Source organism: Manis javanica, chromosome 8 (genome assembly GCF_040802235.1).
Source record: "Manis javanica isolate MJ-LG chromosome 8, MJ_LKY, whole genome shotgun sequence".
NCBI lineage: Eukaryota > Metazoa > Chordata > Mammalia > Pholidota > Manidae > Manis > Manis javanica.
In genome coordinates this window covers 81,546,903-81,607,850 of record NC_133163.1, presented here as the reverse complement: position 1 = coordinate 81,607,850, position 60,948 = coordinate 81,546,903, and the positions used below count along the sequence as shown (strand labels likewise).

The following is a 60,948-nucleotide window of genomic DNA, read 5'->3' as shown; positions in this document are numbered from 1 at the left end:
GTCAAGCTGCAGAAGATGCTATTTCCTTCATCACCCTGGGCAGTTGTACAAGTTCATTCACTTGAGGACAATGTTGTGAGGCCTCCTCATGTCTTATCCCTGAACCAAGAATATCTGTCATAAATGCCTCACTTTGCCTATCTAAATAGAGAATTTCTCTTTCTTAAATACGTGTAAGGTCAGTGACACCATGTTTTTTTTTTTTTACATTTTCACAATGAAAATTAAAGGACATAATGAATCATAAGTTTATAGACTTCTTACAAACTTGGTTATCTTAAGACAAATGAAAAAGTGGAAAATACTGGATATGAGAACAGACCTCTGTGCAGAGGGTCTAAATCTAACTAAAGAGAATTGGTTCTTCTTGGGGTTGCACAAATCAGTGGGTTTTTTTCCCCAATGATCTCATCTATGATTATATTTACAGCAAGAAATAGGTACAAGGTCTCTCTTAGTTAAGTAAAATCTTAGTTCCTGTTTACTAGCTTACATAAACAAGATTTCTAAAAGGTGAAAACACAATACTTAAAATTTTTTTTTTTAATTTTCATACCAAAGATGTATGTAAATCTGTTCATGTCTTGAAGGAAGAATTAAATTCTTGTTCTCCAGCACCCATTTTTCCCTACTTGCTCCTACCTCTGGACCTTTGAGAGATTAATTCCAAAATACAGACTTAAGGGCTTGGGGCTCTGGATTCAAAATGGACAACCGTTGATCGCTTCTCACCTTCCTCCCCGGATTATAACACCATATTAAGTGAAAGGAGTGCATAGAATCTCCTTTCGCATCAGTCATTCTCTATATGCGCCTCTTATTTCTCAGGTGGATCTCCCGTGCGCCCAAATATCTGAAATTCTTTTATCTGCATCCTTTTTGGTCACCAGAGGCACAGGAGGCAATTTCTCAGCACAGTATCAAAATGAAGGAAGAGAAGACAGTCTGTTAGTGGATCTACTCAAAACAGTCTTTTCGATGGATTGACAGGACATAAAAAGGCTCCAATTTTATAGAAGTTCTGGAACTTTTGCTCAGGTGGAAATTATATTTAATACTTTGTGATGCTAAGCTTATACATGCATCTAGAAGGTGAGATGTAGGAACGCACCGAACAGTGAGGGCTCCATAGCTCAGGGGTTAGAGCACTGGTCTTGTAAACCAGGGGTCGCGAGTTCAAATCTCGCTGGGGCCTTGAGTTGTCCGTTTTTTTTCTTCCGAAAGATGGCCGGACGGGGCCGGACAAGTGTGCCGGCGCTGCCGCGCTAGGCGGATCTCTTTTATCCTCAGCATCGTCTGAGGCGACATCCAAGCAAAACCTAATGTTGCTTCCGCGCTCATCTCCCGGTCTGGATCCACCACAGTAACGGAGAAGTGACTCAGCCGGCCTAAGGCTCGGGCTTGCTGGGTAAACAAACTTTCTTTCCTGCTAACGGCAGGATCTCAAATGCAGCTCTTTAGGAAACGCCTCCTGACGTGACGAACCTCAAGGAGAAACCAGAAGCCCGTAACATTGCGGCTCGTTGGTCTAGGGGTATGATTCTCGCTTAGGGTGCGAGAGGTCCCGGGTTCAAATCCCGGACGAGCCCTCTTTTTCGTCTAATACCTTTAAAAAATATCTCTGCAACCAAAAGCTCCCTAGCGATGTGAAATAGCAGAGACAGGCCGAAGTTATCTTTTGAATTCTATCTGACGAAGTTTTTCCCCACTGTTCCTGCCTGGCAGGTGGTCAGGGCAGGTGGGAGAGCAGATAATTTCCTGGAGCTCTCAGTGCATCCCTTGGGAAATGGAGATGGTAACAAGCTCCCCTCCTGCCTCCCACAGTACCTTCTAACTCATCTTCCTGCTCCTCTGTACTCCTTACAGAGCAGCCAGAGTTATTCTATTAAACTATGAATAAAACAGTATTCTCCTCCATTCAAAAGCATGTAATACTTTCTCACACTGATTAAAATCTATAATATTGCTCTTGCATGTTTCTCTCTGATCTCAACTCCTACTCCCTTCTTCTCATTCTGTTCTTACTGTTACTAAAATACATGGACCTTGCTTCTTATTTGGACTTTTCACTTGCTGTTTCCTCTTCCTGGAATATTATTTCCTCAGATAACTGTATAACTTCCTCTCTTACTCCTTGTGTACTCAACTGTCACCTCTTTAGAGACATCTACCCTCACCTCCCTTTCCCAAATAGTGCCCTATTGTCACTACTCCCTACACTACTTTATTTTTCTTCACAGCACTTATAACTACTTGACATTATTACACACATTTATTTGTTTTAAATTCTCTTTCCTCCCATATAGACATAAATTCCAGAAGGCCAAAGATTTTGTTACACTCACTACTATACCCTCAACATGTAGCACTATATATGATATGTAGCAGGTGATGAATGAATGTATATCAGCATATTCCTGGACACACCTGATAGCCTCCAGAAGTCACAATTAAACAGCATTTCTTCCTGGCTTCTCCAGACTCAGATTGGAATCTTACCAAAGGATAAAAGCCATGGCTATGAGCTTACATCGCAAATGGAAAATCTCAACTGATTTTTTTCTCTCTACTTTAGCCCAAGTACCCAATTCAGGCTTCTCCTCAATAAGAAACTACCAAACTGCTTATCTGTGGCACCAGAATTACAGGCACCTGTACTGGTAATAACACTTTCACATTACACACTTTTTTCCTGTAGCTTTCTGTAGACAATATTTGATCTTTCACTATCTAATCTTTAGTGGAATTTCAACCCAGATGGGAGAAAAGAAATGGCAGGTCCTGTGGTATTAAATGTGGCAAAATGTGAGTTTAAGTAATGAAAACATTTTTGACTGCCAGATTCTGTTCTAAGCACCTTACGTTTATGAACTGATTTTCGTAATACCTCCATGAAATATATACTATTATTATCTCCGTTTTACACATAAGAAAATTGAGGCACAGGGAAGAGAAGCAACTTGCCTAAGTCCACCATAGCTAGTAATGTGCGAACTGGAACTCTGGTATTCTAACAGCAGAGCCCGCCAACCAGCCCCTCACCAGCCTCCCCACAAAACTGCAGTGCCTCCCTTAATTTGTTTTCTGCCACATGATGTCTTTCAGTGTTTCAGGACCGTTTTGTAATTGTAAGGCTTACTCTTCCAGTTCCGTGAGCTTCCCTGCAGGCAGGCGTCATGTTTTATTCATCTTTTCTGTGCTCCTCAACAGAACAGTGCCAATAACAAGACAAGTTCTGAGTGAAGAAAGGAAAACCAAACCTTAAGAGTTTATGATACTCAAGGCCTAGCACTTTACCTCTGGGAAACCATGGAATTAGACGCATCATTATGATCTTGCTGTGATGCTGTCTTTCAACTAAAAACCTTGAATTATGAAAGACTAAGAAGTATGAAAAATGGCAGAAGCTTGTTAACGTGGTCGCACCAGTGCAAGCTGTGGCTGGCACAAACGACTTCAAAAATGGAGTGGCAGCGGTGGGATTCGAACCCACGCCTCCGGAGAGACTGGAGCCTTAATCCAGCGCCTTAGACCGCTCGGCCACGCTACCCGGACGGCTAGTGTGTTGCAGCATAGTCTTTACTGTATATTTTCTCCCCCTGACACCCAACACGTTCCCAACCCCTTCCGCCTTACCCTGCGGTTCATATATTTATAGTTTTATGGAGTATTTCGTATCTCTTTTTTTTCTCTGTTCTTTTTTTCTTTCTTCTTTTAAGCCAAGGTACCCAAGGTTAGTAGACAGAACTGTAATACACGTCCTGTCCTGTCCCGGGAGGCAGGACAACCTTTGCTAGGTATAACGTGTACTCAGCACCCGCCCTGGGCCGGGCACAGCTGGTCCCTGGGAGAGGCGGGGCCCTCCTGTTCCAGGGGACCCTCTTCATCCCATGTAGAACGCCACGGGGCGAGAGCTTTCGCTACGCCAAGGATGATGAGTCTGGGATCATTCGGCGAGAGGGCTCCTCGTCTGCCTGGAGGAGACGGGAAGGTTTCCGCCCGGTGTGTTCCATCGAGTCCAAGGCGGGACCAGGAGACGTACCGGCCTGGCAGAGCGCAGGAACCGTCAGTAAAATGCCGAGGCCAAAAGAAGCCTCCGGCCCAGTGCCTGCTCTCTGCCGGCCGCGGGCAGCGTGGTCAGTCCCCGTTAAGGAGACGCCCTGCCCAGGGAGGCACATCCCCTTCTCTCCCCGCTGCCACGGATAACTCTTCAGCCCGGGACTGCCCCTGGTGCGATTGCCTCCCACATTCCCGCAACCTCTTGGGCACACTCGAAAGCTGAAATGTACAGGGAAGTTTTCTCGTTGATGTCTGAAATTTTTTCCGAAAAAAAATCAGTGGTCTAGGAGCGTCGCCTTTAGGACCGGGCGAAGGAGTCTGCAGTGATTATATTCAACCATTAGGCGTCACCCCATGCACACAGTTATTTAAAAAAAACTTTTTTGCCAACTGTGGACGTGGCTAAAATTTCTTTCCTAGCACTTAGAAAAACAGGTGTTCCTGCTGGTGGCTCATTGGTCTAGGGGTATGATTCTCGCATCGGGTGCGAGAGATCCTGGGTTCAAAATCCCGAACAAGCCCTGTTGTTGTATTTTCATCTGCTGCTTGTCTTCCTCTTACACCCAATGAAACTTCCAAGGAATTGATATTAAAAACCATCCTACTAGGCGATCACCTTTGGAGCGAATATTACTGGTGAAAACCGTTTTGTCCTCCATTATTTCAGATTTATGTGCTTAATATTTAGACAAATCCTCATGTTATTAAATCATGAGGATAAGTCTCAGCTGTCATTACATATAGTTTGTATAGACTATATTACACATAATTCATATAATTTCGCAAAATCATTTTTAAAATCATCACTTTTCTTCTTCATTTTCTTGTTATTATTCAGGAACTGTTGTTCATTCTGGACTTGGAGAGGGCTATCAATAAACATAAGGGTGCATATATCCTTTAAAGTGAGAGATTTTGTTTTCTTTGGGTAAATTCCTAGGAGTGGAGTTACTGGGTCATATGGTATTTCTACTTTTACTTTTTTGAAGAACTTCCATACTGCTTTCCACAGTGGCTGCACCAACTGACATTCCCATCAATGTGTAGGAGGGTTCTCTTTTATCCACATCCTCGCCAACACTTGTTATTTCTTGTCTTTTGGACAGTGGCAATCCTCACTGGTGTGAGGTGATAGCTCATTGTGGTTTTGATTTGCATTTCCCTGATGAGAAAACATAGGCAAAAATCTCTTGAACATAAGTATGAGCAATTTTTCTCTGGACACATATCCCTAGGCAAGGGAAACAAAAGCAAAAATGAAAAATGAACAAGTGGGACTACATCAAACAAAACACTTCTGTACAGCAAAAGACACCATCAACAGAATAAAAAGGCATCCTACACTATGGGAGAATATATTTGTAAATGATTTATCTGAATGGGGTTAACATCCAAAATATATAAAGAACTCTTATGCTTAAACAAACAAAAAACCCACAAATAACACAATTAACAGTCATTTTCCCAAAGAAGAAATACAGATGACCAATGGGCACAAGAAAAGAGGCTCCACATTGCTCCCAGCCACTTATAAAGGAAGTCAGGGAGGCCCATGGAATTAAGCCCGGGGGTATAGAATTAGCTACAGAGCAGGGGTCAGGACAGGAATCCACCTTCCATGATTCCCAGACCACTAACTGGGTGCTTCTGAAAAGGGAGTTATTTGTTGTTGCTGTTGTTGTTGTAGAATACATCTGGATTTCTTAGGGCCTCAGTGATTATTTGGGATCAGGGGACAGTCATTCATCTTCTTTCAAGGACTCTTACTGACTTTCAGAGAACCTGAAATTTGGCAGGGACAACAGCAGAGCCTGGGAGTGGTGTGAAAGATCTGGATGTCCTTGGAGGTGCTGTAGGGGAAGGTTGGGTAATGGTCCTTCTTCAGGGAAGATTCAAAGGATATGTTGAGGGCTCAGCCTGGGACACACATGAGAAGCCAGATATGCTATGATCAAAGCATTCTCAGAAGTGGAAAACTGAAAGGACAGAGGCCTACCAAGTAGCTGTTAGTAAGACCCGTTCAGGGCAACCCCCACCTCAGCCTGGCCTCTCCTGGGCTATCATCTGATGGCAGTCATTTCAGAATACATGTAAAGTCACAAAAAAGAAATGGCTTGGTTTGCCCTCAAGGGAGAACAGGCCATCCCATGTTCACAGTCTGGGGCTGTAACTGCAAGAGTGAGATTGATCATCTCAGATCTGATTCTGAACAAACTCCGCCAAGGGCAGGAGCAGCTTGTGCTTGGGCATAGGCAAGCTCCAGTCTGTCCACCTTACCTGGGCCAAGAGACAGGCGAGGTAGTGGGAGGGCAGTGGGAAGAGTGCCCAGAGGCTTGTGAAGGTATTGCATGACTGCAGTGAACAGCTTGCTTAGGAAACAACTCGAAGTTGCTAAAGGCAAGCAACGAACCCCTCTGGCAGAGGGATGGTTCATGCCCCATTTCCTTTACAATAGTGTTCTCCATTAGGGAAGTGGCCCTTTGACTGGAATGCCAACTCCTTAAGCCATTGCACAAGGCTATTCCACCACATTCCTGAGTCACAGCCCCACCTCCCTACTTTTGGGCCTGGTACCCAGGGTTCAGCTCCCCTGCTCCCCATTGCTCACCCTGACTACAGGCCAGGAGGCAGAGACTAGTCCCTATTCCCTGGGTGTGGGGGGAAATAGAAGTGGTAGCCAGAGAATTGTCATCTTAAGGGAATAGCTGTTGGATCACTTCAATTTAGCTCAGAACCTTAGCTCTTAGTGACAGCAGAAAGGGACCTTACATATAGGCAAATTCTTCCTTTATCCTTTTCACCACATCCATTTTAAAGATGAAGGAACTAGGACTCTGAGAAGTGACATGGCTTTCCCCAGACCACATAGCTAGTTAGTGGCAGAAGAGCAAGATGAAGCCTTTTACCCTTTTGTCCACTCCACACACGCTTTCTGATCCTCTGGGCAGTGGGCTAGAACAAGTACACTGTTCTGGCTCTCCAGGAGCACACAGCAGGCAGGAGAGAAGGCCCAGTATGCCCCTTGCTGCACTACACAGTTGTGGCTAAAGCCACGTTACATACAGAAAGCATGCAGGAGGGCAGGAGGGCTTCTTAAGGAGACTCGAGGAGAAGTGTTAATTTAAAGAAGGATTCCTGGAGGAGCTGATAAAGTCCCATGCTCTTTGCACTGCACTTAGAAATATCTCTTGATACATGGGCTTTCATTGGCTGCCTTAGAGTTTGTGGGAACCAGCATAGATTTGCTCATGGGCAAGGCCCACTTTCAAGATTAGAAAGGAGCTCAAAATATCATGTGAGTGTTCTCCACAGTCAGGAAGAATGGAATGGGAAGGGAAAATGGTTTGGGAGGGCTCCTCTGAAAATTAACAGGGAAGAAAGAAATCAGATTCCAACTCACAAGTGCTTCCAGCCTTTTAGTCTTGAGAGAGGGGCTAGAAGGTGGCTTGTCAGTGACTGAGAAGTAGAAGAGGGCTAGGAATGGTGTGGGGAGGGAGCACTTTCTGCTTTCAACAACGTTCCTGAATCCACTCTACTCCACCCCTCACCGCTAGGCATCCCTTGCTTTGGACCCATAGACATGTTTGTGCTCCTCCTGCCCTGCCTGACCCTGTAATCTCTCTCCCTGGTGGCACCCGGACCTCTCCAGCTCATCCCTAGGATTCTCTATGAACTGGTTTCCAGAGTTGCTGCAAGAAAACAGGTAATTGAAGACCATAACTGCGAAATACAGCTCAAGCCCTCTTCTTCCAATGGTGTGTTTGGGAGGCAGATCCTCCCAGTGTCCAGGGAGGGGCACTCTGAGGAGCCGCTTCAGTCATGCGACGTGAGGTGGGTGTATACCCTCTGCCTGGTGGCAGCTCTGAACCAGGGCTGGTTTCACACTGGGGTATCATCATGTAAAAGTTGCTTTGTTGTAGGGTGGGTGGCAACTCTTGAGGAATTATTCTGCTGTTTATCAGGTTGGGGCTCATTGATCTGGTGGTGATCCTGTGCAGTATAATCACCAGAGATGGGCCACTGATTATGAATGCAGATTCCCGGGCCTCACCTCCAGAGCCTGATTCAACAGTTTTGGGATAAGGCCCCTGTTTCTGTATTTTTAATCAGTAGCCAAGAGATTCTGATAGATTTCACTAAGAGGCCACTTCCCCACCATTTTTTGTTTTTAATCTGTGGGAACTGGGCAATAGCCCTTTAAGGAGAGGTTAAGGGCTGGTGGTGAGATAATCAGCCCCATCCCCAGTATACTCTGCACCGTCCTTCCATTCCCATCCTTTGATATGGGCAATCCATGTTTCTTCATTTTATGTAAAGCACTGAGAAGAATCTTCAAGAAGAGGGCCCCAGCCCCCTCTCATAGCATGATCACTGTCTTCTCTGCCCTGCTCCATAGAAATTCTGAGGCCACCACTATAGATAAACAGGGGGCCCAGGACTTGAAGAAGAGGAGATATAAAGCAGGGGATGGTAAGGGGAAGAAGCAAACCCCATATCACAAGGACCACAGTAAGTGACAGTTCTAAAGGGGGTCCCGGTGAAGGGCCTGCTGATGACTGCTGGAAATAGTGGATATGTTGATCAGTGTTAAGAATTTTTTTCTCTTATGTAATGAAAACTTTTCAGAAAATCTGTTAAACCCTGCATCCTTGTGTTTAGTGTGCATTAGAGAATATGGGGTGGGACCTGTATCTAGGCTTTGGGAGGCGGATGAAGCAGGCCAGGACGTCTGGGGTGTCAGCTTGAGGCTGGAGATAAAATTACTTCTAAGGGAGCTTCTAAAACATGTTAGAGAGGGACCTAGAGTTCTCAGAGCAGTAAAGGATGAGGCTTGGATTATTGTTACCTGGATATGAAAAGGAGGGCAGTCCCCCAAACCTAAAAACCTGGAGATATTTAAGTTACATCCTAGTTTTTCATCTCTGGCTCCCTGCAGCCTTTCCCAAATTTCTGTTCCACAGAACCCTGCTCCTTAGAATGTTAATAGTGGCACCCCTTGAATGAAGCTCAACACTCAAATCAATTTGTAAAATTCTGAATTAAATGAAATTAGACAAACTTCTGTGGTGCTCAGATTCCCAGAATCTCATGCTTTGTGAATCTTGTGACTCTCCAAGGGAAGGAATATAATTAACAATATTTCTCAAACTTCTGATCATTAAATTTTTTTCTTAAAACACACTCATTAACATTTTCCAGAACAATGCTTGCCTGAAGGCAACTAGGAAAAATGCTGCTAGTTGAGCTCCAGTGTTTATTCTGCCCTTTCTCCTTAGCAATAGGAAACCAGAATTTTAGCTGGGCACACGCCCACCCAAAGAAACCCCACATTTGCCAGCATCCCTTGCAGTTTGGATACGACTGTATGGCTAAGTTGTTGCCAGTGAGATGCACATGGAGATGCTCGTGAAGCTTTGGGATGTGTCCTTAAAAGGCAGGGCCATGCCCTATTTTGGACCTTCTTTTCCCTGCTGGCAGGAATGCAGACGTGATGGCTCTGGCTGCAGCAGCCACCTGGGCCATGGCATGGGCGCCACACACTGAGACAGAAGAAATCTAACACCTTGGAGTCCCTCACCAATCCTTAACTTACTACCCCAGACTTTCTTTTACATGAGAAATAAACTTCCATTTTGTTGACTACTGTTACTTTGAGGTTTCTGTTATTAGCAGCCATTTGGGAAATGTGTAATGATAATCTCTTTAGATTTATTTTTCCCCAAACCAGTTGTGTATTAGGATATACACATAGCCTGTGAATCTACATAGAAGCCAACGCAGGGAGCAGGCACAAAGTCCCACCCAGGTTCTCAGGAAAGGACATGGACTCTACCTCTTCATAGGGAAGTGACAAGATCCTGGAAAAAAAATGTGAAATGAAAATATTTTTATGGTCACTTTTGTTAAATACAATCTGCTACGTTACTTAAGGTAAGCATGGCATCAGACAGTTGCAGAAGCCTTGCAAGGGTAGCCAGTCACATCCATAGGATGTGAATAATCTCCAGTTTCCTGATGGAGAACTGGAACAGGTGAAGCCCTTTGAGCATTTCCCTCTAGGTCCTCACATGTGGCCACCTCAATGTAGTCATATTTCACACATGGCCACTGAATGCATCCAGAGTAAGTGTTCACTTCCTCTGCTGTCACTTTGAGGCCTCTGCCTAGTATCAGACAATCCTGGGGTTGGATAGGTCTCCAGCAATCCTGGAGGACAGCTTCCTCATTTAACAAAGTGAATAATTAGGAAAATTGTGTTTTAAGGGTGTTTTACATCATGACACCAATTTTAGTTTCCGACAGCTATCTGCCTCCTGTAGTCCCCTTCTGTGCATTGACCTAAGGGCTTAGTTTTAGGACCTATGCAATAATCTGAAAATAAACCATTTATCCTTCTCTTTCCTTCCTTTCCTTCTGCTTCTTCCTCCCCCTCCTGCTGTTCATTCATCTCCCGCCTTCCTTCCCTCCTTCTTTATCCTCTTTCCCTCTTTCTTCCCTCCTTCCATCCCCTCTTAAGGTGAACATAATTGATGTACCGTATTCTATTTATGGCCCATGCTAGGCCTCTTTTTTGCTTTGTTCAATTTTATTTTATTTTCCCTTTTTATTCCTTATCTTTGTTTCTATTTCTTTCATCCTCTTGGTCATCTATCCTAGAGTATTTAATCCATGTTCTTCCCTCTTGTTTTGATATTGTGCATCCTTGGATAATATGTTGTATTATTTTTAGAGCATGCAGGTTTTAAATTTAAGTGAACTGGAAATGATTTTCATTGTTTCTTACTTTTTCCACACAACACTATGTTTGTGAGTTCTACTCATGTTGCTATTTGTAAATCTAGTGCATTATTTGAAACAGATTTAGCCTAAGTTATTTTACACATCTAGCACATCTTTGCCTATCCATTCCCTTCATGAGGGACAATTCAGTGGCCTCTAGCTCTGTCTGCCACCAGTCACACCATGATGAACACCTCTACACATGCTCCATCTGGAAGAACTCTGTTGGGGTCTATGCCGAGAGTGAGATTACCAGGGGATACCCCTCTTTGATTTCACCAAATACTGCCAGATTCCTTGCCAGTATCACCACACCAATTTTCACACCCACTCACATTTTTGCCAGTGCTTGAAATTAGATTTTCTGATTTCTAATGACCTGATGGTTAGAAATGAATATCTTTTTGTTATTTTAATTTCTGTTTATTTAATTACTAAAGAGGTTGAACATTGTTTATCACCCATTTTGGTTCCCTCTTCTGAAATTGGCTTTTCATAACTTCTGACAATTTCTTTTCCTCTTTTTCTTGCTGATATGAGGGAGTTCCTTATAGCCAGATGTTAATCCTAAACTGGTTTTAGGCATTACAAATCTTTTCTCCCATGTTGTCAGCACTATTTAACATTGGAACCCAGTCTCAACTCTGCTTCATTAGGGTAAAACTCTGAAATGTCAGGACAGGTCTAGTTACCTCAGTTGAGGATACATTTTTGTAACAAGGGTTACCTTCCTACCTGGAAACTTTAACATCTGTAATTCAGCTACTTGAGGCCCTGATAGGAAATAGCGAACACTGTTTATATATATAAAGACATGCATATATCTTTATATACATATATATATCTTTATACAGTGGAAGATTTCTACAAGATGGTATGCAAATGAAAACTTCTTAATTGGAAATTTGTCAACAACTACTTACGTACTTATGCCTTTGTGACATTTTGCAATGTATATCAAATAGGACAGCCTGAATTCTGAAAGGGCACCCATTATCAAAATGTTTGGAAAGTAAATAATAACCTCCTGGCTGTTCATTTTCAAGATCTGAAATTATGCTTTTGTTGATGTATAGAAAGAGACACATTCTTTTAGGCTTTTCCCAGAATTCTCTGTCCATTCTAGACGATTTTCTACCCCAAATGGTTTTTTCTTACCAATCAGAAAGACACAGATATGTACAGAGGAAACTGCAGCTGTCTCTCTAAAAAAGAAATAACTCCAGGGCAAGAAATAGTAAAATTAAGTCCTTTTTCCCATTCCTATGTCCATGACCAGGAGATAAGAGCAATGAAAAGAAATCTATTGTCTCAATACCTTGAGCCACTGTCTTGTACAGTGGTAATCCATTAATTTGCCATGTAGGTTTCCCAAGTATACCATAGGTCAGTGATTCCAAAATTTTGTGGCATACTAGAATCACTGGGAAATCTTTCAATAATCCCCAAACCCAGGTCAACATCAACAGCAATTAAAGCAGAATGTCTCAAGGTGGCATTTAAAATGACCCAGGTGATTCCAATGTTCAGCATAGTTTTGGAACAAGGGCCATACTCTTCAGAAGCCCAGGGCTTTATAAAGACTAATACTAAAGTCAGAGAATTTTTCTGCCCTGTCGTGAACATCAGATGGGAATGAAACTTGCTGAAACTGGAGTTCCAGTGTTAAGCATTGAGAGGGTGAAATTCTTGTTACTCTTGTCATTTCCCATCTCCACCTTATCCTTTCTGCAACTCATTTATTCACTAATGAAATGGAGATAATAGCTACTTGACAACTTTGCAGTGAGGGCTAACTGAAAAACTGGAAAATAAATGATACTATGTCTGGCATACATCAAGATGTTAATAAATGTTTTGAAAAGTCAGTGAGGACACATTCAAGAGTTCCCTGACTCAACTCTCCATTTGAAGGTAATGTCTCTCCCTTCCCAATGATGCCAAAACTCACCCCCTACTGGCCCTTCCCTTCCTGCTCTTTCCTCTCTGGCCCTTCCCACACTCAGCTGGCTTCCTACCAGTCATTGTTAGAGAGCAAGGAGCCACGGAGGACTGCCTCAGATCCCTGTCGCAAGGATATGTTACCTGTGAGAGCTATGGCAAAAACGAAAGGTGAGAGGGACCAGCACAGATCCAAGTAGGACTGATGGAAGGAGAGCCTGGGAGGGAATTGGGATGAACCAATTAGTATACTGTGCTAAAAGCATGTGGTCTTGGATGGAATTAACAGAAAGGAAATACTTTAGCAATAAGAATAAACAACCAGGTAGGGGTACCTTTGAACACCTTCTGTGTGTTACCTCTGGGTTAAGCACTCTGCTGGGTTCAGGAGAAATGGAAAGTGAGATACCTGCTATCAAGGAGCTTGTGGAAGCAAAACAAACACAATACACTGAGGGTATTTAGAGAAGGTTTAAATGCCAATCTCTGAGAGCCCAGAATGTCAGAAATAACTTTCTTAGAGAGCCTCATCTGCAAGCTGGACCTTACAGGGTCAGCATGATTTTAATTAGCAGGGAGAAGGAAATAAAATATCCCAAGGATGGGGGAGCAAAATCAGGAGATGGGGCAGGACCCTCTGGACTTTCTGTCTCCTCTTACTCTTTTAGGAGTTAAAGCAAAAGATGCAAAGGGGCTTTTACCCCTGATGATGCTAATGGTGATCATTTTCCTGCTGCTTATGTTCTGGGAAAACGAGCTGAATGAGGATGTAGTGTCATCAACCGTAGAGCAGTTGCATGTGGACTACCCTCAGAGTGACGTGCCTATGAGATACTGCAACTACATGATCTTACAAAGAGTCATCAGGGAACCAGACAACACCTGCAAAAAGGAGCACGTTTTCATCCACGAGAGGGCTCGAAATATCAATAGAATTTGCACTTCTCCCAACAGGTCAGCTTGCCAAAACCAGTCCAGCACTTTGTGCTTCCGGAGTGAGACAAAGTTCAAAATGACAGTCTGTCAGCTCATTGAAGGCACCAGATATCCTGCCTGCAGGTACTACAACTTCCACACAAAGGGGTTTGTTCTTGTCACTTGTGATGACATAGGGCCAGTTAATATCCAGAGATATGTTGAATAACTGAGACCAGCGCCCGAGTCTGAGATCCATTATTCTCCTTTCAGTGGGTGCTGGTTCTCCCTGAGGCACACCTGAACTGCTGGGGTAAAGTCTGGCATGAATGGCTAGCCAGTTGGAAATTCATTTATCCTTCTTGTATTGCTTAGCTGGAATCTTTTTATTCTGCTTCAATAAAAATTTTTTAAAATACTGAACTAAATCACTAACTCTTCATGCATTTTAATTTCTTACCCCTTTTCTTTTGATGAAAGCCAAGTGTGACTCCCAGGCAGGACTTGGATTAGGGTGAGGTGAGGCACTTACTTCACATGCAGAATTTAAGGAGCACCAAAACCCCAGTACTCTAGATAAATAATATTTTTAAAAATCAAAACTAATGCAAAAATCCCATGACATGATCTCTGTTTTCAAACTTTAAAACAAGACCCAATCTGACTGGGATGGATTTTCGGGTGAGGTGGGTTATGTGAGCTGTCTTACTGCAGGGTCATGTCCTATTATTTAAAATTTTGGAATTTGTTCATCAGGGATTACTTTGTGTTAAATTATTTTTTTAAAGGTTGAATTAAAATAGTATTTATGTTGACTGATGGGCTTTTTGGTACCCCCTTACATTATCTGGAGCAAGTGACTTTTTCATTTTACCCCAACCCTGGACTTGATCCAAGGGGTAGAAGCAACTGGGGCCATCTCTTTGGGTCTTCTCCAGAGGTGGCACACACAACTCAGGCTGCATCTGGTTCCATTCAGCAGCTCCATTTGTGTCTTGAAAGAAAGGGAAAAGAAGATCAGAAGGAGCCTGACTGGTCAGGAACCATTTTCCTTAAAGACTGTGGAGAGAAATGGAGAAGGATTTCCCAAGGAGGAACTGGGACTCTCAGAGCTCAGTGTCTCTCCTCGAGCATCCCCAAAGGGAGCAGAGAGGACTTTGATCCAGACTGCTCACTCCTTTCCCCTTTGGAGCTTCAGCTGAACTGGGTTTTAGCTATGGGAAGAGTATCTTTAGAGTTAGAGGGTGAAGGAAAAGAAAAAGAGGATCCTAGTTCTGGGGATTTGATTAAGTTCTGTTCCTCTCTGAACATCATTTTCCTCATCTGTCAAGAGAGGGGCTTGAACTAGGCAATATTTGAGGTTCTTTCCAGGTCTATCACTGCACAGTTCTATTTCTTAGGTAGTATAGGAAGTGGTCTTGTTGGAGGGGAGGGTTGGTAGTATGGAGTGGTAAGGAATAAGGAGTAATTGGCAAGTAAGGGCCAGATTTTAGGGTCACTAATTTCAAGCTATGACATTTCATTCCTGAAGTGAGAGCCAGAAAGTCCCACAGGGAGCTGGAGAGGGCACAGGCAGGGCACAGGCAGGGCACAGGCTTTCAAAGGTCCTTTCTGTTCTGTTCTTTTCAGTTGACAGACTTCAACTATTGCAGTATTTATTTGGACTTAATCCAAGGTCAGATCAAAAAAGAAGGTACACAAATGATTTCCCTCATTTGTGGAGTAGAACAGCAAAGCAAAACTGAAGGAACAAACAGCAGCAGACTCACACACTCCAAGAAGGGACTAGCAGTTAACAAAGGGAAGAGGTTGGGGAGGGTGGGGGGGGAGGGAGGGAGAAGGGGATTAAGGGACATTAAGACTGACACACATGATGTGGGGGGATCACGGGGAAGGCAGTATAGCATGGAGAAGACAAGTAGTGACTCTACAACATCTTACTATGCTGATAGACAATGACTGTAATGGGGTGTGGGGGGGAACTTGATAATATGGGTGAATGTTGTAACCACAATGTTGCTCATGTGAAACCTTCATAAGATTGTATACCTTAATAAAAAAAATCCCTTCTGAATATAAAACATGACAGAGTACAAAAAGATTTATTATACAATGCAAAGCGGTTAACCTAAGTATTATGTCTCAACATTTGTATAATAAATGGATATTTAACAAAAAAAAAGTAGAAGAAGAAGGTACACCTATGCTAGTTGATAACTCTCTTTTGTAAGCATCAAGTCCTAACTGGCTGATTAGATTTATGGAGGATGACAAAGGTGAGTAGATAACACTTTGCAGCCTTGTAGGTAGGCAAGGCTTCCCATCTAGGTGGCCCTTTTGCAACTGAGTTTCACCACCCTGTGGGAGTTCCACGGTCCCTGTTGTCTTCATGGACGTTCGGATGTCACCTAGGGAGCAAAGATGAATAGATGCATAGATACGGAGCAGAGACACATAGACCCTAGCATATGACATGTTGAGTCCTGGAAACAACATGACCTTCTGGGCAAAGCTCTCAAGTAGCTGAGATGTGTCCTTTAAGACCCTGTTTCTGTGTTCTGGATTCTGACTCCCTTTCCACCTTCCTCTCTAGGCTACCCTGTCTACTCCTTCCCAGTGCTTTTTCTTCCCTTTCTCCTTAACCTCCCTCTTTTTAATTAAAAATAGAAATGGCTAATAAATGTATTCCTATTAAAGAATAAGTAGATGAAGCTTTAATTAAAGTGTAAGTAGATGAGACCTTACTCTATCCCCATTCAAGAGTATTTTCATTCAATAAGGATAAAAGGAGTTTTGGACATTGGTAATTTGGGTTTGTTTTTTTTAATGGGCACATAGCAGCCCCAAACAAACCCAGATAGCTGCAAACTGGGAATCTCTGCACCTCTCTGCTTGTTACCATTTTTCTCCTCATTGTCTATTTTCTTTTTATCACTTCACTGTTGATGTCCATTGCAGAGGATGTTTAGGAAACAATCTCAATCTTTCCTCCCTCCTCCCTTCAACCTGCACCAAGTCTGCTCAACACACACATGAACACATCCACATACTTCTTAATAATCTATCAATCAATTATCAATCAGTCCAATTATTATGGCTTATCTATTCTCAGTACTGGTTCTTTGCTCCCATATGAGACATTTTAAAATAAGATAAAATAAAAAATACAAGCCTTTGTGTATTAATGTCAAATGAGTGGTATAAGAAGTGGGTGATAAGTTGAGGTAAGTGAGAAATGGACTTGGTAGACTTAAGAAGTGAGAAAAATGTGTCAAAGAAAGAGTGGGGTCTGAATTGGGCTTTGAAGGCTACCAAGAGGGAGTAAAAGAGTAGGCATTCAAGACATGAGCAAAAATGGAAGGACAGACTGGGGTGTACTGAGAGAAGAATGAGTCACATTGATATGACTATAGCAGGTTTTCATACCAAAATAATGGGAGTTAAGCCTCGAGTAGCAGGTTGGGTGTAGATCAGTTAGAGCTTTGACTAAGTCGACTCTGTGGATTAGATTAGCTCATGCAGGCAGCAAGCAATATTTCAATGAAGAAGGTTTCTGAAATAATGTTATTGCAAGTAATGTCTTTAGAAAAATAGTGTATTGAAGATATTGGAGGGCAAGGAATGGCGATCAGGAGGTAAAGTGCAATAAGGCAGGAGATATAAGTATAAGGGAAGGGGGCCTCTTAGAGGTGGGAGAGAAAAAAGGAAAAAATGAGATCCTTTTAGAGCAAGAGAAACAATTACCACCCTAAATAACCATTCTTTCTGCGATTCTCATTATGAATTTTTTATCACTGACCTCACTAAAGGAATTTCCACATTAGTCAAGCCATGTTATGTTGTTAACAAACACAGCTGAAAAACTGTCGTACATACAGATACAGTTCAGCGTTTGACTCTGTTCCGAATAGAAAGAAGCTGAAAGTTGGGGTGGGATGATGGGTGAAAGACAGGAAGGGAAAAAAGAAGAAGCAGAAACTATGCTCCAGGCTCAAGCAATTTTCAGCCCTAATAAGAGGGAGGAAAAACTAACATGTATCAACACTCCTGGAAAATAAGAAAAGAACTTATGGAGTGCAATGTAATCTATGCTGTAGGGTTTCAAACAAGCAAAAAAATAAAAGGAAGAAGGAGAAGGAGGAGGAGGCGGGGTGGGGCGGAAGAGGAAGGGGAGGAGGGGAAGGGGAAGAAGGAGAAGGAGAAGCAGTCTGGGCTCAAGGGAACACTTCCCAGCATAGAGAGCCGCGGTGCTGCCCGGTCCCGGGGAGTCTCACAGCCAAGTAACTGGACACTTCTTCCAGCTCGCCGAGTGTCCACGGTGCCACGTTGTCCCCGCCTTTGAACTCATACAATCCTACCTGCCCCTTTCTTGCCCCTCCTTCCCTCAGTTAGACCCAATAACAGAAATCCCCAGGAAGTAAACACAATTTCATTTCTCGCCCTGCAACAAGCTGGAATGAGTCTTTCTCTGCAGGACCATCTTGCCAAAGGATCTGGTAAAGACGGAAATCCCATGATTGAGAATCAGTGGGAAAAAGAAATGAGAGATGGGGAAAATAACGTTTTTCTCAAAGTGGCTCCCATGTGCCAGGTACTCTGTGGGGCTATTGGAGGCACAACAATACTGAGGAATGTGCTGGGTAAGGATTCTTGGTTTCATTGATTTTTTTCTATTGTTTTATTCTTCTCAATTTTATTCATTTCTTCTCTGATCTTTATTATGTCCCTCCTTCTGCTGACTTTAGGCCTCATTTGTTCTTCTTTTTCCAATTTTGATAATTGTGTCTTTAGACTATTCATTTGGAGTTGTTCTTCCTTCTTTAAATATGCCTGGATTGCTATATACTTTCCTCTAAGAACTGCTTTCACTGCGTCCCAAAGAAGTTGGGGCTTTGTGTTGTTGTTGTCATTTGTTTCCATATATTGCTTGATCTCTATTTTGATTTGGTCATTGATCCATTGATTATTTAGGAACATGTTGTTAAGCCTCCACTTGTTTGTGAGCCTTTTTTCTTTCTTTGTACAATTTAGTTCTAGTTTTATACCTTTGTGGTCTGAGAAGTTCGTTGGTAGAATTTCAATCTTTTTGAATTTACTGAGGCTCTTTTTGTGGCCTAGTATGTGGTCTATTCTGGAGAATGTTCCATGTGCACTTGAGAAGAATGTGTGTCCTGTTGCTTTTGGATGTAGAGTTCTGTAGATGTCTATTAGGTCCATCTGTTCTAGTGTGTTGTTCAGTGCCTCTGTGTCCTTATTTTCTGTCTGGTGGATCCGTCCTTTGGAGTGAGTGGTGTGTTGAAGTCTCCTAGAATGAATGCATTACATTCTATTTCCTCCTTTAGTTCTGTTAGTATTTGTTTCAGGTATGTTGGTGCTCCTGTATTGGGTGCATATATATTTATAATGGTTATATCCTCTTGTTCAACTGAGTCCTTTATCATTATGTAATGTCCTTCTTTATCTCTTGTTAGTTTCTTTGTTTTGAAGTCTATTTGGTCTAATACTAGTATTGCTACACCTGCTTTTTTCTCCCTGTTGTTTGCATGATATATCTTTTTCCATCTCTTGACTCTTAGTATGTGCATGTCTTTGGGTTTGAGGTGAGTCTTTTGTAAGCAGCATACAGATGGGTCTTGCTTTTTTATCCATTCTATTACTCTGTGTCTTTTGATTGGTGCATTCAGTCCATTTATATTTATGGTGATTATTGAAAGATATGTACTTATTGCCATTGCAGGCTTTAGGTTCGTGGTTACCAAAGGTTCAAGGTTAGCTTCTTTACCATCTTACTAACTTAACTTGCTTACTGAGCTATTGTAAACACAGACTGATGTTCCTTTATTTCTCTCCCTTTTATTCCTCCTCCTCCATTCTTTATATGTTAGGTGTTTTATTTTGTGTTCTTTTGTGTTTCCTTTGACTGCTTTTGTGGGTGGTTGATTTTATTTTTTGCCTTTAGTTAGAATTTGATTGTTCTGCTTTCTTTGCTGTGATTTTATTTTTTCTGGTGACATCTATTTGGCCTTAGGAGTGCTTCCATCTAGAGTGGTCCCTCTAAAATACCATGTAAAGGTGTTTGTGGGAGGCAAATTCCCTCAACTTTTGCTTGTCTGGGAATTGTTTAATCCCTCCTTCATATTTAAATGATAATCGTGCTGGATACACTATTCTTGGTTCATGGCTCTTCTGTTTCATTGCATTAAATATGTCATGCCATTCTCTTCTGGCCTGTAAGGTTTCTGTTGAGAAGTCTAATGATAGCCTGATGGGTTTTCCTTTGTAGGTGACCTTTTTTCTCTCTCTGGCTGCCTTTAATACTCTGTTCTTGTCCTTGATCTTTACCATTTTAATTTTTATGTGTCTTAGTGTTGTCCTCCTTGGGTCCCTTGTGTTGTGAGTTCTATGTGCTTCCGTGGTTTGTGCACATACTGTTCCATTTCCCTAGTATCCAGCACACCATGCACCGTGTGTCTATGCTCCCAGTGCGGATGATTATGGGTGGGTATTTCCTCTCCCGGTTTGCATAAGTTTTCAGCAATTATTTCTTCAAATACACTTTCTATCCCTTTTTCTCTCTCTTCTTCTTCTTCTGGTACCCTATAATGCCACTATTGTTCCATTTGGATTGGTCACACATTTCTCTTAATATTCTTTCATTCCTGGAGATCCTTTTATCTCTCTATTCATCAGCTTCTCTGCATTCCTGTTCTCTGATTTCTGTTCCATTAATGGCCCCTTGCATCTCATCCATTCTGCTTTTAAGTCCTTCCAGAGATTGTTTTATTTCTGTATTCTCCCTCTTTAGCTCTTGCATATTTCTCAGAAGTCCATCAGCATGCTTATGACCTTTATTTTGAATTCTTTTTCAGGAAGATTGGTTAAGTCTATCTCCTCTGGTTCCCTCTCAGGGGAGGCTGTCTGTGTGATTCTGTTCTGAATCAAATTCTTCTGCCTTTTCATGGTGATAGAGGTAGTCGTGGATAGTTGGCACATGTGTCAGCTGGGAGAACAAAGTCCTTTCCTGCTTGCTCCTCGCCTTCCTCTCCTGGGAGAATGGCAACCCCTAATGGCTTGTGCTGGGCAGCTGTATGCAGATGGTGTCTCTGATTCTTGCCCAGGCAGCTGAGGAGGAGGCTCTGCATGACTGCTGTGGGAATGGCCAGCCTCAGGCTACTGCTCTGCTATGGCAGGACCACACCAGAGGGGGAATGGGCAGGAGGCTGTTTATCACCCTGAGGGCCCTCAGAGCTGCGCTGCTGCCCAGGGGTTAGGGTGCCTGTAGTTCCCTGGGATTCCCAGCTGCTGGGCTGAGTGTGCCAGGATGCTTCCATCCAGCTGTGAGGCTCCTGTCCCTTTAAGACTTTCAAAAAGCACTTGCTTTTCTTCTGTCCCAGATGCCGTGGCTGCAGGAACCTGCTCGCAGGTTTTACTGTTCCATTTCCCTAGTATCTAGCATACCATGTACTGTGTGTCTATGCTCCTGGTGTGGAGACTAGGGCTGGCTATTTAGCAGTCCTGGGCTCCCTCTCCCTCCCTGCTCTGACTCCTCTCCTCCCACAGGGGAGCTGGGGTAGGGGTGACGCTTGGGTCCCGCCAGGCCGCAGCTTGTATCTTACCCCTTCGTGAGGCGCTGGGTTCTCACAGATGTAGATGTAGCCTGGCTGTTGTCGTGTTTCTTCTGGTCTCTCTTTTAAGAATAGTTGTATTTGTTGTATTTTCAAAAATATATATGGTTTTGGGAGGAGATTTCTGCTGCTCTGCTCAAGCTGTCATCTTGGCTCCGCCTGCTTATGAGTTTTATTACAAGAGTGTTAGGCTTGCTTTTGTGCTCCAAAGTTTGAACACCATTACACTAGACAAATGCAAGCTCTTTCTAGAAAAGGAACATTCTAATTTTAGTCCTAAGATGACCATTGCCTATGTGTCCAGAGCTTTTGAGGACAGCAATGGGGCAAATCAAGTCAGTTTGGCTCAAAGTGCATCCCCCTCCTATGCAGGGCCCTAGAATAAGCTGGCTATGTTTCCCCTGGACCTCCCCAGCCATGTGGCACATCTGGGGACAAACATATCTGCCCTGTAAGATGGGCTCAAGGTTCCAAAGCAGTGGCTGAGAGGTTGGGAGAGGCAGCACACTCATGAAATGCACCCTTTTTCCTGCAGCAGCCAGAGGAGTGGCAGGTTTTTGGATAAGAGGACTGTTTTAGATCCTAGACTTTCATGTTTATAAAGTATGTTAAACTTTTTCAAGACCACATGTAATAATTACCTCCTGAGGAGGACTAAAAGATAAAAACAATAATTAATAACAACACTTGAGCCCTTCTAATATGTCAGGCACTTTTTTTATCCTCAGAACAACCTCCAAGAGGAGAATTGCTATTATTTCTTCTTCAGTGGCACAAGGATTTAAGTAAAGTACAAGTCATACACGCCTTGGGGCTTGTCTTGCATAGGGTCAAAGAGCGGGTGGCAGGAGCTGGCAGAGCCCTGGGCTCAGCTGCTCATGGGAGCCTTCCTTGTCCGCCAGGCTCAGGCTGTTCCAAGAACTCCGTGTTCACCTTCACGGGAGTGTGGGCTGACCTCTCAGACCTGTCACATGAAATGCCCCTTCTAAGGGCTCTCCTGGGCACAGGAGGCAGGGCCAGTTGGAGGAGGATAAGATGAGGGAGAAAGACTAGAAGTATGGGCTCCTGAAACATGCCCACACAGTGACCATCCTTACTTCCCCCTTTCTGGCACTTTCCCTTCTGTCCCTTTCTCCCTTCCTCATCCAATGTCCATGTTCTTATCTCTTGACCAGACTGTGCCCCCAACACACATCTCCCTTTTGCATCCTGCCATGGTTTCTGCTATTTTCCTTTCAGGCTTTGAACCATTTAACTTTATGTGTTCTTCTCTATGTGTCTCGCATTCAAACTCACTGTTCAGGTGTCCAGTGACAAGTTAGACAGATTTCTGGAGCCAGGACACACATAATACTTCTACTCAAAGGCCAGTATTCAGTCTGTCCTGCTTCAGCCCCTGTGCAGCAACCTGTTGATCCAGGGCTCATGGAGCACATGGCACTGAGCTGCCCAGGTAGAAAGGACAAGAACAGCATGAATTTCTGGGCTCACCCTAGGTACACATCAAGCTCTTTAAGTATGGGTGGGGGTGGGGGTGCCTCCGAGCAGCTCCCTAGTCTACTAAATTCCCTCTCATCTTCCCTTAGAAAACTCCAGAATTGCTCAGCTATCTTTATAAAAATCATACTCATTGTAACCATTTTTGTGAAGTGCTCCCTCTTGTGCCATTGACCAGGCAATATGATTATGGCTATGAATGCCACTTAGCATGTGGCAAATTATATTGATGTAAATTTGTTTTTATCACAGCTCAAAAATCTATTCCTCATATGTTTGTATTGTGTAGTTTCATTCTTCATGTCAGACAGTCACCTATCCATACATTATGGAAGTTAAGAGGCACATTCATGTTGGCCCAGTGTCGCTGAATAGGCATCTGGACCTAGTGGAGAGAAATGTAATGTGCTTACAGTGAGATGGTGTATTATGGGGGCAGGTTAATAACAGAGTGGTTAGTGAGTAGAAGATACTTACAGGCAAGGCACTGAGAGACTTCCATGTGTAGGCACTGTACCAGTGACCATGGTGAAAAACGTAAATAAAAGAAATGTACCCTTGTGATATGAGGTATCAGATACAGGACAATAATGTAGTATCTTGAAAGGAACATATCTCTCTTGTCTGAAATGATCAGTGCAGGCAGCTGTAAAAGAAGAACTAAAATCTTAAACTTGATGGATGATCTATTAAAAATAGGTAAGATTTGAGTAGAAGAGAACGGTACTAGGAATGGACCCCAAGCTCAGAGGGGTCCTGTGGATTTTTTTTCTATTAGAAAAAATCACTTTGTTTAATATACTAGAGAGTTTAATAAAAATATTCACTAATAAAAAAAAATATTCACTGATAAAAAGATCCCCATTATTAGCTGAATAAGTTGCTTCACTGGTACTTTGCAATAAAGGCAGGTGTGCCTGCTTGGGGCTCCTGTCCTTCCAGATGGCCACGATGTTGGAGGCCACCAGAGCAGTGAGGCAGTAAAGGTGAGGCTGGCCACCACTGTGCAACCATGGCCTTGGTCTCTGTCTGGCCGAGCACCCAGGGCTGGGGCCACTCGAGGATCTGCACAGGGGCCTGCAGGGCTGCGAACAGTAGAGGCCACTGTGACAGGATGTGTCTGACATCGTCGATTGCCCTCCTCATCCCCACAGAGCAAAACCCCCTCATCAGGACAGGTGCTAACAGAGAAGTGGGCCAGTGCCAAAGTCCAGCTCCAACAGGTCCAGGAGTCCTCAAAGGATGGATGGCATTGGTGAATGAGTGAGGACACAGACGCTAGCAAAGATGCTAAGCTGGCCTTTAATGAAAAATAGCAGCCTGTTTATATACTCTTTGATTGTATAAAGCAAAGTACAGATATTAATCATTTAACTGACACACAGCATGGTTACATGAGTTTGGAAAATGAGATTAAATCACTTGGCATCTCTTAGCAGTCAACTTGTTTCTAAGTAAGCCTTGTTCCTAGTTGTGGTCAGAAAATCTTACAAAGGTTAGGTAGGTGCCAGACTCTTGGTTTCTTTACAGATGATTAAAGTTCACTATTCTATTGTCTTTATATAGAGCCCTCATATTTTCATAGTTATACCCTTATTCTTCATCTTCGGTAGGAAAGAAAAAGGCCTTCTTCAAAGGGACACGATGACCTTTTGGCGGGCAGGGGCAAATTTTATGGAGCATGCCTCGGAACCATTCACAGTAAAACTTACAACGGAGATCTTTCTGATCTGGAGGCAGGCAATGCCCTGTTCTCATTTGTTTTATAGTTTGCCAGGCTAGCCAAAGAGTACCATTTGTTTTCTGTACCCATCTATCACCATAATCATTGAATATGCCATTTGGAGGCCACGTAGGGGTGGGGAAAGGGGACCTCAACTCAGGCAAATCGTCCATATTCTTCAATATCTTTTTCCCCCATAAATTTGGATCTAATACACATAGGGTTTTACTCTCCCATCATCAGGGGTAGTCACAGCGGCAGGAGTGGTTTTTTCCAACTTCTTTTATAGCTAGCACCTAAAATTTTCAGGGAGAGTTGGATATGGCCTCTTCCCAGAAGGGGCAGCTTGACTTGAAACTGAAATAAGCAAATTTATAAGGAGGGACATTTTGAGCAGGAGGGATATCGGGATTGCTCCTCTGGGAAGGCCGCTGTGCAGTCCCTTCCATCCAACTGCCCAGACTGCGTCATCGGCTGATGGTTCGGACTGGCTCCCGACAGGCCAGCATGGTGAATGCTGAACACTGCCGCTGCGCCAGGACCACCACAGCTACTGTGGACTGGCCAGCCCCGCCCACCCACGTCTGACCACCACAGCTCCAGGCTGAGGGCGGTTCTTGTTATATAAATGAGCCAAAGATGGTCCCTTTATATGGACTGTATGTTATTTATAGCAGGTGGGACCCATACGCTCAAGAGCTCACCAGTGTCAAATTCAAATTTTTACCCATCCAATTGTTTTAAATATAGGCCAAGTAAGTAGATTTTTAGCCATATAGAGCCTGCCTGCTTTGCATAGCCCATAAAACTGCACCCAACATCTGCTAGCTGTAGTTAAAATAAACCCTGTAGCTATAAAAAACAACAAGCTGCTGCCTTTCAGAGCTCTATGGCCCAGCGACTTCCCTTCGTTCTGCTGAGTGACACCATCTGGACACCTAAGCCCCCTCTCTTAATCCCCTAGCCCGAGAGTTCGCTTGCCACCATTTCTGGGTGAGGCCCCCACCCAATATCTCTGGGGGTCTCCTGCTGTGAGGGGCTTCACCCACGTGCAAACCTGCCAAGGATCACCAAGATCAGCCTACCATGTGTTGCTGCCTTTGTTGGACCCCAAAATCCTCAAACTCACTACAGTATAGATGGTGATCCCTGTTTCAACTCCCCAACCTCTGTTGGCCCAAGTGGTTTTCTCTCTCTGGCAAAAGACTTCCAAGTTGGAAATTCTAAGCCTGTGGCAAATGATCAGCAAATCATCACCTGGGAATTGTTACATGACTTCATATTTTAACTCTTTAAATAGTTTGAGGTGTAATTGCTGCACAATAAACTGCACATATTTAAACTGTTTCATTTCATAAGTTTTGATATGTGTATGCCCATTAAATCACAACCTAAATCAAAATAGTGAACATACCCAATACCTAAAAATTATCATGTTATTCTTCTCTCCCACCTGTCTCCACCCCAAACTTCAAGCAACTACTGATTTTTCTTTTCACTACAGATTAATTTGTTTTCTAGAATTTTATACAAAGGGAATCATACACTATGTGCTATTTTTTGTCTAGCTTCTTTCACTCTGTTAGTTTGAGATTCATCTATGCTATTGTATCTATCAATAGTTCATTGCTTTATGTGGCTGAGTGGTATTTCATTAAATTGATATACCACTTACCTGATGATGGAAATTTGGGTTGATTCTAGTTTTTGGAGATTACAAATAAAGCTTTGAAAATTCATGCTTTTCTCTTGAGTAAAACCTAGTTGAATCATATGGCAGATGTATGTTAACCTTTCTAAAAAAACTGCCAAATTGTTTCCAGTTTTGGTTGTATCATTTTACATTCTCACTAGCAGTATATGAGAAATCCAGTTCATCAATATCCTTACCAACACTTGGTAAGATCAGTCATTTTAATTTTAGCAATTCTAATACTAGGTAGCAGTATCTCATTGTGGTTTTAAGTTGCATTTCCCTAATCACTAATGATAGCAAGCATCTTTTCCATGTGCTTATTTGCTGCCCGTATATCTTCTATATTGAAGTGTCTTTAAAATATTGTGCCTATTTTTTAATTGGATTATTTGTATTTTTTTGAAATGATATTGATACACAATAGTGATTCAACAATTATATGCCTAACTAAATTATGTACGTATTATGTATATAAATTATATACATTGTTAAACTATACATTATAAACTACATAAGTATAGTTGCCATCTTGTAACATACAAAGATATTATTGACTATATTCTCTATACTGTACTTTCCTTCCATTTTTTAACCAGATTATTTGTATTTTTATGGTTGTGTTTTCTGGATACAAGCTTTGTATCTAGGACAGATGTTCAGTGCTTCTTGCTTTTCTCCTCAATACTGTTTTAAGAGCATCCCACAAATTTCTCTATGCTATGTTACTGTTTTCAACAATATTCAGGTCAAAATATTTTCTAATTTCCCTTTGGATTTCATGTTTGTCCTATGGGTTATTTAGAATTGTCTTTTTTAGTTTCCAAATATTTTGAGATTCCTGAGGGGTCTTTCTTTTATTCACTTCTAACGTAATACTATTGTCAGAGAATATATTTTGTTTAGCTTAAATCCTTTGAAATTCAAGACTAGTTTAAAGGCAGAAAATATGGTATATCCTGGTAAATGTTCCAGGTGCATTTGAAAAGAACATACATACTGCTATTGAGTGGAGTGTTCTATAAATGTCAGTTTGAGTAAGTTGGTTGATGATTTTGTTCAGGTCGTCAATATTCTTGCTGGTTTTCTACCTACTTGATCTATCAGTTTTATTGAGAAATGGAAATTGAAATCTCAGACTATAATTATGGATTTGTTCATTTCTCCTTACAGTTCTTTCTGTGTTTGCTTCATGTAATTTGAAGCCCCATTTTTAGTGATATAAACCTTTAGGATTATTATGATCTGTTGATTAATTGACTCCCTTATCATTTGGAAATGACTCTTATCATTTGAAAATTACCCAAATTACCATTTGGTAATACTTTTTGTTCTGAAATCTAATTTGTCTGATATTGGTATAGCCACTCTAGCTTTCTTTTGACTAGCATTAGCATGGTGTGTGTTTTCACATTCTTTACTGTTAACCTTTTTGTGTCTTCATATAATGCTCATTTCTTGAAGACAGTGTATAGTTGAGTCGGGTTTTTTAAATCCCATCAATCACTGACATTTAATTGGTGTGCTGAGACCATTTACATTTAACAAGACTACTTATTTGGTTAGTTTGAGTGTAATGCCTTGATATTTATTTTGTTTGTCCCTTCTATTCTTTGTTCCCTTTTTCTGATTTTTCGAGCTTTCATTTGGGTTCATAATTCTTTTTATGATCCATTTTTTATCTCCTTTGTTGACTCGTTTCCCTGTAGCTGTTTTGTTGATCCAGTGGTTGCATCTGGATTTATAGTACATATCTTCAATTTATCATAGCCTACTTTCAATTGATATTGCTACTTCATTTATAGTATAAGAACCTCATAATATATTTATATCTCTCTTCTCAGATTTTATGCTTCTGTTGTCATTCATGCATTTTACTTTGAAATATGATATAAATCCCACTATACATTATTACTATTTTGGTTTAAAGTCAATTATACATTAAGTAAATTTAAATAATAAGAAAAAAATTATATTTATTTTCCCAATTTGCAATGTTCCCCATTTGTTTGTGTAAATGCAGATTTCCATCTGGTATCATTTTCCCTCTGTCTGTTTGGCTTTCCCTTAACATTCCTTGTAGTGTGAGTTTGCTGGTAATAATTATTTAAGCTTTGCAATCTGAGAATGTTTCTGTTTTGCCTTAGATTTTAAAGATATTTTTGCCAGGTATATAATTTCTACATAGACAGTTTTCTTCCTTTGAGTACTTTAATAGTGTTTTCCCACTGTATTCTTACTAGTTTTGTTTCAGACAATCTAATGTCACCTCATCTTTGTTTTTCTAGTCACAGTGTGTCTCTTTTTCTGAGGCTGTTCCTATGGTTTTCTCTTCATTATGTGCTATTGTTTTTTTCATATATTTGTGCTTGAGGTTTGTTGAGCTCTTCTGGATTTGTGAATTATACTTTTCATCAGGTTTTGAAAGTTTGGGGCCATTATTTCTTCCAATGTTTATCCCATTCTTCTTCTCTTCTTCAGGGACTCAGTTTTTCCATCTGAGGTCACTTGAATTCCTTCTACAACTTGTTATGTTCTTTTCACTGTTTGTTTTGTTTTTCTGTGTTTCATTTATATAGTTTCTATTGCCTTCAAATTTGCTAATCTCTCTTCTGCAGTGTCTCATCTGCCATTAATCTTATCCAGTTTATTTTTCATCTCAGACATTATAGTTCTTATCTTTAACAGTTTGGCATTTTTCACCTTATTGTCCATGAATCTGCTTAACTTTTTACAAATACAGAATATAGTGTAAGAATAGAAATAGGTTAGCATAAGCATAGCCATCTTAAAGGCCTAGAAGCCATTTTCTGAGTATGTGACTTAGAAAGAAAAACTGGAACTGGGTAAGGCCTTGAAAAACAAGTCAATCATGAACACCAGGTGGTGGGCAGCTGTGGCCTTTAGTCAGCTAACCTTGGTCAGCTAATCTTACATACCAAGCTTATCGTGCAGAACCTCCCTGACAATTGAGGAGTGGTCTTATCTTGCTCTTGCCTAACCCCAGGATGTATGTCTTGCAAGAATAATGTGCAGCTGTGGAAAATTACTATGAGTTAAGTGTTTTGAAAATGCTATATAAACCCTTGGCTTTGAGTGCTTGGGGTCCTTGTTGAGACCCGCTGCATCAGGCTGACACTTGGACCCCAGCTAGCTGGCTGAATAAAGACTTTGCTTGAATTTACATCTCTATGTCTGTGTAGTTTGTTCTCTGGAGAAGCCTCGGAAGCCCGGACCCTAACATTTGGGTCCTCGTCCGGGATACGAGCGGCTTCCCTGAGAACAAAGGACAGCTGGAGGCAAGGTCTAATTGTCTGGACGGGGCAGTGTAATTCGAGGGTCGCCCCCTCGTGTCTGCATAAATCCATTATAAAGCGGGAGTCGCCATCCCGTGTATGGTCTCGGGTTAGTGGTCCCAAGTGAGGAAGTCCGGGCTGGTAGTCCCGCCCCCCAGGTTAGCGACCCTGGGTAAAAGCCCAGGTAACCAATCCTGGCCCTAGGGTCTGAGTGACTCGGCCTTAGGAAGGCAAATCCGATCAGCAGAAAACTGGCGCCCGAGGAGGAAAAGATCAAGCTCGTCACCCTGCGGCAGTCTGAGTGGACGCCCTTCGGGAGAATTACGAGTTTTTGAGGACCCTGAAAGTGGTGAGTGTGGTGCGCACCAGAGTGAGAGAAGGACCAGTCCGAACGAGTGTGATCAGATGTGGTGTGTGTGCTTGGTGTTATCATTGATTGTTTTACTGTGTTTTGGTTTCGGTTTATATATTTTTTGTGCTTCTCATTTTAAGTTTCCTTGTTCTAAGGTTCTCCTGCTCTCTCCGTTCCTCCTTTCTGCCACTACATCATTCCCCACGGGCACGGGTCAGGCAATTAAGAGCCATTAGGGCTCCCACTGCTAGAAGACTCCCGTGACAGGATAAGGCGGTCACAGCCATGAATCCCAGATAAATTCGCGTCCCCCGTGGAAGGAAAACTGCAACAACAGGCACTCGTTCACAAGCACATACAACAGTCATTTTGTTTGAAGTGGCATCTTCATCCTTCACCTTTGTCTTCCTCATATTCTTTTTCCTTCTTCTTTCTCACCATGGGACAGACTCAGACGATCCCCTAAGTGTGTAAATGAATATATCTTTCTACCTCCGGATGGTATTAATGAAATTGATTTAAAGACAAGCGCTTGTGAAAATTGGGTATTCTAAAACTTCCAGAAAACCTGATAAAAAGTGTTAAGCATTAATGCTAATTTGAGTTTGCCTGAGGCGGGCATGTCCTTGTGGTTATCAGCTGCCTAAATTTACCTGAGGTCATTTAAGTCATGTTATCTGCTAAATCTTTTAAGAATAAGATGCTTAAAGGCTTGGCTTTGTCTAATATTCAGTAAAGGTCTTTTAAGTAATCTAGAATAGTTGTTACGAATGAGTGAACTAAATGACTGTGGCAAGTGAACACCTTTTTAATTGTGTGTTACAGTGTGTATACCTACCTACTGCCTGCGAATCTTTGTAGTAACCTAAAACCTTAAAGTTTTGCTAAGTTAAGAAGATATACTCTATGAGAGATTGTGCTGTAAAGCTCATGGTTACAGAAATTATAAAATGTGTTCATAAATTTGTCAATCTAAAGAATGTTAGTTTAACAATTTACAATAGCCTACTTCTCAGTGTTCACTGGAAATTAAAGTTTCTAATGGTTTTAAGTTCTAATTAAAACTACTTAAAGTAATAAAGAAAACATTTCTCTATGCTAAAAGATGTATGTTTTAATAAGAAAAAGTATAAAGAATGAAAACTCTTCTGCATGCTAAAGAATGTGTTTTGTGATAAAAGAAAGTAACTTTGTTCTAAAGTACAGTTATTTATTTAAAGAGAGAAAACAGCGTGGTGCCTTTTGTTGTGGAAGATCCACTCAGCCTGTTGCTTTGGGGGGAGGGTCAGGATGTTTAGAGATAAGATGAGATAAACCCAGTCAAGCCACAGTCAAGCCCAGGCATAATTCTCACCGGCTTATGTGCTTGGGACCATGGGGCAAATGAAGAATAAATTACTATATTCTTACAGATATAGTCGTGCCTAGTGAAATTAAAGCAAGTGAGTCTTGATATCAAGTGCACAGCAAAATTAGAATCTCGTTTCCAGTTAAACAGTTTTCTTTAACTGTTAGTCTGCTCTTAATGTTGAAAGATCAAAGCAGTTTCTCATGCTTAAAGTCTCAGTGAGTTGCTCAGCACGAAGCAGCCAGAGCGGTCATCGCCCCTTTTCCCTAGCAGCAGCTAGAGTCCCTATCTGTAGAAGAGAGAATGAGACAAAGACCAAGACTCAGTTTATCCTCTGTAAGTAGGCAAAGAACCTGCATTGAGAGAGTTCCTAAAACTTACACCTCCCTCTGCAACAGGACAGAAGTAATCAGCACCACCCCAGCTTATTCTAACAAGTAGTAGGCCTGCCAAACCGGAGTCACTCCATGTGTTACCTTTATCAAAGAACGCATTAGCACCATGCAAATCATAGTGTTGAGACAGAACTATCAGAAGAGTGTTAACCAAACAGATGACCCCTAATTTCATGATTGAAATAGATACAAGAAGAAGAGGGGAATGTAAGAATAGAAATAGGTTAGCATAAGCATAGCCATCTTAAAGGCCTAGAAGCCATTTTCTGAGTATGTGACTTAGAAAGAAAAACTGGAACTGGGTAAGGCCTTGAAAAACAAGTCAATCATGAACACCAGGTGGTGGGCAGCTGTGGCCTTTAGTCAGCTAACCTTGGTCAGCTAATCTTACATACCAAGCTTATCGTGCAGAACCTCCCTGACAATTGAGGAGTGGTCTTATCTTGCTCTTGCCTAACCCCAGGATGTATGTCTTGCAAGAATAATGTGCAGCTGTGGAAAATTACTATGAGTTAAGTGTTTTGAAAATGCTATATAAACCCTTGGCTTTGAGTGCTTGGGGTCCTTGTTGAGACCCGCTGCATCGGGCTGACACTTGGACCCCAGCTAGCTGGCTGAATAAAGACTTTGCTTGAATTTACATCTCTATGCCTGTGTGGTTTGTTCTCTGGAGAAGCCTCGGAAGCCCGGACCCTAACAATAGTTATAATAATTATTTTTTTGTTCTTTTTCTGTGCCTGTTCTGGGTCATTTCAATTGACTGATTATTCTCCTCATTATGGTTTGTGTTTTCTTGCTTCTTTTCATGCTTAGTAACCTTTGATTGGATGTGAGATGTTGCGAATTTTGCCTTGTTAGATTACCTTATGTGGGTACTTTTGCATTTCTGTAAATCTTGAACTTTTTTCTGGGATACAAATTAACTATTTGGAACCAGCTGCATCTTTTCATTTGTTAGGTAGGTCCAGAGCAGTAACAACCTAGGGCTAATTATTCCCCACTACTGTGGCAAAAACCTTCTGAGCACTCTACCTAATGCCCCATAAATTTTTGTTGCTGTTGCTGGGCTCTCCCAGCTTCACTCCATGAATTTTGACTGGCTAGAGGGAGTAGGCACTATTCCCTATCTTTCTAGCAAGATCTTTCCCCAGCCTCAGGTGAATTTCTCCCACACTCTGATAAGCAACTCCACTGAGTACTTGATGGGAGCCTTTGGCAGATCTCCAAGTTCTGCCTCCAGGCAACTCTCTCCTCTCTGGCACTTTGTTCTATGGACTCACGCTTCCTTATTCTCCTCATTTCCTTCGTTCTATCTCCTCTACTCAGGTAGTCCTCAAGCTCTTCCTAACTTCACCCTCCCCCCTTCACTTGTGCCTGAAATCTCTCTCAAGACATTAAGCTGAGAGAATTGTAGGATTCTCAATGTTTCTCAATCATGAGTGTGTTTTGTTTCTTGATGTTCAGTGTCTCAAAAATGATTTTTCCAGTCTTTTGTCAGTTTTTTAAATTGTTTCAGTGGGAGGGTAAATCAGGTGCATATTGTGCCATCTTGACTAGAAATGATATTAGTCCTTTTTAATTTTTTCATTTTAAAACCAAGTTTAAAGTATTTTTGTCTAAACAGGCTCCCTACTAATTTATGAAGCTAAATGTCCTCTCCTTGCCTTTCTAGTGGGAAAGTAGATATATCATGGCAGAGTTGCAGTCATGATGAGCATCTGCAGTTTCAGTGATGCAAAAGTTAAGAACACATGGTTGAGTGTAGATTTTATAGGAAATAAGGATACTTCATTAAGGCATAAACTGGCATTTTGTTTTTATTGCATTAGAATATTGGAAAAGAAAGAGAAATTCCTTATTTCTTTAACACAGGTGGTTGTCGTACTTTGGGGTCTTGATGGCTCAAAGGGATGGTAATGGCTTTTGTGTGAAATTATAAAAAATTTTTACCCACCTGGCAGGTGAGAAAAAAACAACAGCAGGTTCAGGATTGACAATGTTTAACAGAAAGAGGAACTGTGATGATGCCATCCGACACCCACGTACAAAGAGCTGAACTTTCTGCATCAGGAGGACAGATTCAGATACTGTGATTCTTCTAATTATGTAAGAAAGGTGGAAGGCACCTAAAATAAGTAAGGCAAATTTTGCTGCCACCCTTGACAGTTGGGGTTTTGATGCAGATATGTTAGATTTAGAGAGTAAGTTCACACTTTTCTTGCATCTGAGCGTGAGAAGCCATTTCATACTGCCCATGTTTTGAAAGCATTTTTTCCAAGATGTTGGTTTTTGAAATTTATTTTTTTGTGTCTTTTGCCATTGGAGATTATTATTATTTGTTTTTGGTGAGCTTTTCTGTGTATCCGTGTGTATGGGTATGTAATTCAGTCCTGGTGTGTGTCAGCAAGTCTTTCAATAATTTGCTCTATGCCTGTTTTGTTTAATAAAGACATCCCTTACTAGCTCCAAAATTGTGGAAATATTCTACTATTGGAAGTCCATTGATATCAAAATGTGGCATTCTGAGAAATGAGCCCTAATTATTTAAGAACATGGCCAAACCCAATCTTACAAATTCACTTAAGTAATATTCCTTTGGAGTTACTTATCTTAAACTTGAAAAATAGGCAACTTCAAAGACAAAAATGTTTAAAATCAACCATTCAGAAGTAAGTTTGTTAAGGTTTTGTTTTGGTGTTCTCTCCCCCAGCATGTAATCTATATTTCCATTAATCGGGATTACATTGTAGATATAATTTAGTGTTTCAATTTTTCCCCAGCCATTTATAATGGACATTTGCTACTTTCATATTTGGTCTCCATTCTTTTTTTTGTGTTGTAGGCAATTTCTTCTGTCAGCAATTGAAATTCGGCTGGGGTTTTCATGTGTGGTTTTGCCTTTACTTCTCAAAGAAGGGCAAGCAAGAACTTCAGATTGGCCAATCAGAAGACCCCACATCCCTGGATTCATTCCTGTGACAGATACAAGGCCAATCAGGAAGTTATTTTCTGTGTTGGATTCCTACTGTGACCCTAGATAATATGAGCAATAAAGGTGACAATGATTTTCCCTGCCATTACATGGAGAGATCTGCATGGGAATGAAGTTAGCATAGAAAGCAGAGTGAGGAAAGAGACAGGAGAAAACAGGAGTCTAGTGAAGAACTTCATTTCTTAACCCTGCTGTGCCTCTGGGATTTGTCTTCTGTAAGTCATTGTCGTTCCTCCAGTGGATAAGTTCACTTGTTTGGTCCCTCTGTCACTTGTCACCAGATAGTCCCACTACTATTATTATATTAAAAACATTGGATGACTCTAAAATGTCATTGATTAGTGTATGTGGAAATTCTGGAAAATAATTCAGTCTAAGAATATATAATTCTATGAATACAGAATCCTGACTATCTCAAATGTTAGCTCTTATTGTAATAGTTATTATTGTTGTAGTGTTTTTGTCATTTCTATGAACATTTCGGGCTTGACTTATCCTTTCCCTTAATTTGGGGTTATTTATATTTTCAAATTTCTAGTTTTTGCCTCTGTTAAGTAAAACTTGCTGTCCACATTTCCATATAAATTATTTCTGCTTAGAATTGTTGTTAAAAGTTAAAACTTGTGGGGTGGATATCAGCTTTTCAAAGCTTTTTATTACTTTATATTATTTATATACATTTTGTTTAATATTATTTGTATATTTTTTATGTTATAAAAAATTTTTTCACTCGAGGTATTTTATTCTTTTTGATGCTATTGTGAATGGAATTGTCTTCCTGATTTGTCTTTCTGTTAGTTTATTGTTAGTGTATAGGAGACCCACAGATTTCTGTGTGTTAATTTTGGATACTGCAACTTTGCTGAATTCTGATATTAGCTCTAGTAGTTTCAGAGTGGAGTCTTTAGGGTTTTTTATGTACAAGATCATGTCATCTGCAAATAGTGACAGTTTAACTTCTTGTTTACCAATGTGGATTCCTTGTATTTCTTTGTTTTGTCTAATAGCCGTGGCTAGGACCTCCAGTAAGTACTATGGTGAATAACAGTGGGGAGAGTGGGCATCCCTGTCTTGTTCCTGATCGCAGAGGAAAAGCTTTCAGCTTCTCGCTGTTCAGTATGATGTTGGCTGTGGGTTTCTCATATATGGCCTTTATTATGTTTAGGTACTTGCCCTCTATACCCATTTTGTTGAGAGTTTTTATTTTGTCGAATGCTTTTTCAGCATCTATGGAGATGATCATGTGATTTTTGTCCTTCTTTTTGCTTGTATGATGGATGATGTTGATGGATTTTCAAATGTTGTACCATCCTTGCATCCCTGGGATGAATCCCACTTGGTCATGGTGTACAATCCTTTTGATGTATTTTTGAATTCGGTTTGCTAATATTTTGTTGAGTATTTTTGCATCTACGTTCATCAGGGATATTGGTGTGTAATTTTCTTTTTGGTGGGGTCTTTGCCTGGTTTTGGTATTAGGGTGATGTTGGCTTCATAGAATGAGTTTGGGAGTATCCCCTCCTCTCCTATTTTTTGGAAAACTTTAAGGAGAATGGGTATTATGTCTTCCCTGTATGTCTGGTAAAATTCCGAGGTAAATCCATCTGGCCTGGGGGTTTTGTTCTTCGGTAGTTTTTTGATTACCACTTCAATTTCGTTGCTGGTAATTGGTCTGTTTAGATTTTCTGTTTCTTTCTGGGTCAGTCTTAGAAGGTTGTATTTTTCTAGGAAGTTGTCCATTTCTCCTAGGTTTCCCAGCTTGTTAGCATATAGGTTTTCATAGTACTCACTAATAATTCTTTGTATTTCTGTGGGGTCTGTCGTGATTTTTCCTTTCTCGTTTCTGATTCTGTTGATGTGTGTTGACTCCCTTTTCTGTTTAATAAGTCTGGCTAGAGGCTTATCTATTTTGTTTATTTTCTCAAAGAACCAGCTCTTGGTTTCATTGATTTTTGCTATTGTTTTATTCTTCTAAATTTTATTTATTTCTTCTCTGATCTTTATTATGTCCCTCCTTTTGTTGCCCTTAGGCCTCATTTGTTCTTCTTTTTCCAATTTCTATAATTGTGTCATTAGACCATTCATTTGGGATTGTTCTTCCTTCTTTAAATATGCCTGGATTGCTATATACTTTCCTCTTAAGACTGCTTTTGCTGTCTCCCACAGTAGTGGGGCTTTGTGTTGTTGTTGTCGTCATTTATTTCCATACATTGCTGGATCCCCATTTTAATTTGGTCATTGATCCATTGATTATTTAAGAGCATACTGTTAAGCCTCCATGTATTTGTGAGCCTTTTTGCTTTCTTAGTACAGTTTATTTCTAGTTTTATGCCTTTGTGGTCTGAAAAGTTGGTTGGTAGGATTTCAATCTTTTGGAATTTACTGAGGCTCTTTTTGTGGCCTAGTATGTGGTCTATTCTGGAGAATGTTCCATGTGCACTTGAGAAGAATGTGTATCCTGTTGCTTTTGGATGTAGAGTTCTGTAGATGTCTATTAGGTCCATCTGTTCTAGTGTGTTGTTCAGTGCCTCTGTGTCCTTACTTTCTGTCTGGTGTCCTTTGGAGTGAGTGGTGTGTTGAAGTCTCCCAGAATGAATGCATTGCATTCTATTTCCTCCTTTAGTTCTGTTAGTATTTGTTTCACGTATGTTGGTGCTCCTGTATTGGGTGCATAGATATTTATAATGGTTATATCCTCTTGTTGGACTGAGCCCTTTATCATTATGTAATGTCCTTCTTTGTCTTTTGTTACTTTCTTTATTTTGAAGTCTGTTTTGTCTGATACTAGTATTGCAACACCTGCTTTTTTCTCTTTGTTTTTTGCATGAAATATCTTTTTCCATCCCTTGACTTTAAGCCTGTGCATGTCTTTGGGTTTGAGGTGAGTCTCTTGTAAGCAGCATATGGATGGGTCTTGCTTTTTTATCCATTCTATTACTCTGTGTCTTTTGATTGGTGCATTCATTTACATTTACATTTACATTTAGGATGACTATTGAAAGATATGTACTTATTGCCATTGCAGGCTTTAGATTCGTGGTTACCAAAGGTTCAAGGTTAGCTTCTTTACTATCTTACTGTCTAACTTAACTCGCTTATAGAGCTATTATAAACACGGTCTGATGATTCTTTATTTCTCTCCCATCTTATTCCTCCTCCTCCATGAGGGGTCTCAGAGCTGTTGCCCAGGGGGTTAGTGTGCCTGGTTTTCCCTGTGATTTCCAGCCACTGGGCTGTGACCTGTGTTGTATCTGTCCAGCTGTTATGTCCCTGTCCCTTTAAGACTTTCAAAAAGCACTCACTTTTCTTCGTCACAGGGGCATCAGCTTCGGAACCCACTGAGAGGTCTTGCTGCCCTATTTCCCTAGTTTCCAGCCCTCCACGCATGCACTGTGTCTGCGCTCTTTTGTGGGTGGCTGGGGCTGGGTGTTTAGCAGTCCTGGGATCTTCCTTCCTCCCCACTCCGACTCCTCTCCTCCCACAAGAAGCTGCGGTGAGGGGCCTCAGGTCCCGCTGGGCCGGGGCTTGTATCTTACCCCTTTCAACAGGCGCTGGGTTCTCGCAGGTGTGGATGTAGTCTGTCTGTTGTCCTGTGTTTTCTGGTCTCTCTTTTAGGGATAGTTGTATTTGTTTTATTTTCAAAAATATATATGTTTTTGGGAGGAGATTCCCACTGTCCTACTCATGCCGCCATCTTGGCTCTGCCCCCAAAATTTTTCACTCTAATCAGAAATGTGTGACTGGCTACCTTATCACACACTCACCAACATTGAAATTGTTAGCTATTACAGTTGACCCTTGAACAACACGGGTTTGAACTAACTGCATGGGTCCACTTATAACAAGTTCTTTTCGATAAATATATTGGAAAGGTTTTTGGAAATTGATGACAATTTGAAAAATATTTTCCTTTCTCTAGTTTCCTTTTAATTTTAAGAATACAGTATTTGAGACATATAATAAGGAAAATATGTGTTATTGACTGGTTATGTTATCCATAGGGCTACCAGTCAAGAGTAGGCTATTAGTAGTTCAGTTTTGGGAGAGTCAAAAGTTATACACAGTTTTTGACTGCATGGTGGTCGGCACCCCTAACCCACACACTGTTCGAGGGTCAATTATATTACCAGTTGGAAAATATAATTCTAGTTTTTCCTTTTGTGGCTGAGGCTATATAATTATTACATGATCATTGTCCATTGATGCTTCATTGCAAGATCTGTTCAAAATTCAGCTTTTTTTCTTAAAAATGAGATTTATTTTTTAAAATACCACCTAAAAATACCTCTGAAATAAATATTTGTCTACTTAAGGGGCCTATAGCTTGTCTCAACTTTTTTTAAATTGTGGTTAAATATAGAGTCTTGAACTGGGATGCAGAACCTGCATTTTAGGAGAGGCCCTGGTACACACAAGTTCTCTCAGGCCCTTCCCACTTGACAAATCTAAGCTGCCCTCACCTTCCCAAGCAAGTTCAAAAGTAGGGAGGAAATGTAGAATTCAAACATATATTTGTACACCATGTTCAAAGCAGCAATATTCACACTGGCCAAAAGGTGGTAGCATATCTCATTTTTTTTCTAAAAACATTTGCTGAAAAGGCCTAACACTTTTCCCCACTGTTTTGGAATGTTTTCTTTATCATAAAGTACGTTTTTATGTATACTTAGAAAAAACTTCTCGTACTTTCTGGGTTAAGAATCACCTTAGCAATTTGTTTAAATCCAAATTTCTGACAGTTACGGAGCCAACATGGCGGCGTGAGCAGGACAGTGGGAATCTCCTCCCAAAAACATATATATTTTTGAAAATACAATACAACTAATCCTAAAAGAGAGACCAGAAGACACAGGACAACAGCCAGACTACATCCACACGTGCGAGAACCCAGCGCCTGGTGAAAGGGGTAAGATACAAGCCCCGGCCCTGTGGGACCCGAGCACACCTCCCCCCAGGTCCCGGCGGGAGGGAGAGGGAGCCCAGGACTGCTAAACACCCAGCCCTAGCCACCCACAAAAGAGCGCAGACACAGTGCATGCGTGGAGGGCTGGAAACTAGGGAAATAGGGCAGCAAGACCTCTCAGTGGGTTCCGAAGCTGATGCCCCTGTGACGAAAAAAAGTGAGTGCTTTTTGAAAGTCTTAAAGGGACAGGGACATAACAGCTGGACAGATACAACACAGGTCACAGCCCAGTGGCTGGAAATCACAGGGAAAACCAGGCACACTAACCCCCTGGGCAACAGCTCTGAGACCCCTCATGGAGGTAAACAGCCAAACAGCACCCCGACCCCCTCGTCCATTACCCCTCTGGCCGCTGTGAAAGCAGAGAAACAGCCTAAGGCAGACCACGCCCACAGAAGGGAAATTCCTCCATATCGGCAGGGCAAGACACAAAGACCCAGTCTACATGCAATTACCCAACACAAGCCACTAGGGGGTGCAGGTGTCCCAGTAAAGAAAGGCCAGTAGTAAGTGAAAAGTTTGGCCCTCTCAGCTGACAGTCAATAGCACCTATCAACATGAAAAGGCAAAAAAATATGATCCAGACAAGACTAACCCAGACAGGACCGGCATCTGCTACATCTTTCCCTGAAAAGGAACTGGGGAGATAGATTTAACCAGTCTTCCTGAAAAAGAATTAAAAACAAAAGTCATAACCATGCTGATGGACTTGCAGAGAAATATGCAAGAACTAAGGAAGGAGAATACAGAAATAAAACAAGCTCTGGAAGGACTTCAAAACAGAATGGATGAGATGCAAGAGACCATTAATGGACTAGAAAACAGAGAACAGGAACACAGAGAAGCTGATGCAGAGAGAGATAGAAGGATCTCCAGGAATGAAAGAATTCTAAGAATCGAAACGGAACGATATATGCACTATAGGGGTACCAGAAGAAGAAGAGAAAGAAAAAGGGACAGAACGTGTCTTTGAAGAAATAATTGCTGAAAACTTCCCCAAACTAGGGGAAGAAATGGCCTCTCAGACCACGGAGGTACACAGAACTCCCATGACAAGGGCTCCAAGGAGGGCAACACCAAGACACATAATAATTAAAATGGCAAAATCAAAGACAAGGACAAAGTATTAAAGGTAGCCAGAGAGAAAAAAAAGGTCACCTACAAAGGAAAACCCATCAGGCTATCATCAGACTTCTCAACAGAAACCCTACAGGCCAAAAGAGAATAGCATGATATACTTAATGCAATGAAACAGAAGGGCCTCAAACCAAGAATAGTGTATCCAGCATGACTATCATTTAAATATGAAGGAGGGTTAAAACAATTCCCAGACAAGCAAAAGTTGAGGGAATTTGACTCCCACAAACAAACAAAAAAGCATCTAACAGGGACTGCTCTAGATGGGCGCACTCCTAAAAAGAGCACAGAACAAAACACCCAACATACGAAGAAGGGAGGAGGAGGAATAAGATGGGAGAGAAATAAAGAATCATCAGACCGTGTTTATAATAGCTCTATAAGCGAGTTAAGTTAGACAGTAAGATAGTAAAGAAGCTAACCTTGAACCTTTGGTAACCACAAATCTAAAGCCTGCAATGGCAATAAGTACATATCTTTCAATAGTCATCCTAAATGTAAATGTAAATGTAAATGAATGCACCAATCAAAAGACACAGAGTAATAGAATGGATAAAAAAAGCAAGACCCATCCATATGCTGCTTACAAGAGACTCACCTCAAACCCAAAGACATGCACAGGCTTAAAGTCAAGGGATGGAAAAAGATATTTCATGCAAAAAACAAAGAGAAAAAAGCAGGTGTTGCAATACTAGTATCAGACAAAGCAGACTTCAAAACAAAGAAACTAACAAGAGATAAAGAAGGACATTACATAATGATAAAGGGCTCAGTCCAACAAGAGGATATAACCATTATAAATATCTATGCACCCAATACAGGAGCACCAACATACGTGAAACAAATACTAACAGAACTAAAGGAGGAAATAGAATGCAATGCATTCATTCTGGGAGACTTCAACACACCACTCACTCCAAAGGACACCAGACAGAAAGTAAGGACACAGAGGCACTGAACAACACACTAGAACAGATGGACCTAATAGACATCTACAGAACTCTACATCCAAAAGCAACAGGATACACATTCTTCTCAAGTGCACATGGAACATTCTCCAGAATAGACCACATACTAGGCCACAAAAAGAGCCTCAGTAAATTCCAAAAGATTGAAATCCTACCAACCAACTTTTCAGACCACAAAGGCATAAAACTAGAAATAAACTGTACAAAGAAAGCAAAAAGGCTCACAAACACATGGAGGCTTAACAACACGCTCCTAAATAATCAATGGATCAATGACCAAAACAAAATGGAGATCCAGCAATATATGGAAACAAATGACAACAACAACACTAAGCCCCAAGTACTGTGGGAGACAGCAAAAGCAGTCTTAAGAGGAAAGTATATAGCAATCCAGGCATATTTAAAAAAGAAGAACAATCCCAAATAAATGGTCTATTGTCACAATTATTGAAATTGGATAAAGAAGAACAAATGAGGCCTAAGGTCAGCAGAAGGAGGGACATAATAAAGATCAGAGAAGAAATAAATAAAATTGAGAAGAATAAAACAATAGCAAAAATCAATGAAACCAAGAGCTGGTTCTTTGAGAAAATAAACAAAATAGATAAGCCTCTAGCCAGACTTATTAAGAGGAAAATGGAGTCAACACAAATCAACAGTATCAGAAACGAGAAAGGAAAAATCACGATGGACCCCACAGAAATACAAAGAATTTTTAGTGAGTACTATGAAAACCTATATGCTAACAAACTGGGAAACCTAGGAGAAATGGACAACTTCCTAGAAAAATACAACCTTCCAAGACTGACCCAGAAAGAAACAGAAAATCTAAATAGACCAATTACCAGCAATGAAATTGAAGCGGTAATCAAAAAACTACCAGAGAACAACCCCCCTGGCCAGATGGATTTACCTCGGAATTTTATCAGACATACAGGGAAGATATAATACCCATTGTCCTTAAAGTTTTCCAAAATATAGAAGAGGAGGGGATACTCCCAAACTCATTCTATGAAGCTAACATCACCCTAATACCAAAACCAGGCAAAGACCCCAACAAAACAAAACTACAGACCAATATCCCTGATGAATGTAGATGCAAAAATACTCAACAAAATATTAGCAAACCGAATTCAAAAATACATCAAAAGGATCATACACCATGACCAAGTGGGTTCATCCCAGGGATGCAAGGATGGTACAACATTCGAAAGTCCATCAACATTATCCACCACATCAACAAAAAGAAAGACAAAAACCACATGATCATCTCCATAGATGCTGAAAAAGTATTTGACAAAGTTCAACATCCATTCATGATAAAAACTCTCAGCAAAATGGGTATAGAGGGCAAGTACCTCAACATAATAAAGGCCATCTATGATAAACCCACAGCCAACATTATATTGAACAGCAAGAAGCTGAAAGCTTTTCCTCTGAGATCAGGAATTAGACAGGGATGCCCACTCTCCCCAATGTTATTTAACATAGTACTGGAGGTCCTAGCCACGGCAATCAGACAAAACAAAGAAATACAAGGAATCCAGATTGGTAAAGAAGAAGTTAAACTGTCACTATTTGCAGATGACATGATACCATACATAAAAAACCCTGAAGACTCCACTCCAAAACTACTAGAACTGATATCGGAATACAGCAAAGTTGCAGGATACAAAATCAACACACAGAAATCTGTGGCTTTCCTATACACTAACAATGAACCAACAGAAAGAGAAATCAGGAAAACAACTCCATTCACAATTGCATCAAAAAAAATAGAATACCTAGGAATAAACCTAACCAAAGAAGTGAAAGACTTATACTCTGAAAACTACAAGTCAGTCTTATGAGAAATTAAAGGGGACACTAACAGATGGAAACTCATCCCATGCTCGTGGCTAGGAAGAATTAATATCGTCAAAATGGCCATCCTGCCCAAAGCAATATACAGATTTGATGCAATCCCTATGAAACTACCAGCAACATTCTTCAATGAACTGGAACAAATAATTCAAAAATTCATATGGAACCACCAAAGACCCCGAATAGCCAAAGCAATCCTGAGAAAGAAGAATAAAGTAGGGGGGATCTCACTCCCCAACTTCAAGCTCTACTATAAAGCCATAGTAATCAAGACAAATTGGTACTGGCACAAAAACCAAGCCACAGACCAATGGAACAGACTGGAGAATCCAGACATTAACCCAGACATATATGGTCAACTAATATTCGATAAAGGAGCCATGGGCATACAATGGCGAAATGACAGTCTCTTCAACAGATGGTGCTGGCAAAACTGGACAGCTACATGTAGAAGAATGAAACTGGACCATTGTCTAACCCCACATACAAAAGTAACCTCAAAATTGATCAAAGACCTGAATGTAAGTCATGAAACCATTAAACTCTTAGAAAAAAACATAGGCAAAAATCTCACGAACATAAACATGAGTGACTTCTTCATGCACATATCTCCTCGGGCAAGGGAAACAAAGGCAAAAATGAACAAGTGGGACTATATAAAGCTAAAAAGCTTCTGTAAAGCAAAGGACACCATCAATAGAACAAAAAGATATCCTACAGTATGGGAGAACATATTCATAAATGACAGATCCGATAAAGGATTGACATTCAAAATATATAAAGAGCTCCCACGCCTCAACAAACATAAAGCAAATAATCCAATTAAAAAATGGGCAGAGGAGCTGAATAGACAGTTCTCTAAAGAAGAAATCCAGATGGCCAACAGACACATGAAAAGATGCTCCACATCACTAATCATCAGAGAAATGCAAATTAAAACCAAAATGAGATATCACCTCACACCAGTAAGGATCGCCATCATAGAAAAGACAAACAACAACAAATGTTGGCGAGGTTGTGGAGAAAGGGGAACCCTCCTACACTGCTGGTGGGAATGTAAACTAGTTCAACCATTGTGTAAAGCAGTATGGAGGTTCCTCAGAATGCTCAAAATAGAAATACCATTTGACCCAGGAATTGCACTCCTAGGAATTTACCCTAAGAATGCAGCACTCCAGTTTGAAAAAGACAGATGCACCCCTATGTTTATTGCTGCACTGTTTACAATAGCCAAGAATTGGAAGCTACCTAAATGTCCATCAGTAGATGAATGGATAAAGAAGATGTGGAACATATACACAATGGAATATTACACAACCATAAGAAAAAAAACAGATACTACCATTAGCAACAACATGGATGGAGCTAGAGGGTATTATGCTCAGTGAAATAAGCCAAGTGGAGAAAGACAAATACCAAATGATTTCACTCATCTGTGGAGTATAAGAACAAAGGAAAAACTGAAGGAACAAAACAGCAGCAGAATCACAGAACCCAAGAATGGACACACCCCAATATGGGATGTGAACAGTTCCCAGGAATGTGTTGTCTGATTTTTCTCAAACTATTCAGATTCAGTTAGACAATATCCATCATATCATTGATAAGTTTTCACAAATGCCTAGGGTACCTAACTGGTTTTCTTGGTTTCACTGGCTATGGCTGGGAATTGTAGGTCTGCTTTTGTTATGTAGCTGTATTCCTATTATGTTAACGTGTGTACGCAATTTAATTAGTAGTTTGTTAAAACCTATACATGCTTATGCAACTCTACAAGAAGATATGTCAAAGAAATAATCAATCTTCCCATATTTTCTTCCGTCTGCTACTTCTATAGCTTTTCTTCTTCCTTCCTAATTACAACCCTTTAGTAGAATTCGTGCCTCATATCGAAAATTATCGAGTATCATAATTCTTCCAAGTGGTAAAGATACCTCAAGACAAATGCTGGGCATAGAAGCCCAAGGGCATAAATCTGCAAAGAAGTAAAAAGCTAACCTTTTCAAAGAATATTGCTTCTCTCTCACTTACCAACTTTACATTTCCCTGTATGGCCCCAGAAGATGACTGGTTAGCCAGAGATGGGTAAGATTCCTCAAGGGAGGAACAACCTAAGACAGGCACAGTCACAGGGGGGCCATCAGGTGAGAAATTGGGTATCAACAGAGGTGAGGCTTAGAACCTCACCCCCCCCTGTTTTGAGAGAAATCTTCTGCATCCATGGACGTTTGGTTGCCCTTGTCTAGCTTGGATTAATACTCAGTCTATAGGCACAGACTTGATCATCTACATTTGCCCTCTTACAGCACTAAATTATGTTTTCTACCTTTATCTTGCATCTACCTACCTCTTCAGCATTTTATTTTAAAATAATAATAATAATAATAATAAGGGAGAAATGTGGGATTCACATATAAATCAAGTATAAAAATCAAACGAATAATCATATCTGACTTGATTGTTTATAGTTCATGATGTGTGATCAAAACTGAAAGTTTCTGTGATATGACTGCCCTTGCACTGTTCACTATGTAAGAACTTGTTCACCATGTAAGAACTTGTTCGTTATGCTTCAGAAGATTGGAAACTGTTGAGAATTAGGCTTGGGGTTGATTAATGATTGTGCATTGAGTCCCCTACACAGAATTTTATTATTGTTAACAACCATTTGATCAATAGATATGAGAGATGCCCTCTCAAAAAAAAAAAAAGGAACTACCTCTATCTATGCTTCAAAATAAATTTCAGATGGATGAAAGACTTAAAAAGCCAAAAAAATAATAAAATGGTATAGAAGTGAAAATGCATATACTTTGAGGGTGAGAAAGGACTTTCGAAAAGTATGAAACCATAAGTTGAGTTCATTATTAAAAGATTTAAAAGTTTGAGGATATTAACACGGAAGAGGTGTCCTTCCTGGGCAGGCGCAGGTGCGTGTCCTCAGCAGGAGCTGCACTCTGCTGCCCACGCACGTGCTGTCCTGTTCTCTCAGCCCAAGAGGCCACCAAGGCTGGAGATGGACATCCGTGGGAACGTGCACTGAGCTCCCTGGACTGTCGCAGAAGCATCACTCTTCTGAAGAGGCTCCCTCACGGAGACAGGAGAGTCTGAAAGCAACGATGGAGGCCCCGCTCGCGGACACGGCCACACCAAGTGTGCTCGCGCTCGTATCACCAGTGCAGAGCACTTCTTTCCTGTCCCATTCTCGGACCTCTTATCCTCAATTTTCCTATTCTCTCCACTTTCTGATGTTTGTCCCCAACATCCACCTTTCTTTAACTCCACCATTCTCAGAACGTTTCTACTCACATATAAACACATTTGGATTCAACCTGGAATCAGAGGCTTTCCATCTCCATCTCTAGGTAGGTCTGGGTGTCTGGGCTACCAACTAGAGAACCACTCTGGTGGCCTTGTGGTGGGACTTCTCGTACACCAAGAGCACAGTGGAGTAAGAAAACCCAGGAAATTGCTTTTCAACAGCACAGCTAGGCTTCATGACACGTGGACCAGTTCATCACAGCACTATAGTGACAGACAATTCAGACAAAGTGGCCTAATTCTGGCCACTTTGGTGGCCTCTGATTCTCTTAGCCTAGTCTCAAAGAGTTATGAAGACAGCCAAGAGAAGGAGGTAGAACCTAGTCTCAAGAAGGGAAACTAGACTGATGGAGGCATAAGAGCAGAGATGTAGAAATCAGAGCTCTGACCTGGACTTGAACCAGGATTCTGCCAGACTTAATGTAAGATTTTTAAGCAACCTCCTTTCACAAAGAGATATTAATTACAACAAAAACAGAAGCTATGCTAAAATAATGTCTTTACCATAAGATTATTTGTATGATGATAATGATAATATATGTATGGAGCTTGGCACATAATTGCCCATTATGTTAGCCATTATTGTTTATTAGTTTTATTTTAGGGTGACTCCAAGAATGTATTTATTTCAGCTGCTCAGACTTGTTTTTCTCCCTTCCTACTCCAAGCTCCTGTGCTACCCAGAGAGGCTGATATCCCCACTATCCGCATCTCTCCAGCCCAGCCCTTGAAACACCCATTCTCTGAAGCACAGGCAACACAAGGACTGAATGAGGGAAGGAGGCCTTGGGTAAAGATAGGTGAGAAGACTGCTCCCCAGTGTACCTAAGGTACTTGCCTCTCCCTGAGAAGAAAGCCTCACTGGAGAAGTAATAATTAATAGTCAGATTTGGAATAGGAATGGAAAATGATCAATAGGCCCAGCAGTCCTGTAGGAAAGATGATCCTTTCCAAATAATCTTCAAAGAGATTGTGCCACTAAAGAGACTGTGCCCTGAGGTCTAGCCACTGGGCACAATTTCTGGGTCACGTGGTACTACTGCTCCTGGTCTTGCAAGGGAAGTTGTTATAATGGTCCTCATCAATATGTACCAAATTAAATGTTTTCATTTCATTTTAAAATGATACCATTTTTTGCAAATGTAAGTCATTCAGTATATCCTTTCATACATTTCTGTAGCAAAAACACTTGCTCACACACACATAAAGGGTTAGGGAAATATTGGTGCCTCCTACCATGGGGAGAATAGGGGTGAGACACATGGGGAAGGCAGTAATGTAGCGCCTGGAAGTCTCTGATGGGAGGTTACTATAATTACAGGTAGGCACACAAGACAAGAGAGTTTAGGGATGCGAAAACCTGGTCCTAGCAGAAACCATGAATCTATCTAAGGGCAGAAAAAATAATAACGAAAAAAACACAAAGTTAGTGATGCATCTCGGCAAAAGAGCTATTCTGAGAGGTAAGAGGTGACAGAGGAGGCTGCCAAAGGCACCAAGCAGCTGAAGGCAGTGAAGCAGCGATAAAAGCACACACTCAAGGAAGCTTAGCCGCGGGTGTTCATGTGACCCTGCCTTCCTTGATCCCTTCTCCACAGGCACCTGTGGTGGGATACGAGTGGAGTGGAGTCGTAAGATGAAGAATTTTCCTCCCAACTGCAGGATGTTAATGAGGGAGAGCGGATTACTTACGGCTCTTTTCAGGGCACGGTCTCAACTCCTAAGAAAGGAACAGATGCGTTTGTTTCAGAAGGCGGGAGCATGTGCGCCTCCCCTGCCTCTCTCCCTCTTTCCCCGCTGCTGTCTGCACCTCCTTCCTCCTTCCCTCCTGCCCCTCATCTCTCCCTTGCTCTCTTCCTGCTTCCTTCCTTGTTTTCCCTTCTCCCTCTTTACCTTGATCTCTCTCCCTTTCTCCTTTTCCCTCCCTCCTCCCTTCACTTCTCCCTCTCTTATCCATAGCCCTCTAGACTGACGGTGGATCTTGTCAGCTCACTTTTAGGTCAGTATTTCACAAATAGTTAAATAGATTCTCAGTTGTCAATTTAAAAATGGCCCCAAGTCTTAGAAGTCCGAATAGCCACGGACGGTAGAATGGACCCTGCCCTGTAACAGAGGCAGGCCCGGTATCACCACGGAACCCATTTGCCCTTGTGCTCCCCCGCAGGGGCTCATGCGGACTTCGTTGCCACTCGGCCCCTGCCTGTGCGACTCGGGCTCCGGCTTGCTGGCACTACTCCTGCTGCAGCAGCCACGGCAGCTTCAAGGGACACATTTGTTCTATGATTACGCAGATGCTAAAGAAGAAGAATTTGAAGATTATTTGGAGGAAATGGACAGTACAGGGCCTACCAAGCCACCTATCAAAACAAGTTTCCAAAGGCTTACCATCATTTCTCCTGGAGGACCACTGACTGATCCAAGCTACTATGATGATGAAATAAAGATGAAAAATGTCCACAACAGGTTCCACTGTGTCAAAGAACATTTCTTCATCCTAATATCATATAAGAAGCTGCAACAGGCCTGTTACAACCTGTTTGTGCAATGTAAGAATGGAGTTAAGAAATGTCACAGGAGCAAGGAATACATAGAAGCCTTGTATTGTAATTTAACGGAAGGATACTTGATGTCAGACTGTGTATACACATCTGCTTACATGCAAGGATTTGCCCTGATCACTTGTCGATGGCAAAATGATATCAAAGAAATTGTTCCTGTTCATGTAAATGGTATTATGGTAATAAATCACTACCAGAAAAGCCTCATGGACCAGGAAGGTATCAGCCTTTAACCATGCTAGATAAGCGCTCCCTAAGAGGTTAGAGCAGGAGGATATAACCTCCGTACTGATCCTTACAGGTCACAATTGAGAATGGTAAATTTGATCATTTCATTTTAATCACCTGCCTCCTTCCCTCCTTCCCCTGACACCACACAGGCATCATGGGCTAGGTTCACAGTGCTCTGAGATGTGATTTCAAACAGGTCATGTAATTCAGCACATTCTGAATGTGTCATGAGGATAGATGCCTGTAGGGAAAGAATACCCAGCACCAAGAGGAAGAGGAAGCAATTGCCTCGTGTGTGCTCCAAAGCTGTGTTCATGCAAATCTCCAGTTCAATAGAAATAAAGTGAATTGAACTTGTCAAGTGTCTCCAGGATGGTTATGTGGGGTTTCTGGGTTTGAAGTTATTTTTCTCTGTGGCACAACTTGAAACAAATGAAACACAAAGAACTCAAAGCCCCTTGAATCTATTTATCCAGTTTAGGTAATAATTAAAAGAAATCCCTTAATGTCTTTTTTTATTATTCCCTGTAACTGACTGAAATGGGTTAAGGAGCAGTGATAGGGGATGGTAGGGAGAGTGTCTGCTGTTCTTTCACATTTCAGTCTGCTCATCTCTTTCCCTTTCCCTATGCTTGTCTTCAGACTCAGAACTAAGGTCCTACTTTATCAATCAGTTAATGTGAATAAGGACCTAGGGCCAAGGGCTGCCAGACCCTGTTTCAGTGACTAAGGAAAGAACACCAGAAAATTGAGCCTCTAGATACCATTATTCACTTGAAAGCTCATGGCTTTTAACTGTAATGTCTGAGTGAATGAGGATCCCATCAGACTTTTGGGGATCTCCTCGACACCCTCTAACAGACAACTTCCTGTACATCAGTTGAAGAGGTTATTCACATAAGCTAGCCTGGGTCTGGGTTATGGACCAACTCATCTGGGTCATGTTCATCTCTTCATCTTGGGGTTATGCAATGTGCGATACATTTATGAGAGTATGGTATAGTACAATAATTAAGGCACAAAATAATCACAGTGCATCTCCTTCTCTCCAGATAAATGATCTAATCCATACACATTCTAGAATTAGAGTCATGGAAATACCACAAGGACTATTCATGCAGATTGTTCCTTTTATCTAATATTGCATAAGAAAGTCAGATCCTTTACACAGTGGAATCCCTAAGATAGATCAAAACTATAATTTTTGGATTTCCCCTTTGTAAGATTTCAAGATTATGGCCCAGTCTCTATCAGGACCCTCTCCTCAATGATGTCAAACCAATAAGATGAACATTGTCCATAACCTTGATTTACATCACAGTTTATTCTCTATGTTAGAGTCCTTTGAGATGGTGCAACATTAATTTTTGCAATTGTGCTAAAATATACATAGCACAAGATTTACCATTTTAGCCATTTTTAAGTGTACATTATGTGCCTTCACATTGCTGCATGAATCACCACATAATGTGAATCACATGTGTTATCACCACCACCATTTCAAGGAATTCTTCATCTCATAAAATCAAATTATTAAACAATAAAATTGTAACTCCCATTAAGTAGTAACTCCCAATTTCCCCTTTCCCTCAGCCCCCAGAAAACACCATTCTGCTTTCTGTATCTATGAATTTGACTACTCTAGGTGCCTCACATTAGTGGAATCATATAATATTTGTCTTTCTGTGACTGGCTTACTTCATTTAGAATAATGTCTTTAAGTTTCACTCACATTGTAGCATGTGGCAGAATTTCCTTCCTTTACAAAGCTGAAAATTACTCCATTGAATGTATCTACCACCTATTGTTTACCCATTTGTCCATCAATGGACACTTGGGTTGCTTCCATTTGGCTATTGTGAATAATGCTGCTATGAAAATGGATGTACAAATATCTGTTTGGGTCCTTGCTTTCAATTCTCTTATTGTATACCAAGACACCTAGAAGTGAAATTGCTGGGTCATATGGTAATCCAATTTTTAACTATTTTTAATTTTTTGAAGAATTGCTAAACTCTTTCCATAGCAGCTACATCATTTTATATCCCGAACAGCAGTGCACTTGGGTTCCGGTTTCTCCAATCTTCACCAACACTTGTCAGTTTCTCTCTCTCTCTTTTTTCAAAATAGCCATCCTATGTGGTGTGAAATGGTGATGCAACATTAATTTTCAGTTTTAGTTATTAGTGAAAGAATGTAGGCAACAGCATTTGCAAAAGCAAGAAAAAAATTAGGCACACTCTTTGCTTCCTAACCAAAATAAACCCAATTGGTATTTTCCTTTGAAAATTTATGATGTACATGATGTTATTGGATAAGTAAAGAACAGAAGAGTATAGTCCAGTGAGCAGAGACTATAGTTGCTCCTATTCCCTCTATTTAGCACAATATTCTCAAATGACAGTGTGGTGGGGGGTAATGGAACCAAAGCTTGTAACTATCCCTGTGTAACTATCCCTCCTTGTTGAATAAAATTCATGATGCCAAGTTGAACCTTATTCATTTGCCCCTGCATATTTTTGGTGCAAAATTGAATTAATACTTCTGATTAGCTCAGAGCCTCTAAGAACTCTTATTCTAACATTATAATATACATAGCAGTCACAATACCTCACACTGTGTTTTCTCTATAATATAAAGATTTCAAAGTGTTTTTGTATACTCTTTCACCATAGCTCCATGTCACAAGTAAAGAAGTCATATTTTCTGCCCATTCTTTGCCCAGAAATAAGTTTTCACTTGTCCTGATCCATACATTTAAGGTCAGCAATGAGATCATACATTTTATCCAAATCTTTCTTTTCCTTCTCTCCCTGAGATGGATCTCCTTCAGATTTCTGAGACATAGGATCTCGACATCTATTAACTACCATATTTTTAGAAACACAAGAAAGAAATGGCTCATCTTTTACTCATTTTATTTGGTACTTTCTATAACCTGCATTGAGTATGAGATAAATATTCCACCCAGTTTTTATGGTGGGAAGATTACAAAGGTAGTAAATAACAAGTTCTTCTTCAGGGTCAAAGACAATACCTTCAGTAACATAGAAACCCCGGAAAGTGACTCTAGTTCTACCAAAACAAGAAGTAAAATAGGTTATCCAAATGATATTTTGAATTCAGAAACACCTTTTTCACAAGACAGGATTCTGAGACAGTTTTCCAACCACAAGAATATAAACTTCAAGAGAACAAGGACATTCACAGTGATAAAAGTGACAAATGTGCTTACTTAATTCCAAAATCTTATTTCAAAATGTTAAGATTTGACATTTTCAATTGTTGAAGATTACCTTCTTTCTCTTATTAAACTGTATTCATTAGCAGTAAACATAAGCAATTTACCACTTCAGTATATGCTCAATAGTAATGCCTGGGCAACATGGAAGAACAACAGGTTTTTGGTATTTCATGATGGAAAACCTGGGCTAGAAGCTCGTGAAGGAAATATCAAAATAGAGGGAGCACTTCTAAGGTCAGATGGACAATTGGGAATATGAAAGAGGAATTTCAAGGAGAAAACAAGAGTAAAGAGGTCTTCTTCCCGGACAAGAGTAGAGAGAGAAGATGAGAATAAGGACAGGACATAAAGAGTCCTCTAACCAGGAGGAATGGTGATGTCAGCTAAGGGCAAGTTTAAGGGGCATTGTTAACACACGGGAACTAAGTCCTCAGTGAGTGTTTTCCGTTATCTGCACCTTCGTACCTTCTGCACCTTTCTGTGATAAAGGTATGAGGGTCTGATGGAGTCTTTCTAGAAAAGGCAGAGGGAGACAGACTGAGGCCTTGGTTCCAATGTGAGGCACACATTCCCTTGTTAATCTTTAGCAGGGTGTTGAACACTCAGTAAGAGATATAACTGTCATGATCCACTGCAACTTAAAAATATTAGGTTGAATATTTCAAAAAGTGAGCATTGAAAATCTGCTAGTTTCTCATTTGTTAAAAGTCTGACCCCAGAATTTTGGAGAAGGTTATAGTGAAAGGAAATCTACAAGTAAGTGAAGATGTAAGGCTACTGGTCCCATAGCTTTTGTCACACTTAAGGTACAGAGGAATCTGCTACAACGAGGATTCCTAAAATATAGTACCTCAAACACATAAAACTTTATTTCTCCCATGCATAACAATCGTGGGGGAGGCAATTCGTCCAGGGTGGGAAGGTGGCCCTGCTCTATACCCCTACATTGCCACTCCATCATTTCCCAACTCTAAGGTGGTATTTGTCTAGATGACTGCAACCAGCTCGCCACAGATCTACATTCCAGTGCATGGGAGTGGAACAAAGCAGGAGAAAGCCAGCTTCCTCTGAAGAGAGCATGGCTAGGGATTTGCTCACATTTCTTCAGCTCATTTCACACGGGCCAGAACTTAGTGACAAGGACACATTTAAGGCAATGAATCTGGAATACTTGAATGTAGTTTAGTACTAAAAGGAAAAATAAGAAAATGTATCCTGGGAAACAATTATTTGTCTGTCAAACATCTGATCGGACGTAAGAAATGTTTTTTTCAATGAAATTGGCCATCATTCTTGTTGCTATTATTCAGTCTTTAAACATCTGCCTTGAAACAACTCCAAACCTCTACAGGAATTCTGGGAATGTATTCACTATTCACTTGCCTTCCAGTATGAGTGTCTCTATGTAGGATTGTTGTTGAGGAGTAGAGTGTTAGCTCCCTGGGCAGAATTTTATTTCAGTCATCCTGGAACAGAAGCACTGAATCCATCACCAGAAGTTTCAGCCTACAGTGATTGCTGTGACCTCACTGCAATGGTGTGGTTCTGGATTCTCACCTCTCCTTCAGGACCCAGAATCTCCTGTAAAACTTTTTAAAAATTGCTGATGCTTCTGAAGATTTGATGCACTAGGTGTGAATGACGACTTGCCAACTGTATTTTTAATAAGCTCTACAGGCAGTTCTAAGATGCAACCAGAATTCAGGATCACTGTCTAATGTCATTCTGGAAGCCTAACTATTGCAACAAACCAGCAAGAAGATATTTTATCCAATATAGGAAATTCCCTTCATTAGATATGTAGTCACCAGGCTATTTATTACAGATGGATGACAAAAGCCATTAACATCCTACACTTGACTGACTCTCTCTGCTCTGGTTGTTGGAATTAAACAAACTATTGAAAAATAACAGGACCAGTGATCCCGGGATGAGAATTACTCTTTCTGGTGGTTCTACCTCTCATTATAAATTTGTATGATGTCATTATAAGTTAATGTATGGGTGGCACATAGCAACTAATCTGAATTTGCTTCATTCTCGGTGTGTTGATAAAATTAAGTGCCTAAGAGCAGAGCTCAGCTGTGGTTATCTTACCAGGATAATTCTAGCCAGCCTCTCCAAGGGACACTTTTGTTGTATGATTAGAGCAATAATCCTTATATGGAACAAACTGAAAATTTACATAATGCTACAACTTAAATGTGTAAAAAAGAATGCATGGTCTTTATTTTGTTGATAACTTATTGCCATTCTCATGAGACACCACTCACAGAGAAGTTGATAAACAAATTAACTAATTATCCAGTATAGTTCCAACTTAAACTCACTTAAGAATTTAAACAGCCTCTTGATAGTCTCTCCTTGATATTAATATGTTCAGACTCATGAATACTCCTCTGTCTCTCCCCTACTTTCTTCTCCACGTGGAAAGAAAATATATGGGGAGAGAGGGATTTATGTTTCTACATCACAGCAGAAGAGTCAGGGCATTGCAGTGGTCTATCCCCATCTTCCCTTAATCTGCAACATTGTAGCCTCTGTGCCCCTGGTACAGTTGCCTGGTGTGGCTGATATAACATGTGAGCTGTTCTTTCTCAGCTTTGTTTCATCCCAATAGTAATCCCTGCCTGACCCTACCTCACCAGGACCCCCACTGACTACAGGTTCATGAGTGGCCACTGCATCTGTCAGTCTACTCTCAACCTCAACTGCAGGGTTAGCTTGAGGAGATCCCCCCTCAATCATGATCTAGGCTGAAGGTAGACTGAAGGCATCTCTGCAAGACTCAGCATTCCTGCTGACTGTCCAGGCTGTGCTACATCAGTTACTAAAATGTGGAGATTAATGTGAGATGAGTGAACTTGTAGCATCAAGACTCTATCTCCAACATTATCCTCGGTTTATCTAACAAAACATCCTACCTGCCTAGCTAAAACCTCACCAGGAAAAATTGAGAGATGCATGACTAATGGCCTTGTTCTCTCATTCCCTCTCCCATTTCTTTGGCCTTGGCTGGAAATGGGGCTGGCTTGTCTTTTGTTTGTTCTTGTTAATTCCATCCACTTCCCATAGCACTAATTAAGCCTCATGGCCTAGCTATCCTGGGCTTCTCTATGAACTAAATGAAGAAATTAAGTCAGCCATTTTCCTATAGAAGATGACCTCCATATGGATGGTTGTTTTGACAGAGAGGACATCTTTTGAAAGTTGTAATACATGGTAGACATTTTCCACCAATAAAATAACTACATTTGCAAAAGATATAATTTTATGAAAATATATTTGGTTCATATGATGATAAAAACATTGTATCAACATATGATATTAGCAAAAGTATAAGGAAATTAGCAACATTGTAACCATTTGCAAGCGTTTATATGTATATCAGGTTAGAAAAGTGCTTTTATCCTCCAAGAGAACCTAAAAGTCATGACACCCTAATAACACTGAGCACCTCTAACACACAGATCTTGGTTTCTACACACCATTCCCTAAGAAAGGAAAGCAGGGGTCCCTGGAGAAGGGCAAAGTGATTAATATCAGGAATGGGGCAGGGAAAATGTGGAGATTAATGTGAGATGAGTGAACCTGTAGAATCAAGTGGTGCCAGAAAACAGGAAAGTATTCTAAGAAAGATGAGGGCTTGAAAGAATATATTTATATTTTTAACAGCTTTACAGAAACAGAATCTATATTATGTACTATCTTTTGTCTGGTGCTGTGTCTTTAACACAAATATTTGAGATTTATCTAATTTTTTGTGTGTATCAGTATTTGATTCCATTTTATCTGACTAAAATTCCATTATATTGTGGATATACCACAGTTCATTTATCCATTACTTTTGATAGAAAATTGGATTGGTTTCATGTTTTGATGATTACAAATAAGGCTACTATGAACTTTCATGTATAGTTCTCTGAATGGACACACATTTCCTATTCTCTTGAGAAAATACCTAGGAAGGGAATAGCTGGATCATATGGTAGATGTATATTTATCTTTTTGAGAATTAACTATTTTCCAAAGTTGGTTGTGCTATTTTACATTCCCACCAGTAGTGAATGAGAGAGTCGGATTCTTCATGTTCTCACTGATATGGTACAGTCAGTTCTTTTTTTTCCCACATTCCTAATTGTGCCCTTTCTTTCTTTCTTTTATTTTTTTTAAATTAAGGTATAATGGACATGTTATGTTATCTGTTTCCAATAGATACATCTGGTATATATATATATATATATATATATATATATGAAATATAATTATTATCTTGAAAAGATACCTGTACTCCCATATTCACTGCAGCATTATCCACAATAGCCAAGGCATAGAAACAGTGTAAGTGTCTGTCAATGGGTGACTAGGTAAAGAAAATTTGAGATATATATGTGTGTGTGTGTGTATGTGTGTGTGTACATAAAATGAATTAATATTGTTCATCTTTTAAAAAGAAGGAAATCCTTCCCTTTTCAGCAGCATTGATGAATCTGAAGTTCATTATGCTAAGTGAAATAAACCAGACAAAGACAAGTGCTGTATACTATCACTTATATATGGAATCCTTTTTAAAAAGTCAGTTCGCAGAAACAGGGACTAGATTGGTGGTTTCCAGGGTCTGGAGAGTAGAGAATAGTGAGAGTTTGGTGAAAGGGTACAAACTTTCAGTTACAAGATGAATAAGGTCTGAGATTTAGCATATGACATAGTGACCATAGTTTATAAAATGTACTGTATAATTTAAATCTGCTAAGAGAGAAGAATTTTAGTGTTCTCACCAAAAAAAAAAGAAAGAAAATTTGTGGAAGATGATGTATTAACTCTGTGATGGTATCTTTTCACAATGTGTGTCTGTGTGTGTGCGTGTGTAATATGTTGTACACTTTAAATATACTATAATTTCATTTGTCAATACCTCAATAAAGATGAAAAATAGTTTATTCTGTTTTATTCTGAATATTGCCTTATATGGATATAACACAATTTAATTATCTATTACCTTTTATTGAAATTTGAGTTGTTTTCAGTCTTGGGTAATTACAAATAAAGCTACTATGAATAGTCATGTATAAGTCTGTAGTGTTTTATGGTACCAGAAAATAGGGAAGTATTCTAAAAGGATGAAATCTTATTGAAAGAATATAGGAGACTGTTTTAATGAATTTCTAATGACCAAAGCTAGAAAAATTTGAACACTAAAATAAATAAAGTAGTGTTGAATGTTAATTAACAGAATAAAATAAATACCTATAAGTCCGCTCTGAGTTTTAACTCAGAAAATGGTGCATATCTGTAAGACACTCTGATACATAGATAAACATATAAGCAGAGGAGAGAAGATATTTCTTTCATACAAAAAATTTCAATTAATAAATATATAAAGAGAAAGGAAAGTCACAATTAGACAAACATCAAAGTAACAATTGTCACATATACCAATGAATGTTAAAATTAGTGGTCAAAAGTTTGAGATTTTAGCATAGTCTGAACCAGAGTCTTGGCTTTCAATTTTGTGTGGATATATCCATATCTTAGCATAGTCTCTAAGTATCTCCCCATAAAATAGATATTAATTATAAAGCTGTATTAATCAGGATTCTTCAGAGAAACAGGATCAGTAAGAGATAGCTATCGTCTATCTATCATAGTCTAAGAAAGGTAATGAGCAGTTGGCCCCCATGATTATAGAGACTGAGTTCTGCCATCTGCCAGCGAAAAGGCTAGGAAAGCCAGTTGTATAATTCAGAGTCTGAAGACCTAAAACTATAAAATTCTTAGATGAAAATGGGAAATGTTTCATGACATTGTGCTCGGCAATGATTTCTTGAATATGACACCAAAAAGGGCAGCAACAGCAAAAAGTAGGCAAACTGGACTTGATCAAAACTAAAAACTTCTGTGTATCAAAGTACAGTATCAACAGAGTATAAAGAGCAACCCCCAGAATGGGAGAAAATATTTGCATATCACATAACCCTAATGAGGGGCTAATATTCAGATATATAATAAACTCCTAAAACTCAACAACAAAAAACCAAACAATACAATGAAAAAATGGGCAAAGGACTTTAACAAGCATTCAAAAAGAGATAAACACATGGCTCAGAAGCACATGAAAAGATGCTTAACATCACTAATCATTAGAGGAATGCAAATCAAAACCATAATGAACTGTGATTTCATGCCCATCAGGATGGCTATTATAAAAAATTCAGAAAACAACCAATGTGGAGAAATTGGAACTTTTTTGCATCACTGGTAGATGTTAAATGATATAGCTACTATAGGGGACAGTATAGTGTAACTCAAATAATTAAATATTGAATTACTACATGACCCAGTAATTCCACTTCTGGATATATCCACAAAAATTGTAAGCCAAGACTCGAGCAAATATTTGTACACTGATATTCATGAGAACATTATTCACAATAGCCAAAAAGTGGGGAAAAAGCGAATATCCCTCTGTGGGTGAATGGATATCCATACACTGGAATATTATTTAGCTTTCCAAAGAATGAAATTCTGATATATGCTACAGTATAGGTGGACAGTGAAGACATTGTGAATAAGGCAGACTCAAAAGCACAAATATTATATGATTCCACTTAGATGAGGTACCTCAAATAATCAAATCCATAGCGACAAAGTAGAACAGTGGGGAACTTCCAGTTTCTTGATGCAAGGAATTCCTTCCACATATAAGGAAGGACCTTAGAAGAGGTCACTAGTCCCTAACAACAAGTAAAAACCTGAACAGACTGAAAAATCAACTCTTCTAGGATCAGTAAGAGAGCTGAGGACACAGGGAGAATGGCTGCCCGTGAGACTGGAGAGATCAATAGGCAATCAGAGAATAACAATTTACTGAGGACAGATGCATGAGGGGTGTTAATTAAACAAGAAGCCCATTAGACTGAGGTGGCTTCAATGCCTTTGAAACCCGTGTAAGCAAAACAAAACCTAATCCTGACATGCCTCACTTTCGAGAAATCGAAACCATTGTCAACCAACCACCAACAACTAAGAAGGCTTTCCAAACTAAGGCAGTTGCATAAGCTATAAAATAACTTCCTTGTTTGCCTCCCCTATGAAAGTCTTTCCCCTAGCTCCAGCTGGTGGAGTGCTCCTAACCACTTCCAGTTTGGTTCCCAATTTGAATTGGTTTTTACTCAACTAAACTGAACATTTTAATAGACCTCAGTTTATCTTTTAATAGGGGAAACCCCGGCAAGAGCCAGTGCCAGGATAGGAAAAATCAGGATTACGACTGATGAAGTATTGGAGGCTCAGCGTGGGCAAATCTGAGAGTTAAAATTTTTAGGGAACTCAGTCCTAGAGGGGGCCCACAATTTTGTGAGATTTGCTTACAGACCTCAAGCAGATTCCCACAAATAAATATGGGAGAAAAATCCCTTAGTGCTTCTGGCAGGGTGAAGGGGAAAGGAACCATTTTTTCCTCTGTTCTTAGTAAGGCCTACCCTCAAGAGAAACTAGTCAACTAGGATCTAACTTGCCAGGGGATTATTAAAGCCTAACTGCCCTGGGGGAAGGAAATACCAGTTCAGCCCCGCTCTAGCTATCTTCTCCCATCTAAACTGGGGAGAAAAAAAAAATTGAAAGCACTTGTGAAGTTCACAGTCCAGAAGCATAGGCTCCCTAAATGTCTGAGACCTGGTCACAGGACTGTCGCACCACCCCTCTCCCCACTCCCCACGCCATATCGCCAAAGGCACATTTACCACAATTCCTTTGTCTGTACATCATGTCTGGCTGTTAAGAAAAAATTACAAGGCACACTTAAAGTCAAAAAAACACAATTTAATGAAACAGAGCAGCATCAAGACCAGACATGGCAGGGATGTTGAAATGATCAGACCAGAAATTTAAAACAACTATTGATAAATGTACTAATGGCATGCAGTTACATAATGGGAACAGACTTTCAGCATGAGACCATCAAAAGATTTGGGACATGGACGGTGGTGATTGTCACATGACGATGTGAATGTGCTCAATGCCACTGAACTTAAAAATTATTAAAATA

General features: G+C 40.5%; 2 protein-coding genes and 3 non-coding genes across 5 annotated transcripts; 4 read left to right on the top strand and 1 right to left on the bottom strand.

The window, feature by feature from the left end:
• Nucleotides 1-1,122: 1,122 nt before the first annotated feature.
• TRNAT-UGU (transfer RNA threonine (anticodon UGU)) lies at nt 1,123-1,195 on the top strand. Its single transcript has one exon. It is a non-coding gene; the product is annotated as a tRNA-Thr (tRNA).
• Nucleotides 1,196-1,517: 322 nt separating this feature from the next.
• Nucleotides 1,518-1,589, top strand: TRNAP-AGG (transfer RNA proline (anticodon AGG)). The gene has a single exon. It is a non-coding gene; the product is annotated as a tRNA-Pro (tRNA).
• A 1,879-nt stretch (nt 1,590-3,468) lies between these two features.
• Nucleotides 3,469-3,550, bottom strand: TRNAL-AAG (transfer RNA leucine (anticodon AAG)). The gene has a single exon. It is a non-coding gene; the product is annotated as a tRNA-Leu (tRNA).
• A 9,353-nt stretch (nt 3,551-12,903) lies between these two features.
• RNASE12 (ribonuclease A family member 12 (inactive)) lies at nt 12,904-14,660 on the top strand. Its single transcript, XM_037000705.2, has one exon. The coding sequence runs from the start codon at nt 13,382-13,384 to the stop codon at nt 13,922-13,924; it is 543 nt and encodes a 180-aa protein (XP_036856600.1). The 5' UTR covers nt 12,904-13,381; the 3' UTR covers nt 13,925-14,660.
• Nucleotides 14,661-45,985: 31,325 nt separating this feature from the next.
• On the top strand, nt 45,986-57,086 carry RNASE9 (ribonuclease A family member 9 (inactive)). Its single transcript, XM_073211559.1, has one exon. The coding sequence runs from the start codon at nt 49,039-49,041 to the stop codon at nt 49,657-49,659; it is 621 nt and encodes a 206-aa protein (XP_073067660.1). The 5' UTR covers nt 45,986-49,038; the 3' UTR covers nt 49,660-57,086.
• Nucleotides 57,087-60,948: the final 3,862 nt, after the last annotated feature.

Coding starts and splice junctions, on each gene's coding strand:
- RNASE9 (XM_073211559.1), top strand. CDS start 49,039: ATGCGGACTTCGTTGCCACTCGGCCCCTGCCTGTGCGACTCGGGCTCC.
- RNASE12 (XM_037000705.2), top strand. CDS start 13,382: ATGGGGGAGCAAAATCAGGAGATGGGGCAGGACCCTCTGGACTTTCTG.